General features: G+C 40.3%; 1 protein-coding gene across 3 annotated transcripts; it reads right to left on the minus strand.

The window, feature by feature from the left end:
* Positions 1 to 3,601: 3,601 nt before the first annotated feature.
* On the minus strand, positions 3,602 to 48,507 carry brap (BRCA1 associated protein). Of its 3 annotated transcripts, none has more exons than XM_072587556.1 (12): positions 48,407 to 48,507; positions 40,174 to 40,338; positions 37,525 to 37,756; positions 29,341 to 29,530; positions 29,123 to 29,236; positions 28,455 to 28,603; positions 27,341 to 27,416; positions 26,250 to 26,388; positions 25,075 to 25,184; positions 11,474 to 11,563; positions 8,544 to 8,647; positions 3,602 to 6,125 (listed from the first exon to the last, which is right to left on the minus strand). In XM_072587556.1, exons 2-12 carry the CDS (start codon positions 40,328 to 40,330, stop codon positions 5,768 to 5,770), a joined length of 1,719 nt encoding a protein of 572 aa, XP_072443657.1. In that variant the 5' UTR covers positions 40,331 to 40,338; positions 48,407 to 48,507; the 3' UTR covers positions 3,602 to 5,767. The 3 variants fall into 3 exon arrangements, with proteins under 3 accessions (XP_072443657.1, XP_072443658.1, XP_072443656.1); XM_072587557.1 differs by lacking the exon at positions 48,407 to 48,507 and adding an exon at positions 45,824 to 45,992; XM_072587555.1 differs by lacking the exon at positions 48,407 to 48,507 and adding an exon at positions 45,641 to 45,991.
* Between the last annotated feature and the right edge of the window lie 12,930 nt (positions 48,508 to 61,437).

A 61,437-nucleotide genomic window follows, 5' to 3' on the forward strand; every position in this document is an offset into this window, starting at 1 on the left:
TTATAGAACAATACAGCATAGAACAGGCCCTAGATGTTGCGTCGACTTGTGAACTAATCTAAGCTCATGCCCTACACTATCCTATCATCATCCATGTGCTTATCTAAGGTAGTTTAAATCTCCCTAATGTGGCTGAGTTAACTACATTGGCAGGCAGGGCATTCCACACCCTTACCACTCTGACTAAAGAATCTGCCTCTGACAGTCTTAAATCTTTCATCCCTCAATTTGTAATTATGCCTCCTCATACAAGCTAACGTAATCTTTGTCTCCTACTTTAAGATGCTGCTTAAAATTGATCTCCTCCATTTGACTACCTATCCTAACAGCTCCTACATTGATGGCTATCATTCATTCTAGTTTAGAATATTTAACTGTTTCAGATTTTCAATTACTTGACCTATACACTCTCCATTTTTGATTTTCCTTTCCCGGATTACTTTCTACTTCCAGAAATTTGCAACAATGAGAACCCACTAATTCCTACCTGTATCCAGAGCATCTTCCATCTTGTTTAACAACTCTATTCCCATTCCTCAGTTTCTCTGTTCCAGTAGCTCCAATTAATTTACCATTCCACACCAATGATTCAGAAATAAAATCCTGTTTCCTCAGTTGGGAATTCTCACTGTTTCTGCCATGGTAGACAGGACCCGAAACAAAGTCTTTCCTTTTCTGTTTATGTCCTCAGTCCTCTCCCACTTAATAGAATCATGGTCAGACTTCTTAGCCTAATTTCTTACTTTCAACAGGTGACCTTATTCTGCACCCCCTTCCAGCATAGTCTCACCTAATGTGTCTGCCCTTCTTCTCTCTCCTGTTTTTGAATGGATCATTCCTTAATGACACCGCTTTATTCTTTACATTCCTATTGCTTGCAATACCTCTTTCACATTTTCCCATTCTCACACCATCACAAGGCATAGGAGCAGAAGTAGACCTTTAAGCCCAGAGTCTTTCTCACAATTCACCTAAGACTGCTCTGCCATTCAATGAGATTATGGCTCCAAGTACTCCTTTTAATTTATATATACATCATCCAATCTAGAATGGTACAGTTGCTTCTACACAGATCTGTAGACACCATATATATGTGCATAGTCCAATTTCAATTGCTTGCCAATTCAATATCCTTGTTCCACCCTGGCTTCTCCGCTTCAGTTGCATAAGCTAACATAAAGTCAAGAAATCATCTACAACATTGACTTTAATAATTTTTAATTTAAGCTCTCATCTCTTCAGCAGGAATTGCAGACAATGTGGGATGGGTGTACCAACAACTCAGGGGATGGGGAAAATGTGGTTTGTATTTGTGACTAGAAACCTCTAATGGAACTGGCTTGAAGCCTACAAGTTTTCTGTGTTCCCACTACTATTTGCCTCAGCCTCCACTTAATCACATGATCTATAAGAAACACCTGTTTTTCTTTAAAAGCTATTTGACATATTTGTATTATTGCCTAGTTGTTTTAAAACTTGGGTTATTGTTTACCAACCATATTCTGCTAGCATAAAAAAAATTATTGCAGCAGGGAATTCATAATTTGAGCAATTCAAATAAGCCATAACTAATTTCAGTTGTTGGAATTAAGCAATTTGATTGTGATACTAGTAAGAGAACATTAATTTTTTTTGGTTAGTTCAGAATTTTATTTCAGAATATGCATTTCTTAACAGTTAAATTTGCTCAAAGAATTACATCAATACATTAAAAATCTGAGATTCTTGTCAAATTGAAGTAAATCAGTGATAATAGTTCTATCCACAATCATAAACTGAACCATTTTTATTTAGCTTGAACTGGTATGCAAGCATTCTCAACGTGAACAGCTTGCATTTCTAAAGTCTTTAACGCAGTAAGTTTCTCAAGTGATATCAAATAAAACTGGACACCAAGTTGCAGAAAGATATTAGAGAAGATGAAGTTTGAGCAAAAAGGTAGTGTTAAAAATCATCCGATTCAAGAAAGCTAGTGAGGCTGCGTTTATTGAGAAAATTCCAGAACTTGGGGTCTAGATAATTAAATGCAAGACTGCCAGTTATGGATTGATCAAAATCAGTGATTCACACAAACAGAACTGGAGAAGTGCACCCGTGAAGTTTGAAAGGCCAGAAGGAATTATAGGGATGAGGTGCCACTCACAGAGCTATTTGATAAGAAAATGTGAATTTTAAAATCAAAGTCTTGCTAGTTCAGGAAATAAGTCATTACACAATGTGATGGGTCAACAGGACTTGTTATGATTAAGTTAACAAGCAGCAAAATTTTGGACAAGGTCCCATTTATGGTGCCTTCTCTATGTAAGGCCAATCAAGAGAGCACTAAATAGTCAAAACTAAAAGTAGAAAGGTATAGAGCAAGCTTTCAGCAGATGAGCTGAGGGTTGTGTGGAAATAGGCAACACTACAGTTCCATTCAACTTTTCACAATTATACATTCACTATTGAAATCCTAAGCAATAATCTGCTGAATGCAATTACTCAAGATACATACCCCATGCCAGTGACAATCTAGCAGCCAGGCTAATTTTAGATTTACTTAATACACTTCTGGACTGCCAAAGGATTATATTGTGAGGGAGGGAACAAAAATTCCAAAAATAAAGTTAAGATATGGAAATTTTGAAGGACATAAATTTATTTCTCTCCAGAAACACTAACAAACGCTAAATACAATTTTCCGAAATTTCATTCCTTGTCAATTCAAATCCTTATGATCCCAGTTGCAAGGGGGGACTTTTTTTTATTCACTCATGGGTGTGGGTATTGCTGGCTTGCCAGCATTTATTGCGCATCCCTAGTTGCCCTTGAGAAGGTAGTGATGAGCTGCCTTTTTCAACCACTGCAGTCCACATGCTGTAGGTTGAAACACAATGCACATAGGCAGGGAATTCCAGGATTTTGACCTAGTGACAGTAAAGGAATGGTGATATATTTCCAAGTCAGGATGTTCAGTGGCTTGGAGGGGAACTTGCAGCTGGCAGTGTTCCCATGTATCTGCTGCTCTTGTCCTTCTAGATGGGGGTTTGGAAGGTGCTGTCGAGGGATCTTTGCTGAATTTCTGCAGTACACCTTATAGGTAGTACACACTGCTGCTGAGTGTCAGTGGTGGAGGGAGTGGATGCTTATGGATGTGATGTCAATTAATTGGCTGCTTTGTCCTGGATATAATTATGTGGATAACATTACATCCACAACAGTTAAATACCACTCAGGGAAATAAGATATCAAGATATGAATAGGAAGGGTTTGGAGGAATATGGGTCAGGTGCTGGCAGGTGGGACTAAATTGGGTTGGGATATCTGGTCAGCATGAACGGGTTGGACCGAAGGGTCTGTTTCCATGCTGTACATCTCTATGACTCTGTAAGGTCTACTTTACCAGAACTCAGCTGGATTACTACATCTGCAGTAAGGGAGAGAGTCAAATTTCTGTTTCATGTGCATTGATAAAAAGTGATAGAATTAGATTTGATTAGGATTCTTTCACCTAACTGAAGATCCTGCTGGTAGTGAGAAATTAGTGCTTTTGGAACCATTCCTCAGCATGAAAGGTACATGGAAGCAAGACAAAATAGAGGACAACATAAACAAAGCTCCATTTACTGTGGAACAATTTTTATTCTATTTAAAACAACCTTTTAATAGTGTCTCACAACAAAAGCTGCAACAAAGTCTTATTCATTTGGAACAGACACAAGTTACGTTCTACTGCCTTATTCACATTTATGACAGGATTATTACTCCGATTATTGAAATTAGGTAGAATTGACCAAATTAGATACATAATGTAAAATTAAGATACAGTGATCCAAATTGAAGAGTTTGACCCAAAATGCATCATTTTGCACTTCAAGATTCAACCGCCCTCAATCAAAAAACAGTTTCGGATGCTATTTACAAAATGTTTATATTAATATCTCCATTAAGAGATAAACATGGTTTCGCTGTAGATAATTTACACCAGAATTTTTCCTTTACAGAAATTTTTTGCAGAACACCTTTTTAAAAAAAGTTTAGTCAATTGCTTTTCCATGCAGTCTAATTAAGAATGGTGAGCACTAGTGGTCCTCAAGGGTAGATAACAGGGATTTCTTGCAGAGAAAAAAAAATGTTACTGTATCTGCTTGGCAATTTACTCATTACATCAATCTACAGCTGTCTAACATCAGCCTTCATTCATAATATTTAATCATTTTAATCAGATCAACTCAAAAAACAAAGTAAACCTGCTTCTTTAGATTGCTTTACAAACTACAAGATGTTAATGACTTCTGACTTAAGGTCTGATCAAAAATGAAGTAAGTAAATTGAAAAAGCTTCCTCTTGCTTTAAATTAAATTACATAATATATTAATATGTCTCAATCTTTTTGTCAAAATGTGATTGTTCACAGTAATCACAGAATTACACCTGGTGCTGGCCTTACAAAAAGAATAGATGTTAGCCATGAAAGAACTAAACATCTGCATTATAAATAAAATCTCTTACAAACCAAAGATAACTTATTGCAGAATGGAAGAACTGAGTGCTACAGATGGAAATAAAGTTGCAATGGCCCCTGACACAAGTTAAGTAACATCTGGAAATATGAGTGGGATACTCAGTTTTAATTTTTGAGTATGTGATTCATGGTGAAGCATAACTCATCTTGAATTCTGGAATATTCTATGCTTTTTACCATGCTTTTACTTTACATGTGAATCACTATTTTTGTCAAGTTAATTTACTAGACATATCAGTGGGGAAAAATGTGGTTTTGAATATAACAAAACTTAGCTGTCATACTCAGTGCACATACAGATATGGTTTGTCAACTTTCTTTCAAGAATACTTTACTACTTAGATTAATTAATTAATTTGATGAACCCTCATTCTCTCAATTAACTGCAAAGATCAGTTCAGTAAATATATTTTAATATAATTGTTCTTTTCACATGGGGTTCACTACCACTAAATGTTTCATTAACTACCATTACTGTTCCAATAGCCACACTACCCAGCTTACAAATGAAATTTGCAATTAATATTGAATTGTTGACTTTTTTTCCTCCTTTATGCACAAATTTACTTCAGGTAGGTCTCCAACAGCTGTGAGAGATCAGCACAAGTTTAATTTGGTGAAATTTTATGCTGAAATTCCAGATGAATACAATGTTCTCACCCAAATTGTCACCTGGTCAGCAATAAAAGGTGCAAAACAAGATTTAAATTGCCTTTTAGATTCATGCAGCATCCCACAATGTTTCAGGTATGCATTCTCAGCAGATTTGAATGATTGCATTGCCAACTATGTTGTTATTTCCACTTAAATCGTACTGCCTATAATCAAAATAGTATCTAAATGCTGGTTTTGTACGTCTATGAACTATCTTGTGAATGCGAAGAAAACTGAAAAACATTAAGATAATAACTTTAATGCTAACGTCCATCAGCCATAAATTATTTTGGATTTATCATTGTGCTCAGGTAGTTTGAGATGTTCTGCACATTTGACATGTTTTGCAAAATCTTTTCAATTGCATAGCTTATATACTTAAGCTATAATACCAGCAAATATAAATCAATAATGTTGTATTAAATAATTTTTCTGCACAATGCAGATTATAGCCTAACTGCCAAAAAAACTGGCAATTCTTGAATATAGAATCATAGATAACAGAAGTATAGCAGTAGCATTGAAAATAAGCAAATATACACCACACACCTCCAAGGAGGTTTTGTTTTTGTTTTTTTTCCTTCCTCTTTCAAAAATGAGAAAACTCAACTATTTGCTCCGTTTTCCTCTTCCTCTCCTGGAGGTCTGTTTGGTTATGGCTCCAGGTGACGATGCAGCAGATGCCACCGCAATGTTTATCTGTCCCTCTTGAATCTCCTGTCGAGTATCGGCTGGCATTTGATTGATTTTCTGCTGAGTCTCCAGGTAGAACATGACATCCCGCAGCTGCTCCTGCACCTCTGTAATCTGCCTGTCTTTCTCATCACATGTATCCTTCAGTTTCTTTTCCTCTTCTTTCAGTTTGGTTTGTAGCTGGATCTGATTAGCTCGCAAGCATTTGTTCATTTCTTGTTCTTCTTTCAGTTCAGTGCCTAATTTCAAAACTCTGTTATTCAACTGAGAACACCTAGCAGAATGGCATGAAAAGACACATTAAAACAATTCAGTAATATTAATTGAAATTTTCTGAGCTCATGTTAATGTTTTCATTTTAGTTCTCAACTGAGCAATGCACTTCAATCTCCAGTTTCATCTACATCTCTGACAAAGAAAAATTGGCACAGAATTTGTTCAAATGACATTCTCCAATCTTATTCAAGCGTAGCTTCCTATGGCAAATACTTCCTGTATTGGGCCTAAATAAGAAAAAAGCAAGCAAATATCTTTTAAGCAACAAGAAAGGTTGTTGTGCATTTCTGGTCAGATTAAATTAGGTGGGTTATGCAACATGGACGCACAATAGACAGAACTACAACATGCGGCAACAGGAGCACTTTATGACTGAGTGCAAATTAGAAAATTCTTCAAGAATACAACTGTTTTTGCCATATTGACTATATTTTAGATCTAATCCTCTAAATTCAGTCCTATATTGTATTGATTCTACACAATAGTTACATATAGTTGACAAGCCTGCACCACATTTTAAAGTCAAAACAGTGCACATGGTAAAGTTTCAGAGGCTAAATAGAATTTTAAACCTCTTGAACGGTTGATGACTAGCACTGTATTTCTGTAAAATAAACAATATCAGAAGTACTGCGAAAAATAGACCTTTGACTCAGATGATCAACAGGGTGCAGTTACACAACTCACTTTACACCGGTGCAACATCAAATGTTTCTCAATTACTTTTGACTTTTACTATATATGCAAACTTAAATTTTTAAGCTGTTCAGTTTTAAGAAACAGTTCAAATTTTTAAAACTAAAATATAGACTGAGGGAAAAAAAAAGTGTAGAAAGGATGGGTGATTCAAACAAACAGTTAAAACACAAAAGGCACACAAATACCACCAACTAGAACCCAAAAAGAAACAACCATCAAAATAGGGCTAAGCTAATCTAAATACTTCAGCATAAAATAAACACTCAGTTTAGGACTTGGAAACTTGTTGGAAGTTGTTGTTTGTACAAATATGTAACATTTGTACCACAGTGCAATGTTTGAATGAGAACCTACTCATAAAGCAATTAAGTACCTTTTGATATGAAGGACATACAAGTCTATGAGAACATTAATTTCCAAGTCAAAGTAGATCTTCAATTTTACAAACACAAGTTAGAGTTTACAGAAATTTAAGCACAATTTTATAAACCATGCAGGGAAAGAAAATCAAAAGGAGAGATCACAATGTACAATCTGGCACAGCTTTCATCAGGAATTGTAAGAAGATCTATATTCTCAAAGTGAAATCTCCTAAAATTAAACATGACACATATTCCCATTGAAACTGGCACAATGAAATGCAACTTGAATCTTCAAATTGAAACTTCCTAAAATCAGATCCCATTAAGTATTTGCACAGGACAGAAGACACCACACAGAGCAGTCTCATGACAATAGGTAAATTACATCCTGACTTGCACCATGAGATTATTCCTAATTTAACTTTTACAATGCATTATATTTTAAAGAATAAATTGAACTGATGGCTTGTGATGCCATGTGTCAGCATGGATAAACATCCTTGGAACTGGTGAAAATCACAAACCACCTAGTTGTGAAGAATTAGAAAGTAAGCTTGGAATAAGTTAGTTTTAAAAAAACAAAATATTTCAATTCATATCACACTTGCCATCACCAGACATCTCAAAGTGTTTCAAAGCCAATTAACAAAATGCAACAAGAAATCTGCACACAGTAAACTCCTACAAACAGCAATGTGACAATGGCCAGATCATCTACTTATGTGACATTGATCAAGGGATAAATATTGATCAGGACAGCAGAATAACACCCCTGCTCTTCAAGATATTGCCTGGGATCTTTTATCTCCACCCAAACAAGCAGATAGCCTTAGTTCAATGGCTTAACCAAAAAAAAGGCAGCTCTGACCAGGCAGCACTTCCTCGACAGCGGCACCAGACTACTAGCCTCAACTTTTGTGCTCAAATCCTGGAGTGCATTGGAACCTTGTGATACACAGTCAGCAGTGCTATCAACTGAGCCACAGCCAACACACAAAGAGTTGGGGTAAAACCAAGAGAGGCAGCTTTGGCATCTGTAACTTGGGAATGCAAAAAGGGAAATAAATTAATTCAGATTTCCTTTCTTTATTGATCCTTTCTTGTATTGCTTGCTGAATATTAATGTGTAGACATCAAAGACAGGATTAATTATAATATGAACAACCTGCTAAATCAGCTCATTTCAGACAGGAACAATAGTTATCTGGATATTCTGAGAAAGTAAAATGTGAAAGTAGGAAGAAATTTGATAAACAGGCAGTAGAAGTATCACCTTTAGAAGCACCACTTAAACTGCTGGTCACTTTTATAATAATTTATGAGATTACAATAAACGTTTTGCCAAAGTTACTTACTTTCTCTCGAGAGCTTGTTTGTCTTTCATTAATTCACTTAACTTCTGCTCCAGACTGTCACACTTTTCAATGGTTTCCTTGAATTTTATTTTCATATTATTGATCTGGAATGACAAAATAGGACAGGATAAAGTTTGGAAAAAGAATTAAGGGGAAATGGGGGTGTAGTGCACCAACAATCCAGAGACCCAGCCAAAGCCTTCGGACAAAAAATTAACAAATTCAAACAACAAAAATCTGGAAACAAAGGCTAGTCTTGGTAATGGTGCCACAAAACGGTCATCAATTGTCATTAAAATCCATATAACTTATACTTTAGGGAAGGAAATCTGCCGTTCATACCTACAGATACCTCTAGACCCAGTGCCAACATTAAAGATGTACCTGCATTAGATGGACTGCAATGGTTCTCTAATGTGGCTCACCACCTCCTTTGCAAGGGCATTTAGGGATGGGCAACAAATGTTAGCCTTGTCAGCAACATCCACATCCCATGAAAAATAAAAGCAATTTAGATAAATCATGATTCAATGTTGGAATTTCACATTTTTGGTGGAAACTTCTTTAGTTCTGAAATTTAATAAGAGGTTTAATAGTTAGTTAGTTAGTTTGTATGCAGATGACACCAAAATCGGAGGTGTAGTGGACAGCGAAGAAGGTTACCGCAGATCACAACAGGATCTTGATCAGATGGGCCAATGGGCTGAGAAGTGGCAGATGAAGTTTAATTCACATAAATGTGAGGTGCTGCATTTTGGGAAAGCAAATCTTAGCAAGACTTATACACTTAATGGTAAAGGTACTAGGAAGTATTGCTAAACAAAGAGACCTTGGAGTGCAGGTTCATAGCTCCTTGAAAGTGGGGTCGCAGGTAGATAGGAGAGTGAAGGCGGCGTTTGGTATGCTCTCCTTTATTGGTCAGAGTATAGAGTACAGGAGTTGGGCGGTCATATTGCGGCTGTACAGGACATTAGTCAGGCTACTGTTGGAATATTGTGTGCAATTCTGATCTTCCTATCGGAAAGATGTTGTAAAATTGAAAGGGATCAGAAAAGATTTACAAGGATGTTGCCAGGGTTGGAGAATTTGAGCTATAGGGAGAGGCTGAACAGGCTGGGGCTGTCTTCCCTGGAGCGTCGAAGGCTGAGGGGTGACCTTATAGAGGTTTACAAAGGCATGAGGGGCATGGATAGGATAAATAGACAAAGTCTTTTCCCTGGGGTCGGGGAGTCCAGAACTGGAGAGCATAGGTTTAGAGTGAGAGGGGAAAGATATAAAAGAGATCTAAGGGGCAACTTTTTCACGCAGAGGGTGGTACGTGTATAGAATAAGCTGCCAGAGGAAGTGGTGGAGGCTGGTACAATTGCAACATTTCAGAGGCATTTGGATAGGAAGGGTTTGGAGGGATATGGGCCGGGTGCTGGCAGGTGGGACTAGATTGGGTTGGACCGAAGGGTCTGTACATCTCTATGACTCTATTTGGACCATAAGACATAACAGCAGTAGACCATTGAGCTTGCTGAGTCTTTTCCACCACTAAGAGATCATGGCTGATCTGATAATTCTCAATTCCATTTTCCTGCCTTATCTATAACTTCAGATACCTTCAATGCAATCCTCTATGGCAATATCAGCTTTCCTCAGATAAGGAAACTAAAGCTACACAATGCTCCAGGTGCAGTCTAGCCAAAATCCAATAGAATTGAAGCTAGAGTTCGCTATTCTGTACTCAACATTTGTTGCATTAAAGGCCATTAGCCTTCCTAATTGCTTGCTGCACCAACACGAGCCTTAGTAATTTATCAACAAAAACACTTCGATCCCTTTGTACATCTACACTGTCCAATACCTTATCATTTAAGAAGTACTCTGCACATCTGTTTCACCTACCAAATTGGATAAATTCACTTTTCCCCCCCCGTATAATATTCCCATCACTAAAAACATATCCAAGTCCTCCTGGAACCACCATTTTACATTGCGCAGTACATATTTCCACTTCACACTGTATCATTCACAAATTTGGAAATATTACATTTGGCCCTCATCTTCAAATCATCGATAAAGATTGTGAACAGTTGAAGTATGATCCTTGTGGTACTCCACCAGTCACAGCCTACCAATGTTAGAATGACCCATGTTTTCTGTCTCTTAGCCAATTTAATCAATGCCAGTATATTACCCTCTGTCCCATGTTCTTTAAACATTTCTAATCAGCTACCTGCGATACTTAATCAAAAGCCTTTTGAAAGTCTAAATATACAAGGTCGACTTATTCTCCTTTACAAATATTGTTAGGAACATCTTTGAAAAACTCAAATGATTTCCCATTCCCAAATCAATGCTGACTATGCCTAATTAGATCACTATCAACCAACCCGTTTATCTATTTTATAGTAGATTCTAGAATTAGTGAGGCATAGTGGCAATGTTACTGGAATCCAGAACCTAAGCTGAATGCTCTGGGGCATGGATTTGAATCCTACCCATGGCAGATGGTGAAATCGGAATTCAAAAAAATCTGGAATAGAGGGCTGGCCTAATGGCGAACTTGAAACCATTGTGAATTGTCATAAAAAACCCATCTGGTTCACAAATGTCATTTTGGGAAAGAAATCAGGTCATCCTTACCTGCACTATCTTACATGTGACTCCAGACCCACAGCAATGATTCTTAACTATTCTCTGGGAATTTAAGGATGGGTAATAAATGCTGGCCTTGCCAGCAAAGCATGCAATTGTAAGGCTAACAGCTCTATAGTTCCCAGTTTTCACTCTTGCTTCCTTCTTAAATAGTGGGTGACATTTGCGAGCATCCAACCTTTAGGAATCATTCAGAATCTATAGAATATTGAAAAGAACAGATTATGTTCTCCTACTTTCTTGATCAAGAATGGCAAGAGTGAAAAAGAAACATGAAATCAACTGACCTCTTCTGCTGCATCCTTCTCCAAGTGTACTATTTTGTTTTCCCAGTAGATGCGTTGAGATTCTAGCTGACTAGTCAGGAGGTATGAATACTGTCAAGAAAAAAAGTTTACAAAATCTATTAAATTGTTTTACGAAATGGTTCATATAGAACATGAAACATGTTTGAAGTGCACTGCTGGACAAATTTGAACATATTTTTCCGTGAAAATCTTAAGTACCATAGTAAAAACAAAAAGCACCCATCCCTTTATTATGTTTAAACACTATTTTGATTTACATTTCTATTTCAGGATATTTCCCTTGCTCAGGAATGCTGGCAGGTAGCCATTATTGTTTTGGATTCAAGGTTGCAAGTCGCAGAATAAGCTGGGATTTGTCTAGCTAACAAGGCACCTCTTATTACTGAAAAAAGGCTCATTTGTGCAATGCCTTGCATGAACAGTGGACATCACAGCTAGTGAAGTACTTTTAGAGTACAGTTGTTGCTGTGACGAAGGAAATGCCACAGTCAGTTTGAACATAGGAAGCCCACACAAACACCAATGTAATAATAAACAAATAATGTGTTTTAGTGACTTTGATCGTGAGATAACCGTAACATTTCTGATAATGCAGTACTTCCTTTGTATTGTTCTGATATGTCGACCTTGATTTTTGTGCTCAAGTCCTGGAGTGGACTTCAACCACATATTCTGACTAAGGGTTGAGAGGTTAGCAGTAGAAAACAGGAGCACAGATATTAATCTTTTCAGTCCCTGGTACAGCAGAATAAAATTCCAACTTGGTACATTAAACTCCAACCCACAAGAATTTGCTTTTTGAATCGTAATTTTACTTTATGACAGACATATATGCAATTTGCTGCCTTACCTTTATGTACTCTAGCATGTACACCCAAGACATAACCATTTGCAAATTCACTATGAGATACAATATTGAGAATCAGTTCTCATGATGAATCAATAAATGCATGACACGAAGTTGTGTTTAACTGCCATATAATAAAAACCAAAATCACTGTAGACACTGTAAATCAGACACAAAAACAGAAATTGCTGGGAAAGCTCAGCAGGTCTGGCAGCATCTGTGGAGAGAAATCAGAACAGGAAGCTCTGAGGAAGGGTGGCTCAACTCAAAATGTTAACTCTGATTTCACTCCACAGATGCTTCATGACCTGCTGAGCTTTTCCAGCGATTACTATTTTTGTGCAATATTTAATCAATGGCCTGAACAGAAACAGCCAATATCAAAAATCTTTCAATGCTAAAGTTGGTCTGAGATTCAGGAAATAGCAAGAATCCTGCCTCTATCATTATTAAGTAATCTTTGTATCTATTGATGAAAATAAGCCCAAGATTTGGCTTAACTGTAAGGGTCTCTGCATTCCTCCAATACTAATTGAACATTCACTAAATTGAGGGTCTCACATGAAGAGTACTAAAGCAAGTTTTTACATGTTGCTTTGCTGTCTCATACTGAAGCAAAAGATGCCCATTTCAGAAGAAATTGGATTAACAGCAGGAAACAAAAATAACTCAAACTTACATTTGCCAAAATACATTTCAATTAAGTTTATAAATAGCACTCAGACACAGTTTATCAACAGAGAATTAATTAACTCCCTAAACTCTCCAACTACATTGCATTTGTTCACAATTTCCTTCTTCCAGCATTCAAGGCAAACTAGGAGCCAGCAACCTTTCCGGGATGAGGAAACTTCATCTGAAAATCTAGACAGCATCATCAGACTACTAAATCATGAGCGACATTATATCATTATAGCACTGAACATAGCTCCATCCATACATTCAAACATGGGCACATTTCCAGGAGAAATTGTCAAACAGTAATTGGAACAAAGTTTGGCTGACTTTAACTGTTGTTTCATAGGGACAAGCCAAGGACTGAATATGGAACAAATTCACAATAACAGATGGGGATACACAGCCATTAAGCAAAACACCTCTTACTTATAAATTCCATAGTTTCTATCAGTCCATGCCAGGGCAACTGTTGCATAATTGTATTTTGAGTAAAGTATTAGCTGAGAGTTCCAGACTAACTCAAGTTTTAGATTTAGAGTGCATACCACCACATTATCTGGAACATCATCCCCTTCCTCCTCCAAACAATCACAGTTTTATTACTCAGTCCTGAGTATCTGGTCCTCCAGCTTCATTCATTAAGAATATGCCTACTAGAGAAAGTGCAAAACTTGACCTACTCTTATGAAATAAGGCAGGGCAGGTGACCAAGGTGTCAGTGGGGGAGCACTTTGGGGCCAGCGACCATAACTCTTATTAGTTTTAAAATAGTGATGCAAAACAATAGACCAGATCTAAAAGTTGAAGTTCTAAATTGGAGAACAGCCAATTTTGATGGCATTAGGCAAGAACTTTCAAAAGGTAATTGAGGTCAGGTGTTCGCAGGTATAGGGACGGCTGAAAATGGGAAGCCTTCAGAAATGAGATAACGTGTCCAGAGAAAGTACATTAGGGGGAAAGGAAAGGCTGGTAGGAATAGAGAATGCTGGATGACTAAAGAAATTGAGGGTTTGGTTAAGAAAAAGAAGGAAGCATTTGTCAGGTATAGACCGGAGTTTGGCCAGGTGCTGGGAGGTGGGACTAGATTGGCTTGGGATATCTGGTCGGCATGGATGAGCTGGACCGAAATGTCTGTTTCCATGCTGTATATCTCTATGACTCTACGTTCATATCCAAAGAAGAATTCTTTTAAAAAGCTGTTTCTTTAAAAAAAAAGTCTTTATTTTAAATACATCAGTACAATCCATCCTTTACTGACAGAACTGGTGAAGTTTTTTTTAAATTCATTGCATTATGATGTCACTAAGAGATATTTATTGCCCATCCTAATAGGACAGAGGGGCAGTTAAGAGTCAACCACATTTTACATAAGGATGGCTGTTTCCTTCTCTGAAGGACATTAATGAATCAGATAGGTTTTTCCAAAACTCGACAATAGTCATCATTAGACTCTTAATTCCAGACTTTTATTGAATTCTGCCATGATGGGATTCAATTCCAGGTCCCATTATTAGGGTCTCTGGATTAATAGTCCAGTAGTAATAGCACTCGTCCACTGCCTCCCTAGTCCACTGGCTCCCCTGATACATTCACGAAAGTTTTCTTCAAGAAGGTTTTGACATTTGGATGGCTCAAACATCTTGATCAGTTGATGACAGATTTGGACAGGCATCCATATTAATATAAATAAAGTAATGGAAATGAATTGAACTTTTCCAAGTGTGTTACTTATTTTATAAAAAGCAGCTATGCTTTCCAATATCCAATGATAGGCACTGTTGTGGGGTAAAGAGTTAGAGTTGGGGTTCAATGACAGAGTTTATTGTATAAGGAAATACTGGAGTTCCGGGGAGAGAGAAAGAGACACCAAACAACAGTGGTCAGCTGCAAGTTTTCTCTCAACCCAGAGCACATGTCAAGATATTTTTATACATTTTGCAATATAATAGGTCAGTGGTGTCTTTGTAACATAGTTTGTTAATTGTAAACATTGCTGAATTGTTGATAATTTCAGTGCAGTTATTGTCAGTTCCAGCGCAGCCTTTGTTAATTTTAGCGCGGTCGTCAGTTTCAGCACAGACATTGTCAATTTGAATGTCTGCACCAAAATCCATTACTGTAGTAATGGACGCTAATCACTGTTCCCGAGAAGGAAGATTACTGCAGCCCTGGTTATTAGCACTTTGTATTGAGTCTGTATCAGCATTTCTATCAAAAGTGTTGGTTGGACCCAGACACTTTGGCAGGCAGTAAACGCTACTCAAATGTGTATTCTCTCCCCCATCTGCCTTACAGTAATCAACTAGCAGACGGGTCGATCTGCTCAAGGATAGATTACCTGTTTGTGTCCCGAACGCTCTCGGTCAGAACCACCGACATCAAGCCGGTGTTCTTCTCTGACCACTGCCTCCTGCTGGCAGACTGTTACCTACAGGACGAGCAGCGGGCAGGCAAGGGAACGTGGAAACTGAACACTAAGCTGTTGACCCCGGGAAACATCGAGGAGGTCAAGAGGGATTACTCAGGTTGGAGAATCGTGAAGCCCCTCTGAGTCTCCAGCAGACTGGTGGGAAACGGTAAAAGGGAACATCAAGAGGTTCTTTATCCTCAAAGGTGTTCAGGAGGCGTGACAGAGGCGGGGAAAACTGTCCCAACTCCAGGAAAGTATGCAGAACCTGCTCCTGCTGCAGACGGTGGGGGTTGATGTCACGGAGGACCTCCAGGAGATGAAGGGCCAGCAAGCCTCGCTCTTTGCCTTGGAGGCCTCCAGGATAATCTTCCGGTCCAGGGTCCGCTCCGTGGAGCAGGATGAGTTGTGCTCACGTTTCTTCTTCTAGAAGGTGCACAAAGAGAGCTCCATGCTCAGCAGCCTGAAGGAAGAAGATGGCTCGGTAACGTCATCTCAGGTTGACATCATGAGGATCAGCAAATCCTTCTATGCCAGTCTGTATGACTCGAAGCCAACTGACAGCGCGGCCTCCCCGGAGGTCCTAGACGACGGAACGCGAGAGAGGCTGGAGCAGCCGCTATCTCTGGATGAGCTGACCAAGGCCCTCGAGTCCTTCGAAAAGAATAAAACTCCCGGAAGCGACGGCTTACCGGTCGAGATTTATTCCGCTCTTTGGGACTTGATCGGCCGGGACCTGCTGGAGGTGTATGTCAGTATGCTTCGGGCAGGTACCATGAGTGAATCCATGAGGAAAGGCATCATCACCCTCATCTACAAGCAGAAGGGGGAGAGGGAGGAAATTAGAAATTGGAGACCGATCTCACTGTTAAACATAGACTACAAAATCTTGTCAAAGGTCATCGCCAACCGGGTCAGGTCTGCTCTGGGATCGGTGATCCACCCGGACCAAACCTGTGCTGTACCATGCAGGAAGATCTCTGAGAGCCTTGCACTCCTCAGGGATACAATTGCCTACGTGCAGGACAGGGGGGTGGACACCTGCCTCATCAGCCTGGACCAGGAGAAAGCCTTTGACAGGATATCGCATACATATATGAGGGATGTCCTCTCCAAAATGGGCTTTGGGGAGGGAATCGGAAATTGGATCAGACTGTTCTACACCAACATTGTCAGTGCAGTCTCAATCAATGGGTGGGAATCAGATAGCTTCCTGTAAGATCTGGAGTCAGGCAGGGATGCCCCCTCTCACCCGCCTTGTTTGTGTGCTGCATAGAGCCATTTGCCGAATCCATCAGGAAGGATGCAAGCCTGAGAGGGGTGACTATTCCTGGCAGCGGGGGCCTGCAGGTTAAGGCCTCCCTGTACACGGATGACATCGCTGTTTTCTGCTCGGATCCGCTGTCCGTGCACAGACTCGTGTGCATCTGTGACCAGTTCGAACGGGCCTCGGGGGCCAAGGTAAACCGAGGCAAGAGCGAGGCCATGCTCTTCGGGAACTGGGCCGACCAATCCTCTATCCCCTTCACCGTCAGGACTGACCACCTGAAGGTGCTAGGTATTTGGTTTGGGTGGGGGGGGGGGGGGAAAGCTGGGGCGTGCGCCAAGACCTGGGAGGAGCGGTCAGGAAGAGGAGACAGAAACTAGGCAGATGGGAGCAACGGTCGCTCTCCATTGCAGGGAAAAAAACCTGGTCATCAGGTGTGAGGTACTCTCAGTATTGCTATATGTGGCACAGGTCTGGCCTATCCCCAGGACCTGTGCCGCCGCAGTCACCCAGGCCATCTTCCACTTCATGTACAGATCAAAGATGGACTGGGTCCGTACAGACACAATGTACAAAGACCGGTGCAATGGGGGAAAAAACACGCCCAATGCCACCCTCACCCTGATGGCCACCTTTGTGTGTGGCTGCATCAAGCTGTGCGTGGATCCCCAGTACGCAAACACCAAGTGTCACTACGTACTGAGGTTCTACCTGTCCCCGGTGTTGCGAAGGATGGGCCTGGCCTCGCTGCCGCAGAACGCTCCGAGTAGTTGGACCGTTCCGTACCACCTGTCCTTCGTGGAGAAATTTATGAGGAAAAACACCTTTGACCACAAGTCCATCAGGAAGTGGTCAGCACGTAGTGTCCTTGAGATCCTTCGGGAAAAGGAGAGGGCGGATCCTGTTGAGCGGTTCCCTGAGCAGACTGTCAAAGCCATTTGGCAGAATGTCTCATTGCCAGAACTTTCCAACAAGCACCAAGACGTGGCTTGGCTGGTGATGAGAAGGGCTCTGCCTGTGAGATCCTTTATGCACGCCCGGACTCTCTGCCGCACCGCACGCTGCCCTCGAAGCGGCGGGGGGCGGGGAAACGAGACTGTCACACACCTCCTTCTGGAATGTGCCTATGCAGAGGAAGTCTGGAAAGGAATGCAGTGGTGCTTGTTGAGGTTCGTCCCGAGCAGCGCCGTGACGCGGGACTCCGTGCTCTACGGCCTGTTCCCCGGGACGCACACCAAGACGAACATCAACTGCGCTTGGAGGATCATCAACTCGGTGAAGGATGCTCTCTGGGCGGTCCGAAATCTGTTGATCTTCCAGCTGAAGGAGTTGACCCCAACTGAGTGTTGCAGACTGGCACATTCCAAGGTCCAGGACTACGTGTTGAGGGACGCGCTGAAGCTTGGGGCAGCTGCCGCCAAGGCACGGTGGGGAAAGACCACCGTGTAACATCGGCCTGCCTAAAGAAGAAGAGGGGGCCCATGCACACGTTTTGGGCTCTGCTGATGCCTCAGCTAAATATATGGCATATGATTGAGAAATGTACAGACCAGTACATAACAATGATAAATTCTGATCTGTGTATGTAAATGTTGACATATGTATGGCATGACCAAATGTACAGACCATCAAATCATTTTATGAATAAAGTATATTTTTGAAATAAAAAAAAAATTTGTGTTTGCTCTGCTGTCTCTCTCCATATTGTGGTTGGGTGGCCACCTTGTCTGTCTGTCCTAGTGTCACTCTGCCCTGTGCCATCTCCCAATTCACTCCCCCCTTTGTGGTCAAGGAGGCAACTTTGGAGATCTCCCTCAAACCAACAAGCTTACATGTAGAGGTACGTCTTCTCTCGGAGCTCCTCCCCCCGAGGGGTATCATGGAGTGTCAATTTCGCTGGGAGCTCTTCCATGGTGACACTCGCTGCTGGCACAGTTCTAGTCAGTGGCGCCTTACAGCAGAACTTTAAACAGCAGAGGAGGCCCACATGGAATCGCAGCATGGGTGCAATGAGGAGAACTATCCCATGTGCCAAATAGGGCCCCCAAAAATTATCAACCAATTTAGCCAGCTGTCTGTAATTGTGGCTCCCTGTTGAAAATAATCTAGCTGGACTCATATTTTTGATGGCTTCTATTATGTTTGAAAAGTCATCAATAACATGGGTGATACAACTGTCACCAAACTCCCCCTTGCTGTGCTAATTGATAATCCACCGTGTAACGTGTCTGCTAAGCGTAGAGTCTGAGTTCAGCCAACTCTGTATTCATTGCTTCCAGAGCTTTTGAGGTGTTATTGCCGAGGATAGTCAGGCCACATACACGGTAATTTCAGTTTTTAGTGCTGACGATCCCTGCTGCGCCCCCGCAAAGATAGAGATCCCAAGAATCTATATCCCAGTGGGGGTCTGCCAGTCAGCACAGAACTCCTGGCTGATGAAGTAGGCCACTTTCCTTCTCCGAACATGTTTCCCACTGGGGCATGGTACAGTAAGGGGTGCAAATATCCCTACAGTGAACAGGTTTGGGAGGTCTGGAGTGTCTGTCGCGCAAGTCCCCTTAAACAGAAAAATAAATGCCTTAGTTGCACGGTAACATACATTGTCCTGTCCTTCCATCGGTCTGTCCACCCATGTCGCCCCTGAACCCAAGTGTTCCCCCCCAGCTGGTAAGTATCAACGGGGTATGTCCATGTGGCAAAATTGACATGAATGCCATTGCACTGACCACATATGAACTGACTGCCTGCATTCACATTCAAGCATGCCTGCTCGCTGCAGGTGCAGGCAAATTGTCCCCTGGTGACTGTACAGCACTGATAAGTGCACTGTGTCCGAACATGAGTCATGTTTGTGACCAGGGCATAAACACACTCCCATCCCTGCCCTAAGAAACAGAGTGGGTAATTACCAGGTTTTAAATGGGGCTTCCCATTTAAAGGGCCCAGCCCCAGGGACCGGTGGTCCTGCCCTGCTGCACACATCTCCCCTGGACTCCCTGTACCTATTTTCCTATCTGCCGCTCCAGAGGTGTCTGCTGTATGCAGTAGAGGGGTCCACACCAAGGTGGCCACAAACAGAGATTCTACTGATCGTGCCAGTGGGTAGCAGACAGTTCGGTTCCCATGTAAACTTAGGTGGTTTTTATAGAAGAGGTTATCTTCAAATCCTGACATGCTCCTGACAGATGTGACACTTAAACACAGTAAAATACATACAGGTATAGATATTTTGCAGTGAAATAAAGTTATCAAAGTCTTTGTTTTCGTTAGGAGGTGCAATTGCGCTTTTGTGTGTTTTGTTCTGTTGTGTTCTCGGTACTTGCCCAGGGATGACAGTTTTGTCTGCACCTGGGAAATGGTCAATGTCATAGGAGTCTTAAAATGGTTTTAGTTGGGTCCAGTACTTCCATGTGCCTTTTCCTTTAATATCCAGGCAGGAACAGGTGTCCCCACCTATTACCATGTCATATGATCCATTCCATTTTGGGGCAAAGCCTGGTTGGTTAGGCAGTACTCGCACCAGGACATGGCTTCCTGCTGCTGGGACCTCAGGGAAGATTGAGTTCCCTTGCTTTGTCCTGGTTTATCAATTACAGATTTCTGCATCGCTTTCAATTGAGCACTTAATTCTATCACATACCATCGAATTTTGTCTCTTACTGGAGCCACATCGGTGCCACCTGTGATTGTCGTCTCTGGCAATTGCATTGCCCACCCGGTAATTCATTCATATAGTGTTAGCCCGATTGCCTGGTTCGTCATGGCTCTTAATTTCATTAGTATGGCTGGCAGTACCTCAACCCATGTTCTGCCTGAGGTTTACATAGCCGTGGATAAAGTATTTTCGAGCGTTCTATTCATTCTCTCTGCCATCCCTGAGCTCTGGGGGTGATAGGGAATGTGAAAATTTTGTCCAATGCCAAGTAATTGGCAGACAGTCTTCATGACCTTGTCTGTAAAATGCATCCCTTGGTTAGAGTTGATCTGGAGGGGTACCCCCACTCGGGGATTACCTCCTCCGCTAATATTCTGGCTACAGTGGTCTCAGTGTAGGGAATGCTTCTACCCACCGAGTGAATTAGTCTATGATGACCACGGAAGGTGATCGTGGCCCTGTGAAATTTATCTGAAGGTGTTCCCAGGGTCCCCTTGGTCTGGGCTGGTGTCCCATCCTAACTTTTATGGGTCTCCCTGGATTATGTTGTGCACAAACCGTGCATCTGCAGCAGTACTTGGCCATGTCTCTTCCCATTCCCTTCCATCACACACACTCCCTAGGCTTGTAATCACGGCCTCTCTACCTGTATGGGAGAGCCCATGGTCAAGTTCAAGCAATGTGTTCTGCATACACGTTGGTGCTACCACCTTGTCTGCTCGCCTCCAGACACCATCCTCCCCTTTGAGCACCCCTGCAGTTCTCATTTCTCTGTCTTCCTGTCGGGTGTCCTCCTGTAGCTGCTGAATTTGGATAGAGTCTTTTGCTAATTCAATAGTGGCCATTACAGCCTTGTCAATGGCTTCTTGTTCTGGGGTTTTCTGAGCTGCTTGGTCTGCTGCCTGGTTTCCTTTGAATTTTAACCAACGTGGACTCTTCTTTGCTGGCTTTTTATGAGCTTTTATTTTTATTACTGCAGCCTCTTTTGGCTGTTCACTGGCACGTAATAGTGCCTGCATTCTTAATTGGTGTTCGATAGAGGCTCCCCCTGCAGTGGTGAGCCCTCTTCTACCCCATGCCACCCATGTGGTCACGAACTACACCAAAGGCATATTGACTGTCTGTTTATATATTCACAGTTTTTCCTTTTGCTAATTCCAGTGCTTTGGTGAGTGCTACCAGTTCAGCTACCTGACTTCCATCAATCCTTCCGGACATAACTGTTTCTAATTTATAATTTACCACAGCCCATCCTGTTTGGGGAGACCCTGCTACATATTTTCGTGACCTGCCCATGAACAGGGTCTCCTCAGCTGTGTCCGGGAGGGGGGTGGAGGTATCCTTTATTCTCCTCCTATCTTCACCCCCATCTATATCCCCACAATTGTGGGAATCCAGTGTCTAGAATTCCCTCAGCTGGGTTTTCACCAGTATCCCTAACTATTACCACGGATTGACTTGGGGGTAAAAGAAATGCCTGTCCCTTACTGTAAAAGCGAATTTATTCTGGGACTCAGGGTCTAACAGGATAGACCAGTTATGTCAAAAACAGTAAAAGTCTTGTATCAGGGCTAAGCCATTTAAAATAGTGGAGGGGTCTGCTACAATGGGGTGCAATTTGGGGAGTGACCTTATTTAGTCATGTATAATCAATGGTGAGCTGTGGCTCCTATCAGGATTTATTACAGGCCACGTCGGGGAGTTAGTTGTGCTTGTGGTTGCTTTCAGGATTCTCTATTTCACTAGTCCTTTCACTATCTCCACAACCGCTTTTCCTGCTTTGGGTTTTATTGGGTATTGATGGTGGGGATTATGCCCCGATCTGGGAACTCTTATCTGGTCTATGTTAACTAGACCTGTATCTAACTTTGTTTCTGCCCATGCTCCAGGGACGATGGCGCAGATGGCTCCAAATACCCCATTTGCGAGGTTCCGGTCCCTGCAGGTAGCTGTATCCACTTTAATAGTTTCAAGGTGACTTGTAAGTTTCCCAATCTTGGTCTTTCAACTGTCCTGTCTGGGCCAAATCAATTTCCCTTTTGCACAATTGATTACAACATTATATTCTCTTATGAGATCATTGCCCGTTATGGTGTCCTCGTTATTTTGGCATACACAGAATTTCATGGGGATACATATTGTTTATTTCTACGAGGGTAGTTTCGCTTAGGTAAGCCTGGTGTTTTATCCCCTCCTACCCCAGTTAAGTGAATCATTTTATTTGTGTGGGGTAAGGGTAAGTTTGTGATAGACACAGCCGCTCCTGTGTCTACTAGCATTTCACATTTCCTCCCTCCTATTACTGAGGGCACGTAAATTCTCCCCTCTCCCTTAACCTCACGAATGAGGGCAGCTTGTTGTCAGATCTGCTGGCCGCAGGACTCCCCCGGTTCCGCGGTGTTTGGGTGGTGTTTGTGGATGTCCCATGCTTTACCCTGCACATTGCTTCTTTGTGTCCTATTCTGTTGCAGTGGCTGCAGTACTTTACATTGTTCCCTGCTCTAACTCTTGTATTCTGTCCTCCAGCTCTTTAACATGTTCCTGGTCCTTTCTCCACCTACTTGTGGAGGCACTCACTTGTTCAATTAGGCCTGCTAATTGGTATAACAATATTATCCTGATTTTTTTAGTTTTACTCTGTTTCTGTTTATATATCCACTCTCTCTGTTGTGCGAATTCTTTTCTTCATTTGCTCTGTCAACTGTCTGTCTTGTATTTCTCAATAAGGGGACCTACGGTTTCCCCTTAAAACTTTGATCTGCCATTTAACAGACTATGTATCCCCGGTTACGGCCCACAGTAAAGTGTTCCTAACCAGTGGGGACTTCTCTACCTCTACCAAATTGGTTCTTACCCCGGTTCATGGCCTTTGACCAGGGCACCAGTAACAGAAACCCTGCTCGCAGTACCAATTGTTGTGGGGAAAATCACTAGCTTTGGAGTCAGAATTCAACGGCAGAGTTTATTGCACAAGGAAATACCAGAGCTCCAAGGAGAGAAAGACATCAACAGTAGTGGTCACCTGCAAGTTTCCTCTCAACCCGGAGCATATGTTAAGATATGTTTATACATTTTGTAATATAATAGGTCAGTGATGAGGTTATGGTCTTTGTAACATGGTTTGTTTATTGTAAACATTGCAGAATCGTTGATAGTTTTGATGCAGTCATTGTCAGTTCCAGGGCAGCCTTTGTTAATTTCAGCATGGTAATTGTCAGTTTTAGCACAGACATTATCAATTTCAGCGGCTGCATGGAAATCCATTACTATAGTAATGGGTGCTAATCGCTCGTCCTGAGAAGGACAATTACTGCAGCCCTGGCTATTAGTTTGAAATGGACTCAATACAAAGTTCTGTCAGCATTTCTATCAAAGGTGTTGGCTGGACCCAGACACTTTGGCAGGCAGTATACACTACTCAAATGTGTATTCTCTCCCCCACTCACCCTGCAATAATCAACCAAGTTGGAAGTGCATTGTGCTGGCATTTTGGTAGCCCCAGGCAGTATTTGTGTTTGCTCTGCTTTCTCTCTCCATATTGTGGTCCAGTGGCCATCCTGTGTGTTAGGAAGCTAACTTAGGGCTCAGCGGCCATCCTGTGTGTCAGTGTACCTAGTGTCACCCTATCCCATGCCATCTCCCACTTCAGCACCAATTAATATTAACCAATAAAACTGTCATGTAGACGAAAGCATCCCTTAGCTCAATTAAAATTTGACACAGACAGCTCTATCCTTTAGCTGGGATATTCTCCTACAGACAAAAGCGTGTTAGCTAAAGACAAAAGATCATACTGATAGTTTAACTTGCAATTCATTTGGCCCCCAAGTATTTTATAAGGTCCAGAGAATCCAGTTCACTCAAGATAAGTTACTGCACGCCCAGTACAGATGAGCAGGAGAATCTCAGCCGGACAGGTTACTGGCAGCTAACATCTTTGCTCATCCTGCCTTTACTTTCAATGCTACCACCATCAGTGACAGGGTAGGAAGAAGGAGAATCCGCTAGTGCTGTCTTTATCAAAACCAAGAATTTCCAAAACTTCCTGGTAGTAGCAAAACTGCACCATTTATAATGGCATGTAAGATCCAAGTCATTAACTATTGGAGCATCTGTATGCTCTTATAAATGCATTAAACTTAATCAGATGCTACTTCATTTTTTCATTTCATAAAATTTTCTTCAGTCGAGAGAGGTGAATGGGCCGATCCAAAGCATACTCGATGTAAAATACCACTGCTACATCGGTTTGCTAACAATATGCTTGTACCAAAGCAAAAAAGAATTCACAAGCTGATCCATCTTAACAAATGGGAAGAAGCCGTGCCCATTTTCCCACCCCAACCCTCAACCCAAGTGTAAAACTATGGATACAAGTTTTCAGTCCATCACTTAAATACTTGGTCGTTGAAATCATTTTCGCATCTAAATACATTTCAGTTGTACTGCAGTATGACCAAAATAGTTTGACCATATCACATCTCACTTTACTCTGGGTATAGACAAGGACAGCAGCATCTGAATACAACACAGTACACTTTCCACAGAACCAAAAAAAATAAACATGGAAGTTTGCAGTTAGGATATTCCATGATCAGAACCTGCGAAACAACATTCAATTCAGGAACTCTGTCTCATGTGAAAGCCTTGAAAGTGGAAGGATGTTTTGAGAACAGAAGAGCAAACAAAGTAAAACATGAGCAAGTATTTGAAAAGGTTCACTAACCTCTAATTGAAGGGCATCAATCTTTTCATCTTGACAAGTGTCACCCTCGCACTCATACTGGACAATCTTTCCATCTGTTTTACTGGCCACCAAACGATGAACGTAGTTATCTATAGAAACCAAAATACAACTTCAGTGGTGATATTGACCAAATACACGGAGTCATTCAACAAATATAAAATGCATTGCTAATTGTTATGATTTCAATACATGAAATTTGCATTCTTTCACAACCAGTGAAATTAATTGTATGTGCCAACATCCTAATTTAAGAGCAGCCTCTTACCTGAATTTTTTTTTACAATCAGAAGAAACCCATTACAGGAGATATTTAAGAATTTTTTTTAAATTGGCTTTCCATGAGCTAAGTAAACCAGCAATTTGAGAGGCAAAGATTGGCTTTCTCATACTTAAATCGATAAAGGTACAGATTAGTTACAGGAGTTGCCATTCTCAAAAGAGATCTGACGAAGCCCCTTCAGAGCAATCTTAAAGTACTGCCAAAGCGGAACACAAGTATTAGTGATGAAGCCACTGGTTCCACTTGAACTCCTGCTTTCGGGTTATGCTTTATACTCCCTTTGTGAATCAGGAGTGTTAGTGGCTTAACAAGCTTGGAAGGGCAGTGATATTTTCAGCATCTTGTCAGTAATATAAATAATACTTGAAAAATATCAATATTTGCCTCTGCTCATTTTGTATTTTATTTCTCAATTTTAAAAAAAATGATTAATTTCAAATTGAATCACTGGCCTTGTACAACAGAATAAATATTTGCAATTGTCAATAAGCAAATGATATGAAAGGAAATACAATATCAAAAGCCAACATGATCACAATATCCATGAAAAATCAAGATATTCAGAGTTTTTAACACCACTGTTGTAACTGTCAGAAAGCTACTTGTTTAGTCAAGAGTTAATGTAATTTAACTCAAAGACTATTTGTTTCACACATCTACAGCTGCCTGATTTGAATTCACAGCCAGAAACAAGTAGCATTCTTAATGCTAGAGTACCAAGCATTAATAATTGTATTGGTATAAGAACATGCCTTATTTAGTAAAAGTACTGAAGTTATCTTAATTTCAATTAAGGCAACCAATGATAAGGACCACTGGTTACAAAGCTATATACTTGAGAAATAAAAAAAGAGCTATTCCTTGCAAGAATTACCTCCTGCGTAGTCCCAAACTCTGTGATTGGTCAGCTGCATGGCATATGTGTGTTGGGTTTCCTCAAAGTGTTTATATGCATGACGACTGACATATCGGCCACATCCTATGTGTCCACATATCAAACAAATCCACAGGTTCTGTATGAGATGAAGGGTGAAAAAAATATTTTTAGATAACATTGAGCATAAGTATCTTCGGACATATCTGACATACTTTCTACACTGTTAGCAGTAACACAGACTTTTTAATTTGGATGAATGAGAGAATCCTTATCCAGTACATGATCACCTTTTTAAAGGCTTGACAAATACAAGCCATAGTCAATGTTTTCTGGGTGATCTTCCATTCTATTGCACACAGATTAATGGTCCAGTTGAAATTTTCCTACTTTTGTTTATTTTATCTTTTATTTCTTGCTCACTGTGCCTCATTTGCTTTCTCATCTTGGTCTTAATTTTATATCTGTTAATTTTAATTTGTTACTTCATTTGTTTGTCTCTTATGTAATTTTCTCCTCACCTGTGTGCATCCTATTCTTTCCATGGTTTTATATAACACGTATGGTATTAAAAACAAAGTAATCTTGTTACTCCACGTGCATAAGACAGAACAATCTGAACTACAAAGCATTTTTTTTAAAAACTCGTTAGATAAAACACTTCAGAAAGTAAAAGAAAATAACCTCAGGATTAAAGTTTATTTTCCTCATCACACTAAGTAAAAGGAGTCTTGGCAGTCTCAATTCATTGCTTTATGGCATATGCTCACCACACACAGCTGGTTAGAGTTCTGATGAATGGAGCAATCTCATTTAGGAAATCTTGGTAGGAATGTTGTGAAGATTTGATACAGCAAGAGTTTCATTATTCAGGATATGACCAAGACACAATGAGTCAGACCCTAATTTTCTCTGCACTAGCTACAAAGTGACTGACAAAGGCTTGAATGAGACACCAATACCACAAGTGGATAATATGTTAAAGTCCATAGTCCTAACAATATCCATGTGGCAAACATTCCTTTTCAAAGGAAACACAAAGAATTAGTACCTGACATGCTTTAAACATTTTATTTATCAGTCTTGCTTACCTCCTGGACTCCACACTCAAAACATTTGTTTTCTTCGACTGGCTCCGGGGTCTGACAGTACCTGCAAACCGGGCACCTAAGAGAAAGTAAAATTCCTAGGTTATTGATCAAACTAGATAAACAAACGTCTTTAAACATGAACATTTACAGAAGTGCAAAGGATAATAGAGTCTGTATGAAAGTGCAGAAATGCTATGAGGCCAAACAGACATACAGGCCAAATGCAGAAATAAATTAGTACATTGTCCTGATTTCAGAAATACTCTCATAACCACAAATGCCATGACTGCTTTGGTAAAAAAAGACTAATGACTAGAAGTGAGTTTCAAATCAAGATACAAAGTCATTGGGTAGAATTTATTTATCTTGAACAAACAAAAGGCAGAGAGAGAACAGTGTGACACAGTAAGCTAAAATATCAAGTTTCCAAAATTAGGCCAATTTGGAGCTATTCCAGTTTACAGCCATCTGATTTCACCTGGCATGCTTTCTGTTAATTTACTTTCGCATTTTACATTTTCTAAACCTGCAATGTCACAACAAAGCAAGCTAACAATTGCACTAAATCCATCAACACACAATTGCTGACTGAATTTGAATAAAGAGGCCAGGATTCAGTTCTAGAAGTCAGAATTATTCTTTCATTATCAGTTTAATTCTGTAGTAACGTAGTACACTATTAGTAACTTTTCATCCATTCCTTTATAACTGGTCCCGCACATGACACAATTCATTTTCTCGTCTACTGAAATATCTATGTACATCTGAAAGCATCCATTTGTAACACACGTGACATGTCCCATGACGTACTTAAAGCTGATATAAATGAGATGGCTACATATTCAAAGAGCTTTTCCTTCTAAAAGCCAAATCATCAACTGTCAGGATTTAAATACAGTTATTGCCAAGATAGGTCATATAAATATTTTTGTGCCAGGTAAGAGTTTTGCAGTGTGGAAATCTTAAAGCATATAACATAGTATCTTTAACAAAATATTTTACCCCACACTTTACTTCAAATATATCATACACCAATTATGCAGACAGTTGCTAAGTGTAGAACTTATTTGATATCCATCCTGTGTTTTCACAGTTCAAATTCCATGCAACTTACGTTGTATCCTCCCAGTGTTGCAAGCAATGACTATGAAAGCTATGATTACAGAGAATTGTTAGAACACCATTTACAGACTCGTCCATTCTTTCAAGGCATACAATGCATGGTGGCAACTCTGTTACACCCATTACAGGAAGACTGGCTCCCTAAAAGACAAAAGTATAAAATCAACATGAAAAACATCAAAACAAAGTTAAGACTCATACAGTCACAACAGGAGATATAGAATGGGTTTGAAATAGCTACAGCCCTATTAAAAACAGAATGAGAAGTCAGTTAAAGAACTGCTGTCAAGTTGGCGTATGATTGAAGCTTAAGAAAAGCTATTATTCTTTCTTCAAATCCACTACTGGAACTTTCAAACATCAAGCTTCTCCTTCTATCAAGATAGGCAAAGACAGACATTTTCAAAGTTGCCTTGGCTGCTTTATCAGGGGGTTCTCAAGGAACATTTATGTTCCTTCTTAAATTTTCTTTCATTAAAGAAAGAAAGAATGGAGGGGCAGTTCTACTTACAAACAAAACATATCTAAGATCATAAGCCACGCAAACTAAATGACAGAGTAAATGGTGTTAGGGATTCGGATTGGCAGCAGATGCCTATTTAGTTACAATATTGGAATATATTAAAATGCAGACTTTAGTAAATATGGCACAATACCTACATCCTCAGATTTGATGACCTCAGCCCTTTCCACATATACCAACTGGCAAACGTCATCTTCAATTGAATTAAATTGCCGACCATTACAGGCAGTATAAAAGCTGTCTGCTTCAGCCTGAAAAATGGACAGAGTTAAAAAAGACTGCACTGGAAAAAGCAACATTATATTTCTACACAACTAAATCTACAAATCAAATTGAAACAAATACCATTACTTACCTGTGAACAGAATTTGACAAGAACCATATATTGGTTTGGAGTTGAATCCCTTATTATTTTCATGTGCTCAATTGAATCATCAAATGGTGCAACAAATCTCATAAGATCGTGGCTAGTCATGGTGGCGGGGACAGTAAGGATACACAACATGGCACTGCGTCTCACATCTTCTTTTAAGGACGTCATCTTGCTAAGAAGAAAAACAATACGCCTTAACTCTCCTAGAAAGTGCAAGATGACAGTCATGAGTAGTAACACAAAATCTGCATTTGGTACTACTGGTAACAAAAAGGGATGACAGTTTTTACAACTTGAGTACACCAAATAATTAATGCTTTTGGTGCAAACCAGAAGTCCAAGCATATCCACTAAATGGATGATAAGAGCAAATTTTTGGATTGTGTCCATTGGTATATTCATTTTAAGTCAAAAACACTGCAAACGTGCCAGCTTCCCTCAAAATACAACCTAGAACTGTTGAGGTATACTTCATGTGCAAAACTTGCCACTTAATATCTTCGTTCTCAGACTGTGGGAAAGTCCAGCATACCAGAAGTACCAATTGAATGTTCTGTCTTACTATCCTCAGATCTCAAGCATCAGAGCCAACAGTTTTCAATCTATTCAATTCATTCAAATTACCTGTTTTAGGCAAACAAAAACTATTGAGCGACTGAATGAAAGAAAATTATGGGCATGTTCTCCACAGTCAGATGTACAGCACAGAAACAGACCGTTCAGTCCAACTTATCCTGAGCTAATCTAGTCCCATTTGCCAGCACTTGGCCCACATCCCTCTAAACCCTTCCTATTCATATACCCATCCAGATGCCTTTTAAATGTTGTAATTGGATCAGCCTTCATTACTTCGCTTTCTGTGTTTGACGGGTTCTGTACAGTATGCAATTGATTCTCGCTCCCTGAATAAAGAAGTTTCTCTTCATCTCTGTCCAAAACGGCCTATCATATATCCTGAGACAGTGACCTCTTATCTGACCACATGCAGCACCAAAAAGTCCTGGTCAAACTGAAGTCATGGAATTAGAGGAAACAATTCCATTGCTTCCAAAGGAAGATGGCTAAGTTGCCTTGTGGTTCAAATGTTACTTGGCACTTGTGCCAGGCAACAATCATCTGCTTCAAGATGATGTAAAGACGTGCCTTTTAAACTTAATGGCATTACTATCATCAAATTCCCCCACTAACATCCTTTATACTGGTCTAGACACACAACTGGATTTGCCAAATAAATAAGTGAACAAAAGAGCAGATCAGAGATCGAATATTTTGTGGCAAGTAACTAACCTCCTTATTCCTCCAGAATCTTTCCATTACCTAAAGGGCAAAAGACAATAGTGAGATGGAATATTTTACTTGGCCTGTACAATTGCAATTTCAACAACTGTCAAGAAGCTCAACATTGACCAGGACCACTTAATCAGCATCCCACCTCATCACTGACTCACTCTACTGTCAGTACAGAGTCACTGCATTGCAAATACACACAATGTAACAACTGATTAAGGTTTCTTTAAAAGCATCTTCTGAACTCATAACCTATACCAACTAGAAAAACAAAGCAGTAAGCTCATGGAAAAGACAAACACTTGCAAGCTCCCCAGTAAGTCATGCATTTCACTGACTTGGAAACTGATGGACACTTTAGAATCCTTGGGACAAAATCCTAGAACTTCTTACCCAAGCAAAGGAAGCACCTTCAGCAGATGAAGTCAGTGGATCAATTCAATGGCTCACCAACACTAAGACAATTAGAAATGGGCAATTATGTCTAAATCCAGTGAATAAACAACAACAACAAAAAATTTGGTAACTGAGCACTATCCCGCAAAACGTTTTATTTTCCATTAGCCCTGCTTCCCCAGTGCAGATTGGCAGTTATTGTTATCAGAAACAGTTACCACCACTCCCTCCTACTTAATAACTTTTGAAACCACTCTTTGGAAGTAGGTCACTTCCATGAAATAGCAAAAACAGAGGCAAAATACACCAAATTCCTACAATGAGACAAGAGAGATTTAAGGATCAAAGGAATTGAAATACGAACTAAGAAGATGTGTGAAACAATTTAAAAGGTATGCCTCTGAGTTAATACGAAGTGAACAATGTAACTACTGTTTAGACAAACGCGCAGCTTGCAACGCAACTGTACTTCATTGATTAATACAAAACAACCATTCCCACAGAATTAGCACTGCTAACTTGTCAGTATTCTGTAATTAAATGAAAAAACATGCAGAATCTTGAACATAAATTATAAATGAGGCACAATATTCCCAGACATTCCTCATTATTTTTCTGAATAACCCCAAGGTTGGTCATCATGACCAACGCCATCAAATAGGCTTCAACACAATCAGCGAGTATTCATTTATTTAAAATTAATTTTGTTCCATTCTTCATTCTCTTCTTCAATAACCTTCTGAAACACTTGGAAATGCTACAGACACTGAAGAGTTATAAAGGGAAATGATAAATGGGGATCACATGTTCATCAGTAATTCTGATATCTCCATTTAAAATATTCGATTATTTTCATCTATTTGTAGCCGCAGATGGACACTGTATTATGAGCATTCTTAATTTACTTCAAATATCCAGCAACTGCAGACTTTACATTTTATTCTCTACTATATTTGCATTAGGAGATATTTTTCTCTAATTTGTCTCTTCCTCATCAAAAGGCAAAAGAATTTGTTCCAAGTTTTGCAAAAAGTTCCAGACATAATAGCATCTCTGAACAGGTTGATTAGTAACTATCTGTAAAGCAGACTCAGAGGGTTCTTCCAGTGCAATGGGCGGTGTCCATACCTTTGAGCATGGAGGCCAGGGTTCAAGTTCCACCTGATCCAGAGATGTAACATAATGTCTCTGAACAGGTTGATAAAAAGTATAGAAAAAAAAAGACTCAGCACCTACCTTCCTGCTCTCCCTACTTCTCCATCACCCTTGACGGTTTGCATTGCTCTTAATGGGCTTTGCAATTTAAAACAGTTATATGGCTACACAGTTCATTTAATGGTGGTGGTTAGTTGCCAAGTACAAAACATCTCAAAGTAAGTTGATGAGAAAGAAAACTGGAAAAAAATAGCCAAGGTAGAAAATTCCAAAGATTCACTACCCAGAGAGTTAAAAAATATTCTCACCTGAGAAATAAATTACATCCTTTTTTTAAAAACATTGTGCCCCCAGTTCCAGATTCCCAACCAGGGGAAACATCTTGCCTTCATCTGCCCTGTCTACTCTATTAAGTATTTTGCAGGTTTCAATGAGATCACCTCCCATTTTTCAAAATTCTTGAAAATTCAGACCCACCTTGCCCAATTTCTCTTCAAAGAACAGTCCTGCCATTCCAGAACAGCCTGGCAAACATTCATTACACTCTCACTTTCCCTGAGATAAGGAGACGAAAATTGCCTGCTATTTCTCTTGACCATCAGATTCCTAGTTATGGCATGCCTTTCCTCATTCTTCAGTTTATCAGTCACTGTTCTCCCATTTTCTTCAATTTTGTTTGACCACAAAGCCCTCAATTCATGTCAGTGTTCTTCCTCTCATCCTACCCAGAAGATCACATTGGTCCTCTTATCCTCTTCATACATCACAGTCCTCTTTTCCTCTCATTAGTCACAGTGGTACTCATCCTCCTCCTTCATTCATTGCTTGCTTAGTTCAGGCTGCCATTTTTGACAACCCAAATCACCCACATAGCCCCTTGTCAACTTACAACCACAATACATTCACCGATCTTTTGGAAACTATTGTTCAGCAGATTTAGTACGGAAAATTCAATTGCTAAAAGTAGGATAAAAAGGTCATAGAAATTCTAAACTGCAAACAGGAATGCCATGCATTTATCTCAAAATATTGTTAATTAAAACACATTACTCACTCCTCTCATTAAATGCTTCCTAAAACGTGGACTGACCGATAGCAAATGATCTAAACTGGGTGCATTAGCAGTAATGTATCGTCCCACCCACAGTGCATGCGTTTATTCCAGTTGAGGTAACACATTCATTCCAGATCAAGAACAGTTTTGAACGACTATATACTTCAACAACTTCAAACATAGAATAGGAAGCTATGAAAGCTGATTAACAGCTAAAATAAATTACTGAACATAGTTCCAAATCTTTACAAAGCAATAGTTAATCAATGCAGTGTCAAGAGTAGCACTCAATACTAATATCAAGTGGCAATATGGAACACACCAGCAAAAGTTGTCTTGTTAATGGAACTTCAAAGTGAAATGATAGGCATGTAAAACTTACAGATACAATTCACTATGCACATTATTCTCAAGTCACAGTAATTAATGAAGGTGGCAGATGCAGGGAATGAATTGGGATTAATGCAAACCATTACAGCACATTAGAAGGTTGCATTGCTAAAATGAGATGAAATAGGGTGGGAGGAGGCTCCCATGGAGGATCATCACCAGCATAACCAGTTAGGCTCTTTCAATTATATAATTTCAATGCAACATTCATTTGATTAAAGTTTCAGACTTGCAAAAGGGTTACAAAGAATCCAGAGTTTCTCAGTCATAAAACCTTGTATCTCCTTTTTATCTTTGGGTAGCGAGAATTGGACATTTTGCTGTCGAATTGTGCACACCTAACTACTACATTAGTAAAGTGTATATTGCTGAATAGCAATATGAAATCAAAAAAGTCTGAATTATTTAAAGCACGAATGGGCACTTCTTAATTAGCCTGCTCATGGAATATCCTGATAATTTTGGTGTAAAGTTGCATGAAAGCACAGGTCACAGCATCAGTCAGAAGAAAGCTCTATTGACCTAATTCCTCCTTGCATATGCTGATTCATCAGCTGTACATTTTATAGCATTCTTTTAAGTTTAGCTAACTGAAGTCTGCAAAAGCTCAGTGGATAATGTCAATACTAAACTGCAAAGACCAGAAAGTCCCACATCCATACCACTCTGTACCGAATTGACTAATCCCCACTGTGACAGCAGTTGAGAGGTTACAATAAACCTCAGCAGCACTGGCTTAGGGACAGTAAATCACCATCCAGTTATGTCTGCTGGAAGCAGGGAAGCTAAACTGAGAGCAAATTATAATCTATAGTTCACAGGAGCAATGTACGAACTTATCAAACATCAGTAACTTCTAAAAATGACATTGATAAGTCAGCAAAGTGGATGAATAGTTGGCAGATGAGGTTCAATGCAGTGAAGCACAAAGTGGTGCACTTTGGTAGGGAGAACACTGAAAGACAATATAATATGGGGGCTACAATTTTAAAAGAGCTCAGGAACCTGGATGTAAACATGCACAAATCATAGGAAGATGGCAAGACAAATGGAGAGAGCAGGTAATAAAGCTTACAGGGTCATGGTTTCATGAATAGAGGCATCGAGTGTAAGAGCAAGGAGTGATGGTGAGTTGGAGTACTGTGTATAGTTATGGGCACCAAGTTATAGGCAAGATGTATCTGCATTGAATAGGAGAAGCTATCTTCCAGGAATGAAAACTTCAGTTAGGAGAATAGACTGAAGAGGTTGGGATTGTTCTTCTTGGAGACAAGCGGCTCAAAGGAGATTTGACAATCATGAGCAAGCTGGACAAAATGGATAGGGAGAAGTTGTTCCTGCTTGTAAAAGGAAGAAAGGGAGAGCACAGATCTAAAGTCACGTGCAAAAGTAGCAAGAGTGAAGTGAAAAAAACTTTGGGTACTTAGGGTATTGCCTGGAAACGATGTGGAAGCAGGTTCAACTAAGGTATTCCAGAGGGCATTGGAAGATTATCTGGATAGAATGTGCAAATGTAGGGGGAAGAAAAACTGGAGATTGACACTGGGTTGCTTGAAGAGCTGGTGCAAGCACAATGGGCCAAATGGCCCCTTCTATGTTGCAACAATTCTGAAATTCAGTGATTCTAGAGGATACACCTGGGTGGAAAATGTCAAAAGTTTCATAAAAATATTTATGAACATTGTGGTCATTCTATTCCTGATGTCACTTCATTAATCAAAACAGCATTTTGTTTTTGCAATACATATTGCGATCAAAACTCAAATTAGTGTGCAGGTTAGATTACAGAAAATTAAACAAGTACTAAAAAGGTTTGAGAAGATTTGTAGCTCAGGTTGAGGTTTTGGATGTAGGTTTGCTCACTGAGCTTGAAGGTTAATTTCCAGACGTTGCATCACCCTACTAGGTAACATCTTCAGTGGGCCTCAGGAGAAGCACTGTTGAAAATTCCTGCTTTCTATTTATATGTTTTGGTTTATTTGGGTTGGTGATGTCATTTCCTGTGGTGACATTATTTCCTGTGAAGTCACTTCCGGTTCCTTTTCTTAGGGGGTGGTAGATGGGGTCTAACTCAATGTGTTTGTTGATAAGAGTTCCGGTTGGAATGCCATGCTTCTAGGAATTCTCGTGCGTGTGTTTGTTTGGCTTGTCCTAGGATGGATGTGTTGTCCCAGTCGAAGTGGGACATTGACAAAATACTGTGCAAGGACTGTAACAAACACTACATTGGACAAACAGGCAGAAAACCAGCCACCAGGATACATGAACACTAACTAGCCACACAAAGACATGACCCTCTCTCACTAGTATCCTTCCATATGGATGAGGAAGGACACCACTTCGACTGGGACAATACATCCATCCTAGGACCAGTCAAACAAAGACACGCACGAGAATTCCAGTACTCTATCAACAAACACATCGAGTTAGACCGCATCTACCACCCTCTGAGAAAAGGAACAGGAAGTGACTTTACCACAGGAAATGATATCACCACAGGAAATGACATCACTAATCCAAAGAAACCCAAATATATCAATAGAAAGAACTTTCAGCAGTGCTTTGCCTGAGGCCCACTGAAGATGTTACCTAGTAGGGTGACATAACATCTGGAAATTAACCTTCAAGCTCAGTGAGCAAACCTACATCCAAAAGTACAAAAGATAAACTCAAAGTTAACATGAAACACTAAAGTAGACATCAAAATATGCAAACAGAATATATTTTAATGTTTTGCTCCTCATATACAAGATTGCTTATCTGGAGATTGAAGGCTGTGGACATTTTTTGAATACTTATCAAATACCCAAAACTTAATTGACACTGGCATCAGCAGAATATGCTGAACAAACAAGAACTTACCCATGATTGCTGAGTTTTGGTACACATTTATTTCTTGGCACTGCTGGGAGTTGGACAAGAACCACATTATTGAAAAAGGTGAATGTTATCAGAATCATGGGAAGTGAAAAGTGCTATGGCTCCTGGTCAATTGTAATCCTCAGGGTATTAATGGTGGTAGATGTAGTAATGGTAATGCTGAATATTAAGGGACGATGGTCATTTCCTGGTACTTGTGTGGTGTCAGTGCCATGTTAGTTGGAATCATGTTAATCAAGGACTGTTTGTACTACTAACAACACACAAAGTGAATAATGAGACAATCTCCAATGATTTGATGATGCTAATAGTGCTGTTAGTTCATCAATAAAATATAGTCTTTAAGGAAGTGAGGGTGACAATATTCAACTTTCATAACAAATGAGCAGCATGGAGAAATACAGGACAAGCAGAATAATGTGAAATTGAAGGGGGAAGCAACATCCTTGCTAAAGCCATCAGTATGACTTGAGCAAAATTTCCTCCAACAGCAAAGTAGCTGGCATTACCAAATTGCATACGTTATTATTATATTTTGCATTAAAAAATGTTTAATTTGACTCTTTGAAAACAACTCATTCCTGGGATATCATTCATTTCCCAATACTGTTGCCTTTGAGAAGGTGATGAATCAACTCTTTGCATCACTACAGTTTGTGTGGTGAAGACTCTGAAGAAGCAGTGACATATGCTCTACCATATGGTAATGACCTTACAAACATAACCCTCTATTCTCAAAGAAATCCAATATTTGAAGGCAAGAAAGTCACCTAAGAGGAACAAAAATTTGACTGTTTTTCATTTATTGTTGGGAGAAATAATAGGCTACCTGCTGGGTTGGTTGCAGATATGTTGGCTTGTCGTGTTTGCAATAGCACCCGGGCATACAAATGGTTTTGGCGATGCTGGAAGACGACACATTTATAGTGTACAAAGCCTTAACAAGCTTGGAAAATTAATCTTTCAAACACAAAGATGCAATATGTTTAAAAACAATTTCTCACTCAGTTTTGTAGAGATGCATGATTCCATGTACTACTTCAACTGATGAATTCCCACTAAAGAAAGAAATTTGGTCAGGCAGTTGTTTAGATGGAGAGTCTGGTGCATTCCCACTTTGATCTTTGTGCACTTTATTATTTTCATTTGGATCAGCAGTACTTGCTTTTTCCAGAGGGTTGGTGCTACAAATGGTCTTTTGCTCTGATTTCAGTACACAATCCACAGTATCTTTGTCTGTAAAAAGATGCATTTCATATCAGGGCTGTCAAAGAAACATCTTCAGTTCACAAAATACATTAGCAATTAACAAGACAATCTCTCGAATGATGTAACGAACATGACTTCCTGATGCTTAATGGACAACGAGTCACTCAGCAGCCATGTCAAAGCCAGTGGGCTCATGAATTATTTAAATTCTGGTGATCCATTCAGCTTTGAAAGCCAGCAGATGTTTTTGTTGCACCTGCGATTTTAGATCTTTTGTCTTCCATTCATTTCACCTTATTCACACGTATTGCCGATACAACTGATTAATTACTGGAATGTAACACTACTTTTCAGTGTCCACAGTTGTCAAGGAAAGGCTACCAGCATCCACAAAGATCCATCCCACCCTGGCAATGTTTTTCTTCAACCTCTACCATCGGGGAGAAGGTACAGAAGCCTGAACACACGTGCCAGCCGGTTTCGCAACAGTTTATACCCTACTGTTGTTAGAATACTGAATGGATTCACAAACACTTAGCATTCACCTGTACCTGTGTTTTTGCTTTTGCCATTGCCAGTGTTTACCTATTATTTACTTATCTATGCTACTTAACTCTGATCTGCCTGTATTGCTCACAAGACAAAGTTTTTCACTGTGCCTCGGTACACGTGACAATATATTCAATTCAAATTCAAATTCCATCTGGATCAAACTGTACTTCTCTCAGCATGACTGTCCCATGAACTTAACCTCTTAGTTTAATGGAAGGATTTTTAAACATAATTGCACCAGGTCATCTCATGACTACATGGTCAGAAACTCCTCAAAATGTCAATTCATTGGAGGGTTTAGATGAGAAGTTGATACAGAAATCCAATTGGGAAAGAATTGGCAAGAGAAAACAAATACTTTAAAATTCCAAGTACTTAAAAATAAGAAGTCAGTAATTGGACTGTCATTCAAAATTGCACAAATGAGTTGACATGGGTTCTTTCACTAGCATATTAGAAGAAAGCTGTGGCCAGTCATCTCAGCTCAAGGACCTCAATAGGAGTGCTTCACAAAACATTCTTGGCCCATCATCTTCAGCTGCTTCATCAATGACTCTCCAACCCCATTTTCCTCCCTCCCTCCCTACCCCCACCCCACAACAGGCAAGCAATGACTGAGTTGTGATATTTTGAATTACAATCCAATGACTGACTCACTTTTATTTTCAGCACATGAAATTTAAGAAATTTGTTTTCATTTGTCAATCCTTTCCCCACATCTTTTCCAAAACTATTGAAGGGTTACCTTGATGTTTCTATATCAAAGTCTATCTACCATTGACAAGGCACAAGTCAGACATGGAATACTCATCAAGTGTAGCTCCAGCAACACTTAACCAAGAAAACGGACACCACATGCACAAACATTCACTTCCTCCAACAGTGAAGCAGTAAACCATCTAAAAGATACACTGCAAAAATTCAGCAGTTCCTTGTACAGCATGTTCCAAACTCATGACCAAGTTCATCTAGAAGAACAAGGGCAGCAGATATATACAAACACTACCACCTGCAAGTTCCCCTCCAAGCCAGTCATTATTCTGACTTGGAAATACATTGCTATTCCTTCAATGTCACTCCATCAAAATCTGGAACTCCCTCCCTAACAGCAATGTGGTTGTGGACTGCAGAAGTTCAAGAACATAGCCACCATCTTCCAAAGCCCACAACCACTGAATTAATTTAAAAACCTTCAGAGATTTTGGAGTAGTAGGCTGTTATTGTGCAGAATTAAATCAATATACAGCAGCATTGAATTCTATTTTAAATTTCTCCCTCCCAAAGGTACTGACTCATAGCTACTTTCGTCTTTCCTATTGCAGGAGGAGTAAAACCAATTAAGCACCGTACATCCTTTTTAACAAGACCATCTTAGCAAGTTTCAGCATAGACCAGGGATTTTAAAGCTCAAGAGCTTCTGTTTCTGACACAAATTAAATACAACAGCATGAGCTGCTGGAAGTAACATGTAGACTAAACATTCATTCTACTTCTCTTAGCTATCTAAACCCAAATCAATTTCTGCAACATTATATTGTTCTTTTGTTTACAGGAACCTGTCAGTGATCAACCTGCCCTCAGATCTCTTCAATTCTTCATCCACTACAGGTCGGACTTCAGTAAAAGGAAAGAGACCGTTATTGTTATCATGTCTCAGATAAGCAAAACAGCTGATGATGGAAATCAAACTTGCATTCCTGAATTTCTGTGGAATTATGTATGGTATTCTAACCCTGTACCAATGATTGTTACTCTTCATGATTCACAAAATAGTTTAAATTCTTATCAAGGTGAATACACTTGACAAAAGCTTAGATTTTGTTCATACTCGCAAACTGCTTAGCTTGCAGTTATTTGCTTAGCATCGTATTCAGAATATCATGTTACTGTACCTTTATTGGAGGTTATAGTTTCAATTACCATGTCTCTCATCTCTCTACGACCAATGTGTTGATGCAAGATAGTAGATTTTTCTCCAGTTGTTTTACCCTCCAGCAAGAGCTTTGCTGAACTAAGCGATTTCTTCTCTTTACTTTCATCATCTGCCATACTGACAGCTACACAGGCAAGAAACAAAAAAGACAGTAAATTATTTTTATGCCAGTATATTTGTTTTTCAGTATTAAATCAACATATATAACACTTGAAACAAAACATAAAACAAGTATTATTCTAAAATATTGTGAATTTCCTGAAAATTTTTCATGAACATGGCACCCCACTCCATTCCAAAATGAGTCAACAAGCACGGCTACGTAGAAGTTTGAAATACTTTAAATAAATGAAATGCGCTAAATTAAACAATCACACAATCTAGAACTCCAACAGCTGAAAAGCTGATCTGCCAAAATCATGACTGGTGTTGGACTGGGATGGACAAAAATCACAACACCGGGTAATAGTCCAACAGGTTTACTTGGAAGTACTAGCCTTCAGAGTGCTGGTCTTTCATCAGGTAGCTGTGGATTAGTGTTAAACTGGGGTGTACAAACTTACAAATCACACAGCACCGGGTTATAGTCTAACAGGTTTATTTGGAAGCCTTCAGAGCACTGCTCCTTCGTCAGGTGGATGTGGAGCATAAGATCATAAGACACGGAATTTATAGCAAAAGTTTACAGTGTGATGTAATTGAAAATATATATTGAAAAAGATCTGGATTGTTTGTTACGTCTCTCACCTTCTAGAATGACCATGTTGGTTTCAGTTCTTTCATGTGTAAATCCCAGAACTTTTTTAAAAAGTTACATTCTCAAGTGAACTTTAACAACAGGTGCCATGTTGGCCTAGATAATGCAGTGAAGGTGTGAGGTGCGCTGTGTGAGGCTGTGTCCCAGTGTTCAGACTGATGCTATTTCTAAAAAAAAGGGATTTACAGAATCTTACATGGATTCTTGCAGTTTTTGAGCAAGGACAAATTCACCCCACAAACTTGTGTGTGCATGTGGGAGGGGTATGAGTGTCTCTGTGCGTGCATGCCTGTGTCTGCGGGCATGCAGTGTTGTCACCTGGCCAGTTGAAGTCATCGCCATGGGTACCGAACTTGGCTATCGGCCTCTGCTCAGCCATTTTGCATTGTTGCATGTCCCAGAGTCTGCCTTGGAGGATGGTCACCCTAAGGTTCGAGGTCAAATGTCCCGGACCACTGAAGTGTTCTCCGCACAACAGTCAGGAGTGTTTCCTCGCAGTCGGAGAATACTTCAGTGGCCTGGGACATTTGATCTCGGACCTTCAGATGACCATCCTCCTAGGCAGACTTCACGCCACGATCAACACAACGTGGTCGAGCAGAGGCTGACAACCAAGTTCGGAACCCATGGGGATGGCCTCAACCAGGACCTTGCATTCATGTCACACTACAGGTGACCCCACTGCACTACACACTCTCACGCGCACACACTCCTACAGATCCATACACTCACACAGACCCTCTCGTACACATCCACACACGCATCCTATCACAGACTTATACTGCTTTACACTCACACATACACACACATTTCTACACCGTCCCCCACACATTCCACAAACTTGTGTGGGTGTGTATATATTGGGGAGGGTTTAGAGGGTGGAGAAATGTCTGTGAGAGAGTGTATGTATGTGTGTGACTGTAAAGCAGTATAAGTCTGTGAGAGGATGCGTGTGTGGATGTGTACAAGAGGGTTTGTGCGAGTGTATGGATCTGTAGGAGTGTGTGTGCGCATGTGCGTGAGAGTGTGTAGTGCAGTGGGGTCACCTGTAGTGTGACATGAATGCAAGGTCCTGGTTGAGGCCATCCCCATGGGTTCTGAACTTAGTTGTCAGCCTCTGCTCAACCACGATGTGTTGATCGTGGCCTGAAGTCCGCCTTGGAGGATGGTCATCTGAAGGTCCAAGGTCAAATGTCCCGGACCGCTGAAGTATTCTCCAACTGCGAGAAAACACTCCTTACTGTTGTGCGGAGAACACTTCAGTGGTCCGGGACATTTGACCTCAAACCTGAGGGTGACCATCCTCCAAGGCAGACTCCGGGACACGCAACAATGCAAAATAGCTGAGCAGAGGCTGATAGCCAAGTTCGGTACCTATGCGATGACTTCAACTAGCCAGGTGACAACACTGCATGCCAGCAGACACAGGCATGCACACACAGAGACACTCATACACCTCCCACATGCACACACAAGCTTGTGGGGTGAATTTGTTCTTGCAGAATTAAATTTTATTTTGCTCAAAAACTGCAAAAATCCATGTAAGATTTCATAAATCCCTTTTTTAGGGATAGGATCAGTCTGAACAGTGGGGCACAGACAGCCTCACACAAGGCATCTCTCACCTTCAATGCATTATCTGGGCTGACATGGCACCTTTGTTAAAGTTCACTTGAGAATGTAACTTTTAAAAAAAGTTCTGGGATTTACATATGAAAGAACTGAAATCAACATGGTCATTCTAAATAATGAGAGACTTAACAAACAATCCAAGTCCTTTTCGATACATAATTTCAGTTACATCACACTGTAAATGTTTGCTATAAATTCCATGTCTTATGATCTTATACTCCACAACCACCTGAAGGAACCGCGCTAGTGCTTCCAAATAAAGCGTTGGACCATGACCTGGAATTGTGTGATTTTCATCTTTGTACACCCCAGTCCAACACTGGCACCTCCAAGTCATGTTGGTTTCAGCTCTTTCATATGTAAATCCCAGAATTTATTTTCATAAATTACATTCTCAAGTGACCTTTAACAATAGGTGCCATGTCAGCTCAGATAATGCATTGAAGGTGTGAGGTGCCTGGTGTTGGAGTAAAAATCTATTGGAGTATAATCTGGTGTTATGTGATTTTAAACATTGCCAAAATCAAATTACAGGTATCGCCTAAGGTGTAGTTACTCTGTTAAGTAGATCCATCTCCTAGCGTCACTAAAATTTACTTTTAAAACTATTATAGACCATGATACATTTTGTAACTTTGCTCCTTATACACTCTTCTCTATTTTTCTGAATTCGCCCTATGCCACTTGACTTGTTGACACGTTGAATATTTAGTATATTTTGAAAAAAATGATATGCCAAATATAAATAAATAATATGCTCTTATCTTACTCATTATATGATACTTTAAATTACATGTAATTAGCTCCACTTTTGCCATTACCAAAGTGTCAGACAAGTCAAAGCATGCTGTCCAGACACAGCTCACATTTTGAAAAACAAATGTTTAGGTGAACAGCTGGATGTGTTTTGTTATCCAATTGTGCACAGTATGAACATTTCAAACACCTATTATGATTACCTAAAACCCAAAAGGCAATGTTAGCTAAGATAATAGTTGATAATACAATATTGCTGGGCCTACATTTCCCAGTTATTCACCATTAATACATGCATTGTCAATATTGCACATCAACAAAAAGAATTAAATTTAATTTTCAGTATCCACAGATAGCAGTTCAAGCACACAAAAACACTTAACATAGAACTTGAAGGTAGAAGAAAGAAATGTATTGCCAAATCTTTTTGTCATGCACTTCTCAGGACAAAGGCAAAAATGCCAAATTTCAAATGATTGCAAACATTTCTACTGTAGAATAGAAGCTGAAAAGCTTCCTCTTCACTGCAATACACTATCATCTCTTCAATTTTACATAATCTTTTGAAGGGAAAAAAAACAGGAAATGAGAAACTTAGCTTGGATCTCAGATTACTTTATTTGAGAATTTAGCTCTCAATTTTCAGGTTTTCCATTGCTCAGCTTGTACCAACAAGAGCAAAAGGTGACCTATTTGTAAGATTTCATCCATGCAGCTTTGGAACCAGCTGCAGCACAAGCACTGTCTGCAGTAATAGACCTGGCATCTATTCAGCACTTCCACAAAAAGTGACATTACTGGAATACAGAACAAGGTCAGAAAATACATCTGCTGCTACTCCATTACGTCATTTTCCACAGAGCCTACCAAATGCACAACATACCAACCAGCTAAAATTGATGGAAATTATATCCCATGCACTGTACAATGCTAGATTAGATTCCCTACAGTGTGGAAACAGGCCCTTCAGTCCAACCAGTCCACACCGACTCGCCAAAGAGTAATCCACCCAGACCTATTTCCCTCTGACCTAACACTATAGGACAATTTAGCATGGCTATTTTGCCATAGCTGCACACAGTGGGAGGAAACCAGAGCACCCAGAGGAAACCCACACAGACACGGGGAGAATGTGCAAAGACAATCACCAGAGGCTGGAATTGAACTTGGGACCCTGGTGCTGTGAGGCAGCATTGCTAACCACAGAGCCACCGTGCCACCCAGTACCTTGCTTAACAGATTTTCTAGATTATTGCTTGCATTTGATCATTCTAAATACTTCCTTAAAATCAAGGCCCTAGCACTGGAAAACTTCATAAATTTGCCATCATGAAAATGACAAATTGGATGCAGAAGAGACACATGAGACCATCAATATTACCAGCAAGCTTGTTAGTTACTAGACACTTTCATGCTTGACTCTAGCTTTTGAATGAACAAAAAATAAACTATGCCGCTCACACCTTTTTTAACGATGACAGTGTACCTGCTGCCATTTTCCAGATAACACAACCCACCCTTCTACCATCATCTGGCTGGTTGTGATGGCTAACTACTACACCAGCCTCCCGCATCTGTCTCTTCATATTGTCTTGTCAGATCCTGTAGGTTTCAAAATCTTAGGTGAAAATTGATTCAATTTCTGCTCTTTTCAAAGCAAAACATTGAATTGCTGTTCCATTAAGATAGGCAGATATGTTTTGATCTCTTCATAACATTTGGCAAAGAATTCAGATTTATTTAAAATCTAATAGAAATTAGACTTCAGGTCCTGCAGAATTCTAAAGGCCCTTAATAATGACTTTAATAAATTGTGGTAGAGGTTTGACATAAAATCCAAATCGATGACAAAGTTACTATATTACCTAAATACATTAATTCTTGATTGGAACAATTGAATTCCTTTTTCCTCCCGTTGAGAAAAAACCTTGGTTCACATTAGCCTCTCTAAATATTTCAATTTAGGGTCTGCCTACGGACAGGTTATTTTCCGATCTTTTAAAAAGGGGTCGGGACCACAAACCTGAAGAGACTTTTATCCAACAGAACCCCCAGCAAAGTTTTCGAATCGGTTGTTTTTTAAACAGATGAACAGTGAGAAATAACGAGAGAGAGATAGAGAGAGAGTGGTTCATTACGGCACCAGCCTTAACCCCTACCCACCCCTCAGTCATTAGACCGGGATACTTCTCAATCTGTTTACTGCAGCGGGCACAGGGTGGCTGGTAGCCCCCTCCCCTGCCCTCGCCTCAGAGCCCCCGCTGCTGGCCTGAGGACTCACCGCAATACTCGAAACCCTCCGGATGGTGCGAGTGGTTCGCCAGCTCCAGACGTACGGCCACCAGTGAAACGCTCATATGTTAAACCCCACAGATCTGCTCACCCGAGTTAAAAATAAAACTTTGAACAAAAGAAAAACCCTCATTGGGGGGAGGGGGGGGGGAGATACTGAAACCAGCCGAACCTGAAAACGTCCGACCGGACACCCAGAACGGGAGGATTTCTTTTTTATTCCCTCCCCCACTCTCTGCGGAGTGGGGGGTTGGCGGGAGATAAAGTAAAACAATCCCCGAAATTCCCTCAAAAATAACAGGCCGAGCCTCCCGAACCTACTTCCGCCAAATTGACCCCTCACCGCTGTCCCTTGACCAGCCACCTCCGTGACGCAGTTCCGGTTCCTTAACGGTAGCGTGCAATTCATTTTCCAATCTGTGGGGGATTTGAATTACCATATTCTTGATACCCCACGATGGAAACAAAAATCAAAATTTGTGCTCGGCTTGTAACGCAATCTGCATGGGAAGTGGCCATTGGTGTAAATATGATTGAATGGTGTCTGTTGGCCAGCATGGACATGGTGGGCCGAAGAGCCTGTTTTTGTCCTGTACGATTTGGAGCCTGCGGTGCAGCTTCTCAGGAGACAGTTGCGCAAACAACTAGGGGCAATAGCCCACTAAAGTGTAGGACTTTTTCAAAAAGAAATTACTTCAGATTTCCAGCATCTGCAGTTGGTTTAATGTCAGTGTATGAAAATTAGTATAGTTGCATTTAATTCACTGCCTCTTTTTCTAATGATGTGAAGGTGCCGGTGTTGGACTGGAGTGGACAAAGTTGAAAATCACACAACACCAGGTTATAGTCCAAATACTTCCAAATAAATCTGTTGGACTATAACCTGGCGTGATTTTTAACCTTTTTCTCATGCTCACTTTGAAGTTGTGTTCTCTCTTAGGATTTGTCTGAATTTTCTTGCTTACTTTAATCACTTCAAAGCTGTCACTTCTCTAACCTGTCCAGTGCTGATAAAAAGTTATGGACCTAAAACTTTAAGTGTTTCTGCACATTTGCTAGCAGGTCTGCTGATTACTTTGATTTTATTTTGCATCTTTCACTGTAGCTACCTGGCTGATCTCACAACACATAATGACTACACAATGCTAAAACTTATAACTGATGTTAGAGTTGTCAGCCATTTTGTTAAAGCAAAATCCAAAATGCACACAACCAATCAACATATTTCTCCACTTTAATAGACAGTCCTTAAATGACATTTTACTTCCTTATATCATTTTTAAATCGGTTAGTTTTCTCATTAACTATTTTACTGCAGGACAAGTTGGGACAAATTCCATTGGACTCAGCCAAATTTAACTTTTGTACTTAAGGAAAATGGGGTTTGGAAGTCTGAGAAAAGCACTCTGCTCTTGAGGTAGGACGTGGCGAGATCAACAGTACACTGCTGGCACCAGGTTAATTATTGGTTACGTATACTGTCAAGGTAGCCTTCTGGTGAAGCATCATGGCCACAACCTTTCAGCCCCTTTCTGACTGCTTAATTTCAGAGCATTCTACTCATCCATTCTTAGTTTATGCTCTTTTGTACATTCAGCATAGGGACAACTGGGCAGAGGAGGAGGAGGATGTTGATGACTGGCAGTGTTCAGAGATAAGATTAACTAGATGATAATGGTTCCAAAGATGACTCATGGGACTCAAAATGTTCATTTGATTCTCCAGATGCTGCCAATTCTCCAGCATTTTGTTTTTATTCTATGGGTGATGAGATGAACTAGGTTACTTAGATTTCAAGAATTTCCATTCCTGACGAAGGGCTTATGCCCAAAACATCGACTGGCCTGCTTCTTAGATGCTGCCTGACCTGCTGTGCTTTTCCAGTGCCACACTTTTCAACTCTAGCTCTCCAGCATTTGCAGTCCTCACCTTTCTCCCAGTTTGTTGAATCCACAACCTTCTGACTGAGAGGAGTGTGTAATATAACTAAATAAAGATTGACACCTATTTAAATTAATAAATGGCTATGTATGAAGAAAAAGAGAAATAGCTTGATTTGTTGTGAGCATTTAACAAAATGGCTGACAAAACTTAGAACTGATGTTCGAATTATGTAAAATTGGAATAATTAATTTAGCATTAGCGAGTTGTGAGAAGCTTTGTAGTTCAGGTTGAGGTTTTTTATACTTGGTCGACTTGAACGAGTTGGACTGAAGTGTCTGTTTCCATGCTGTACATCTCTATGACTATAAGAAAGGGTATACTTATAGTGTTGGTATTTTTTCCTCAGATGATTTGACATATTTTTGAAGGAGTTGAGAGATTTGACATGTTTGCACGTAATAGAATGTTTAGTGGATAGAGGGAAAGCCCCTTTATTGCCAACTGCTACAAGGTGGTGAAGCTGGAGTGTCAGGAGTTGACTTTCTTCCACAGAAGACTTTGGTGCTGAAACTCTGATGCTTTTTGCAGAAAATGCCACCTCAGCTACTGTCTGGGAGCCTTTTTGCTCCATAATTTGCTACTAACCTTATTCCATGATAATAGCAGCTGTCCATTTTATTTGTAGTCCAACGTGATTCAATACTGCACATTATAACATTATTGTAATATCATGGTTTTGCCAGAAGAGGTCAATATGGGACTATTATTGACTACTTCAACATAATTAAAAGCTTGGTTAATAATGAAAATGTTGTTTGTCTCTCATTAAATACATTCAATCAATTATAGAATTATTCCCATTAATTCTTACCTTGAACCAAACCAGACTCCCCACTTGGGTTGTTTTTTTTCTATCTTTTCATTGAGGTTTCCCTTTTTCTTGTTTGACCAGGCTGGTAAATCTGTTGTGCAGGAACTCCATGTTTGAAGTGATGATGTCACATGGTTAAATATTACATTTACATAGTGATGTCATAATATGGTAAAGTTATTGCATTTTGATTGGCTAAAGTTTTTCCCTGCATGAAAATGTGCCAAAATGTACCAGAAATTTTGAATGAATCACAGGCTGTGTGTTGTGAATAATTGACTGAAATATAGCAGGAGGTATCTTGGCATTTAGTGAGGGAAAGATCATGTTAAACAGAGTTGATTTTCATGGGGGCTGTTCTAAAAAAAAATGTAATCTCGCTGAAAAAAATGTACTGTTGTTCCACAATAAATTTATCCTCAAACATTTTGCTAACTTATATTCTATTTTCTCAAACACTCTCTACCTTTCTATTTCTCGTTAACCGGGCAATAGAGTAATAGAGAAACAGACCCTTCAGTCCAACCCATCCATGCTGACCAGATATCCCAACCCACTCTAGTCCCACTTAGCAGCACCTGGCCCATATCCCTCCAAACCCTTCCTAGTCATATACCCATCCAAATGCCTCTTAAATGTTGCATACCTGCCTCCACCACTTCCTCTGGCAGCTCAATCCATACACGTACCACCCTGTGTGAAAACATTGTCACTTAGGTCTCATATCTTTCCCCTCTCACCCTAAACCTATGCCCTCTAATTCTGGACTCCCTGACCCCAGGGAAAAGACTTTGTCTATTTATCCTATCCTTGCCCCTCAATTTTGTAAACCCCTCAGCATCCAACACTCTAGGGAAAACAGGCCCAGCCTGTTCAGCCTTCCCTATAGCTACAATCCTCCAACCCTCCATCCTTGTAAATCTTTTCTGAACCCTTTCAAGTTTCACAACATCTTTCCAATAGGAAGGAGACCAGATTTGCACGCAATATTCCAACAGTGGCCGAATCAATGTCCTATATAGCCGCAACATGACTTCCCAACTCCTGTACTCAATACTCTGAACAATAAAAGAAAGCATACCAAATGCCATCTTCACTATCCCATCTACCCGCAACTCCACTTTCATGCAGCTATGAACCTGCACTCCAAGGTCTCTTTGTTCAGCAACACTCCCTAGGACCTTACCATTAAGTGTATAAGTCCTGCTAAGATTTGTTTTCCCAAAACACAGCACCTCGCGTTTATCTGAATTAAATTCCATCTGCCACTTCTCAGCTCATTGCCCCATCTGGTCAAGATCCTGTTATAATCTGAGGTAACCCTCTTCGCTGTCCACTACACCTCCAATTTTGGGGTGACCTTATTGAGGTTTACAAAATTATGAGGGGCATAGATAGGATAAATAGGCAAAGTCTTTTCCCTAGGGTCGAGGAGTCCAGAACTAGAGGGCATAGGTTTAAAGTGAGAGGGGAAAGATATAAAAGAGACCTAAGGGGCAACTTTTTCACGCAGAGGGTGGTACGTGCATGGAATGAGCTGCCAGAGGAAGTGGTGGAGGCTGATCCAAATGCCTCTTAAATATTGCAATTGGATGGGTATATGAATAGGAAGGGTTTGGAGGGATATGGGCCGGGTGCTGGCAGGTGGTCGGCGTAGACGGGCTGGACCGAAATGTCTGTTTCCATGCTGTACATCTCTAGGACTCTATCTAACCTTGCTAATCAATCTCCTGTGGGGAACCTTGTTGAACCCCTTACTGAAGTCCATTTACCACTATGTCCTCATCAATCCTCTTTGTTACTTCTTCAAAATCCTCAATCAGGTCTGTTAAAAAAAAAAGCCTGTGACCATTTAACAAATTCCCACTGTCTCTGAAGTGATCGAGGAAGACTCAGAGACCCTGAACAACATGACTCATCATTTAAGTTAATGAAAATTTACCACTTCTAACTGCAATGTCTTCCCCTAAAAGTTCCCTTTCAAAAAAAAATTGATATACAGTTTCTCTCTCAGCAGCCTATCCTATTGGGTAATAGCTCTGCAAAAAGAAAAGTTTCTTGGCATTGAACGTAACTCCTTTTAATGTGCATATTCTCCAGTCCTAAGATCCCCAATGAACTCAATTAACCTTAACTGCAGTCTTTCATCACTTTAAACCGAACCATATCCTCCGTAAACCTGTATTTCTTAGCATAAATAACTCTAATATTTCCAACTTATCTCAGTAATCTTGCCTTGTCCCTTCTCCAGGAATCAAAGTACAATCTCAAGTAAAATGCTTTTCCTTTTATAATCATTATACAATGTATTGTAAAGTCTCTTCTGACTTAATCTAATCTAAAGATTAATCCTCATGCACTCCCGATGGTACAATCATCCCAACAATAAGTCTGGTGAAACTCTTTAAAAAAAAATATGGGCGGCACGGTGGCTAGCACTGCTGCCTCGCAGCGCCAGAGACCCGGGTTTAATTCCCACCTCAGGCGACTGACTGTGGAGTTTGCACGTTCTCCCCGTGGCTGCGTGGGTTTCCTCTGGGTGTTCCAGTTTCTTCCCACAATCCAAAAATGTGCAGGTTAGGTGAATTGGCTATGCTAAATTGCCCGTAGTGTTAGGTGAAGGGGTAAATGTAGGGGTATGGGTCTGGGTGGGTACGCTTCGGCGGGTCGGTGTGGACTTGTTGGGCTGAAGGGCCTGTTTCCGCACTGTAAATAATCTAATCTAATCTAATCACTGCATAATTTCTTTTAATAGGTTGTCCCCATTCATTCCAATTGAATATTGATCTGTAGTCTAATGTAATATCCAGCCCCCCCACCCCAAACATGCACACATTGAAGGGTGAATGCCTGCATGTTGAGCCTAGTAAAACTTAAATAATTTGGTCTTGATCACCATAAATTTGCTATAAATTACTTATGCCATGAATATTTTTAATGTCTGCAAATCAAACGATTTGTCATACCTTCATTCTCGTCATTTATTACAATGTTGAACCGAGTCAGTTTGTATTTAAAGCATGATGACAAAGGATTAGACTGAAAAGCATCAACATATCAAATTTCTAATAATCTATACAAAAACAGTCCAGAGACTTTCCTGACAACAGCAAATGTCATACTAGTCAGAAGGTCTCAGGTTCAATTCCCACAGTGTGGTGATTATAATTGATTATACACAAGGCAAAGTAGCTAGAACCTACATTTTTCAGCACTAACCATTATCTAGGAAGCAGCATGGTGGCTCAGTGGTTAGCACCGCTGCCTCATTACACTAGGGACCCAGATTCAAATCCCGCCTCAAACAACAGTGTGTTGCGTTTGCACATTCTCCTCGTGTCTACGTGGGTTTCCCCCGGGTGCTCGGTTTCCTCCCACAATCCAAAGATGTGCAGGTCAGGTGAATTGGCCATGTTAAATTGCCCATAGTGTTAGGTGCACTAGTCAGGGTTAAATATAGGATAGGGGAATGGGTCTGGGTGAGTTATTCTTTGAAGAGTTGGTGTGGACTTGTTGGGCCAAATGGCCCATTTCCATCCTATAGGGAATCTAATCTAATTTCCTGGAAAAGAGATTTTTGGAAGTTTGGTGAAGTCAGAATCCAAATAGATTGTTCAGTCTCCTATTCTAAAATCACCTGCCAACACATATACCTGAATTTCCATAGAACAATGACTCTCACCCATGGACCTTTACCTAAGTAAGCATTTTAAAAAATCTCAGGGCTATTGGGTTATTCAAACAATCAGTGCCTTATTCTGATTAATTGGCTACACTCAGTCTTGGATCATGATTTGGCTATTAAGCCCCTCAAGCCTGTTCTACCACTAATCTTTAGTTAAAAATGTTATTCAATATCTTTATCCAACAAGAAGCTGCTTGTGTGCTTTCTAATTGTGCACAATTATCTAATTTTAAATTTAAACCAACCTCCACCCCCACAAATAGGGAAGGCAATGGTCTAGTGGTACTAACACTAGACTATTAATCCAGAGACCTAGATAATGTTCTGGAGACCCAGGTTCAAATCCCACATTGGCAGATGGTGGAATTTGAATTCAATTACTGCCACTCTGCAACTGGCTCCTCAGTTTCCGGACTCACAGGCCACAATCAGTGAAGATTGGGGACAATATTTCATCCTCACTAACACTCAATACTGGAACCCCCTACTGCACTCAATGTATACCCATGAATGTGTCGGCAAATACCACTTACAAGTTTGCTGATACCACCATAGTCAGTTGAATCTCAGATGAGTGAAACAGACTACAGACTGGAGGTGGAAGACCTGGAAAAATGGTGCACTGAGGACAACCTAGCCCTCAATGCCGGCAAAACCAAGAAACTCATTATTGACTTTCGGCAGGATGTTACTCATGCCACCAGCACCCCCCCAACCTTATACATTAACAGCACAGAGGTGGAACGAGAGGAGAGTGTCAAGCTCCTGGGAGTGGTCATCGACAACAATCTTTCTTGGACTCTTCATGTGGACGCATTGGTTACAAAGGCCCAACATCATCATGTCTTCCTCAGGCAGCTGAGAACATTTCGCATCAAGGCAAATACCCTTGCCAACTTTTATAGAGGCGCCATCAAGAGCAATCTGTCTGGATGTATCACTACCTGGTATGGCAACTGTACTGTTCAAGATCGGAAACGGTTTCAGAGAGTGGTGAACTAGGCCCGGACAATCACAAAGGCCAACTTCCCATAGAATCCATCTACCAGGCCTGCTCTCAAGGAAAGCCGCCAGCATTCTCGAAGATCCATCCCACCCTGGCAATATTTTTCTACAACCTCCACCATCAGGGAGAAGGTACAGAAGCCTGAACACATGCACCAACTGGTTTGGAAACAATTTCTACCCTACTGTTATTAGAATATTGAATGGACTCTCAAATTTTTAACATTTGCCTGAACCTGTGTTTTTGTTTTTGCTGCTGTTTACCTATTATTTACTTATCTATGCTACTTAACTCTGTATTGCTCACAAGACAAAGTTTTTCACTGTGCCTTGGCACACATGACAATAAATACAATTCAATTCAAAAAAATATGGAATTAAGAATCTACTGGAGGGCCATGAAATCATTGCAGATTGTCAGAAAAACCCGTCTGGTTCACTAATGTCCTTCAGGGAAGGAAATCGGCCATATTTACCTGTTCTGGCCCCTACATGTGACTCCAGACCCAGAGTAATGTGGTTGACTCTCAGTTACCCTCTGAACTGCTGGCCTAGCAAGCCAATTGTGCCCATCACTACAAAGTCTCAAAGAAATGAAACCAGACAGATCACCTCACCTCGACCTAGGCATCAGAAAACAGCAGAAACAGCTCTGTTGATCCTGCGAAGTCCTCCTCATTAACATCTAGGGCTACTGCCAAAATTGGGAGAGAAAAGCAACAGCCTGGCATACAAACAATACAAACCTTACAAACAATGTCCCAGACACCATCATCATCATACCTAGGTATATCCTGTCACACTGGCAAGACAGACCAAGCAGAGGTGACAGCACAGTTGTATATATTTGGGAGAGAGTTGCCCTGGGAGTCCTCAACATGGAATCTAGATTCCATGAAGTCTCATGGCTTTAGGTTATACATGGGCAAGGAAACCTCCATCTTGAACATTTAGGGGAAGCACTGAGGATGGCAAGGGCACAAAATGCACTCTGGGTGGGAGATTTCAATGTCAACCACCAACAAGATTGGCTCAGCAGCAATACCACTGATCAAGCTGGACGGGCCCTAAAGAACAAAGCTGCTAGACTGGGTCTGCAGCAGGTGGTGAGGCAAGCAACATGAGGATAAACATACTTTACCTCATCCTTACCAATCTGCCAGCAGCATCTGTTCACGATAGTATGGGTAAGAGTGAACATCATACAATCCATGTGGAGACAAAGTACCACCTTTGAGAATAATCTCCATTGTAGTGTTTTTCACTATCACCATGCTAAATGGGACAGACTTCGAACAGATCTAGCATCAAGACTGGGCATCCAGGAGGTACTGTGGGCCATCAGCAGCAGCAGAATTCTACTCCAGCACAATATGTAACCTCATGGCCTGGCATATCCCTCACTCAACCATCAAGCCTTGGTTCAACGGAGAATGCAGGAGGGCATGTCAGGAGCAGTATCAGGCATACCTGAAGATCAAGTGTCAACTAGGTGAAGCCACCAAACTGGACCATTTGCACACCAAACAGCTTAGCGGCAAGTATAGAGCTAAGTGATCCCACAACCAAAGCATCAGATCAGAATTCTGCAGTCCTGTCACATCCAGTCGTGAATGGTGGTGGATGATTAAACAACTCACTGGAGGAGCCAGCTCCACAAATATCCCATCCTCAATGATGGAAGAGCCCAGCATATCAGCTTTCACAGCAACCTTCAGCCAGAAGTGATAAGTGGAAGATCCATCTCTGCCTCCTCCAGTGGTTCTCAGCATCACAGCTACCAGTCTTCAACCAATTTGAGTCACTCCACACAATATCAAGAAACAGTTGGAGACACAGGATGCTGCAAAGGCTATGGGTACTTGCAGCATTCCGGTAATAACCCTGAAAATGTGTGCTCCAGAACTTGCCGCTCTCCTAGCCAAGCTGTTCCAGTAGAGTTACAACGTTGGCATCTACCCAACAATGTGAAAAATTGCTCAAGTATGTCCTGTACCTAAAAGAAAAGGACAAATCCAACCTGGCCAATTACCACCCTATCAGTCTATCGATCATCAGTAAAGTAATGGAAGGTGTAATCAACAGTGCTATTTAGCAACAACTGCTCAGTGACAGTGTTTGGGTTCCGCCAGGGCCACTCAGCTCCTGACCTCGTTACAGCCTTAGTTTAAATATGGACCAAAGAGCTGAATTCCAGAGGTGAGGTGAGAATGACAGCCCTTGACATCAAGGCTGCATTTGACTGAGTGTGGCATCAAGGAGCCAGAGCAAAACTAGCATCAGAAGCCATCAGGGTCAAACTTTGATGGTTAGAGGCATTCCTGACACACAGGAAGGTTTCATGGTTGTTGGAAGTCAGGTCATTTCAGCTCCAGGACATCTCTCCAGGAGTTTCACAGGGTAGTGTCCCAGGCCTAACTATCTTCAGCTGCTTCCTAAATGATCTTCCCTCCACCATAAGGTAATAAGCAGGGACGCTGGTCAATGATTGCACCATTCATGACTCTACAGACACTGAAGCAGTCCATGTCCAAATGCAACAAGATCTGGACAGTGTCCAGATTGGGCTGACAAGTGGCAAATAACATTCACACCACACAAATGCCAAACTATGACCATCAACAATAAGAGAAAATCTAACTATTGCCCCTTGAATTTTAATGGTATTACCACTGAATCCCACACTATGAACATCATGGGAATTATCATTCATGAGAAGCTCAACTGGACTCACCACATAAACCCAGTGGCTACAAGAACAGGTCAGAGGCCAGGAATACTGCAGTGAGTAACTCACCTCCTGACTCCGCCATCTACAAGGCCCAAGCCAGAGTATGATGGAATACTTCCCACTTGCCTGGATGAGTACAGCCCCAACAACACTAAAAAAGCTTGACACCATCCAGGACAAAGCGACCCACTTGATTGGCGCAATCCATAAGCATTCACTCCTTTCACCTCAGACACTCAGAAGCAGTACATACTATCTAAAAGAAATTCACCAAAGATCCTCAGACAGCATCTTCCAAACCAACAACTACTTCCATCTAGGAGGACAAGGGCAGCAGGTATATGGGATCACCACTTTCAAGTTCCCTCCAAGCCACTCACCATCCTGATTTGGAACTATATCACCATTTCTTCACGGTCACTGGGTCAAAATCCTGGAATTCCCTCCCGAGTGGCATCGTGGGTCAACCCACAGCAGGGAGACTGCAGCGGTTCATGGCAGCTCACCACCACCTTCTCAAGGGCAACTAGGGATGGGCAATAAATGCTTGCTAGCCAGCAACATCCACATCCCAGAAATAAAAAAAACTACTTTAGCTGTAACTACTTCATCAAATTTCTTTAACATTTCAACAATCTCAGTTCAATCATCTATGATTATCCTGTTTGGAGTAGACAAATGGTCAGATAGAAAGGAAGGAAACCAGATAGGGCTTCGGATCCTAATTATTTTCCAGTGGTCCTTTCTGCATAACTAGTTTCAAATGATGATTTCATTGACTCAACATTACTATCCTATGAAATGGCATTTGAATAGGATATTGAATGATTACTGGATCTGGAAAGAGCATCTACTGGAGATATATTTCGTCAGAATTGGGCTTGAAATGTAATAGCACTACTAGATAGTCACATCAGTTGATTGCTCTTGAAGTTTAACAATTAAAAGAATAATGGGGGTAGAGGTTATGGAAGTAAAGCTTCAGTCTGATGGTTTCACAACCTTAACTAATCACTGATTGTCAAAAATGTTTATTAATAAGCCTCTCCTGCAAAAAGAAACCTGTCGTAATATTCTCTTTTTTGATTGTGACTCCCAAATTTAGTGTAATATTCTGGGTGTGAAGCATAAACACCCTCTCTTGCAAAACAAAATGCAAATTAATCTAATGAGGTAGTGAGAACAGAAATTTTTAACATCCTTTTTTGTAGGTTGATTTTTGAGCCAGATTCTGCAGCTTATGTTTCAGTACTCAATTATTTTTGTAGCAAGAGCTTATTCAAAATCAACCTGCTTTGATAAGCAACTGTTTACAAGGTTTCTCAGCTACAGTGTCAACAACGACTGGAACAAACCGATAACAGGAAATTGGTTTAAAGGAAACTGACAACCAGGAAAAGATTTGCAAATAGACTGCAATCTGCTATTTATGCATCTTTTCAATTGCTGATACTTGGAGCCTATCTAGAATAAATGACCTTTCGAGTTCCTAAAGATTTCCCTCATATTGCTAATATACAGTTATCTATTTAGAATTAGCCAGCACAAAGTCAATTAAAAAGAGGGAAATTCCAGTGTTCAAATACTCAGAAGCTTAGGATCAGATTCATCTGCCTGCAACAGTGTGTGTAGCTACTATCACATATAGATGGTGATTTGGAGGAGGGTTTTTCATTTTTGGTAAACCATCATCAATAAAGCAACCAGAGACTGCATTCAGTGTTGTTCATAGTACAAAAAAAATTCAACAAGCATGACTTGGAGCCTCTGTTCCTCCCTTCGTTTTAAATTATGCCTCAGGAAGAAGTAGATGAGCTGTCTTATGCATAACTTCACATTGTAATGACTCAGATGTCTAACTTCACAACAGGTATTTCTAATTATCTTCACACACTTATGAAAACAAACATTAAATAGAGGTTTTGGGAAACAGTCTAATATAATCAGTGTGAAGTAAAGTTAGTTCCAGACCTGTCTGTTCCTCAGGAGTCAGAATCAAATTGGTTACAGCAGAGAAGTCCATTTTGCATTTTCAACCTATGCTAGTATTTTTGCAAGAACAATACAATTTCTCCCACTGCCTTCCCTTTTCCAATAACAACTATTTTCCTTTGTGAACTTCACATTCCCTCAAGAAAGTCATGATTAAATTTACTTTCATCACCCTAGCAGCACAGAGATCAAAATAATTTGCTGCATATAAAAATGTCTCTGGCTCTTTTGACAATCTCTTTAAATTGATAGAAAGGTCAAGACTAGGGGGTACCATTGTTCTGCTGAGATCTTTCATAATTTTGACCACCTCTACAGTATTTGCTTTCTCTGATCTTAAGAAGAAAACCTAACCTAACCTATCTAGTTAACTAAAGTCGCTCATTTCTGAATCATTTGGATAAATCTCAACTGCAGCTTCTTAAAAGGTCTTCACATTACTCTTATAGTGCCACAATCAAACAAAAGCTCCAATTGTACTCAAACCAGCATCTTACAAATACTCACTTTTGCTTCCTTATTGTCAAACTTCATGCCTGTGTCTATTAAGCCCACTATTTTACATGTTTTCATAATTGCTGCTCCAATGATTAATGCACATACACACACCCCCTCCCCCCTATGTCTGTTCCTCCACCTTCTTCACCATTGTATCTTTTGCTTTAGATTCCCTTACCTGGTTCTTACCAAACTGCATGAATTTACACTTCTCAACATTAAAATTTCATTTACCCACTCTTACATCAGCAGGTTTATGTCCTATTGCAGTCAATTACCACTCTCCTTTCATATAATCTGCAGAACTTTAAATAATGTCCTGATATGTTTCACAAAAATTATGTCCTCATACCAACCCCCAGGATAGTCATATATCTGTTCTTTTCTGGAAAAGAGCATTTCGTCATTACTGTTTCTTATTGATATCTATTGGAAACCAAAATATTTGAAATCTTTAAAGATATTAGTTTTTTTTTGTTTAGTTGGCATGGCCAACATTTTTGCCAATTCCTAATAGCCTTTAAGTAGCATGGCTTGCTTGGTGTTTCAGAGGACAAAGAAACAACAATCTCATTACTCTGCACCTGGAGTCACACAGATTAGACCAGAAGGATGGCAGATTTCCTTCCTTAAATGATATGACAATTAACAACAGTTTCATAGTTACAAAGGCTAGCTTTGTTTTTCAGAGTCCTTAAGTGAATTTAAATCCCACTAGCTACTGTGGTGGGCTTGGGGCCTGGGATCATTAATTCACTTCGTCACCATCTCCCCCTGAGAAATAATTTGATATTCAGTGTTTCTCACATGTTAATTACACATTCATTTTTAAAATCAAATTCATCGCCCTATCTTGATTGCCATTTTCAAAAAAAAAATCATAAATCAACCCATAAACCTATGAAGGGAAGAGAGTACAAAAGGTTGAAGAGTCTTTTGCGTTTATCACTTTTTCAGAAGTGGGGAGGGGAGAGAGAGAAAACAACAAGGCAGCAAAGAATATATCTACTGACTGGTAAGAATATAGGAATAATAATTATTCATATTCATGCCCATACAAGTAGGTACAATCATGAATGAAGGATTATAGGAGGGGAAGATGGTAGCAGAAAGGTGAAGGGATAGGGAAAACAATTGAAGTAGTAAATTGGGAGGAAGAGGGTGATGGGGGACAAGATAGAAAAGGGATGAATGACCATTCTCTCTGCAAACCTATCTCAAATATAGCCTCAGGCATTGGCTTCTAAAAAGGCCACATCTATTTCCTCTTTGCAAAAGATTACGAGGCATTCTGCTACAAATTTATATCTTAAACTTAGGAAACTTGTACTGCTGGACATTTTTCTTTTGTAAAGAATAATCCACCCTCCCTGGCTGGGAGTGACACAAAATGGTACATTAAAACAAGTTCAAACCTCTCAGCCCAGAAAATTACATAATGGTTGACTACACATTGTTTCACATGTGTATACACGTAGGTACAACAGGATTGGAGAATTACTGATACGGAATTGGTATTTAAATAAATTTTAGATGAATCAACTGCAGTCATGCTGTTAAAACTCAGTTTTACAGCAATTCTAAAATGAGGCTGCACTATTAGATCAGATTAGATATGCAAATCAATTTCTTACCAAAGTGACTATTGCAGCCACTTGGTGAGTTTTTAAAAAATAAAATAGTACTACAATTACAAACTTCCAATCTGAACTTTTCATAATGCAATTCCAAAAATTCTTTGAAAAATTAATGCTGAAGGTTAGGCTAGACCTGTATAATTTCCCAGCTTATGTTCGGTAACCAAAATTGGGCACCATCTTTTCGAAAAGCTGAAACCTTAAGAATACAGAAAATACATTTTTACAAAATTAATGTGATGTGGGTGTTGCTGATAATACCACTATTTCAAGGGCAATAACACAATTAAGTCATCTTGCAGAGTCACTCCAATCCCTTTCATGTAAAGATGTCCAACCTCTTTGGAGTGCCAGGATTTTGACCCAGGACTAGTGAAAGAACAGTGATAGAACACAGTCAAGATGGTGTGTAACTTGGAAGGAAACCAGGTGATAATGGTCCCATGCATCTGCTACTTTTGCTTTTTGAATCTGTTTGCAGATTAAGATAGTGAAGTATGAGAATGGTTCAAGAAGCTAGGGCTGTTCTTACAGCAAAGATGGCTGAAAGGTTTGGAGTATTAAACATTGCACTTTGTTAGGAGGAGTAAATAGATAGAAACTTTGAAGACCTGAAGGGTTAAGAATGAAAGCACAGATTTCAGGTGAACCAGACAGAACAAGAGGAAAAACTTTTTTTTGAAGGTTTAAAATTCAGAACATTGACTGAAAGGTGGATTATAGATTCAATAGTAGCTTTCAGAAAGATCGTAAGCCTACAATGATCTGGGAAAGAGTTGGGAAGTGGAACTAACAAAAGTAAAATGGGTGGGATTGGGTGGGGAGGGGGAGAGAGATAGCTGGGGGGGGGGGGGGGGGAGGAGAACGGCAGAGTGGGGGCGCGAGAGAGGAAAGGGTGGGGGCACGAGAGAAGAAAGGGTGGGGGGGGCAAGAAAGGAAAGGGTAGGGAAGAGGTGGGAGACAGTGGGGATGGGGGCGTAAGAGAGGAGAACAAGTTCTAATGCTGATTCTCATTCAAATACAGAGGATTTGATGGGGGAAAAAATACAGAAAGGATTTGAGGTATTATGCAAGAACCACAGAAAAAGCTGGCATCCAAGTTTAATGGGTAATAGCAAAAGTCTTTATTTCAAAAGGGAATGGAGCATAAAAATAGGAAGGTCTTGTTAAAAATATACAAGGCAGTAGTAGGACTACACAGAATATTGGCACTGGAATCAGTTAATAAAACAATTAGGTTGACTCCAAGTATGGAGGGATTTTCTTATGAGAAGAGGTTAAGTAGGTTGTGTTTATATTTAGTAAAGAAGAACAAGACAACCTTATTGAAACTCTGGGGATATGATAGGGTTGATGCAAAGAGCTGTTTCCACAATGGGGAAGAGTCCAGGACGAGAACATATAATCTCAGATTAAGTGATCACTTGGTTAAGACAAAGATGAAGAGAAATATTTTCTATCAGAAGAGAATAATCTGTGGAAT

This window comes from Chiloscyllium punctatum, chromosome 17, assembly GCF_047496795.1.
Source record: "Chiloscyllium punctatum isolate Juve2018m chromosome 17, sChiPun1.3, whole genome shotgun sequence".
NCBI classification, from domain to species: Eukaryota; Metazoa; Chordata; class Chondrichthyes; order Orectolobiformes; family Hemiscylliidae; genus Chiloscyllium; species Chiloscyllium punctatum.

Coding starts and splice junctions, on each gene's coding strand:
- brap (XM_072587555.1), bottom strand. CDS start 45,716: ATGAGCGTTTCACTGGTGGCCGTACGTCTGGAGCTGGCGAACCACTCG. Junction 25,185..26,249: donor AGTTTGGGACTACGCAGGAG/GTAATTCTTGCA, acceptor TGGTTTCTATAG/ATAACTACGTTCATCGTTTG. Junction 11,564..25,074: donor TTGATGCCCTTCAATTAGAG/GTTAGTGAACCT, acceptor TTTTCTTGACAG/TATTCATACCTCCTGACTAG.